Source organism: Akebia trifoliata, chromosome 4 (assembly GCF_017979445.1).
Source record: "Akebia trifoliata isolate Shusen 1 chromosome 4, ASM1797944v1, whole genome shotgun sequence".
Classification (NCBI taxonomy): Eukaryota; Viridiplantae; Streptophyta; class Magnoliopsida; order Ranunculales; family Lardizabalaceae; genus Akebia; species Akebia trifoliata.
The window spans coordinates 29737547-29809635 of record NC_141378.1 but is presented as its reverse complement, the minus strand read 5'-3'; the positions used below and the strand labels follow the sequence as shown (position 1 = coordinate 29809635).

The 72089-nt window shown below is 37.3% G+C and overlaps 3 protein-coding genes across 3 annotated transcripts; 2 read left to right on the top strand and 1 right to left on the bottom strand.

The window, feature by feature from the left end:
* Positions 1-28489: 28489 nt before the first annotated feature.
* Positions 28490-33492, bottom strand: LOC147404692 (uncharacterized). The gene is made up of 2 exons (XM_086440748.1): positions 33007-33492; positions 28490-30290 (listed from the first exon to the last, which is right to left on the bottom strand). Exon 2 carries the CDS (start codon positions 30287-30289, stop codon positions 29117-29119), a length of 1173 nt encoding a protein of 390 aa, XP_086296874.1. The 5' UTR covers position 30290; positions 33007-33492; the 3' UTR covers positions 28490-29116.
* Positions 33493-39883: 6391 nt separating this feature from the next.
* LOC147404691 (uncharacterized) lies at positions 39884-60238 on the top strand. The gene is made up of 2 exons (XM_086440747.1): positions 39884-40214; positions 59371-60238. The coding sequence occupies exons 1-2, from the start codon at positions 40105-40107 to the stop codon at positions 59573-59575; spliced, it is 315 nt and encodes a 104-aa protein (XP_086296873.1). The 5' UTR covers positions 39884-40104; the 3' UTR covers positions 59576-60238.
* A 4328-nt stretch (positions 60239-64566) lies between these two features.
* On the top strand, positions 64567-65199 carry LOC147404690 (uncharacterized). Its single transcript, XM_086437885.1, has one exon. It carries the CDS (start codon positions 64567-64569, stop codon positions 65197-65199), a length of 633 nt encoding a protein of 210 aa, XP_086294011.1.
* The last annotated feature ends 6890 nt before the right edge of the window (positions 65200-72089 follow it).

Here is a 72089-nt window from a genome sequence, read left to right as displayed (position 1 = left end):
TGCCTCGGAGATCCGAAATCAAATCCGGAGACAGAACGAAGCAAGGGAACACGGTACAAGGAGCTATTTTTGTCAGATCTGAGGGAGCAAAATCCTTGCTATCGGAAAGGTATTTAACTTTTTATTTTTATTTTTATCTAGATTTTTAGCAATGTGATATATTTGGGAAGTTAGTAGAGACCGGCTTTGGCCGGGCGGGGTTGGTGCCTAACACCTTCCAACCCCGTAACGTGATCCTCGGACTCTTTTTCTCTTTCGTAGATTAGTTTGTCTTTTTTAGAGTCAGTTTGGTTCCTAGACCTTAATAACTAGGTGGCGACTCCCAAACCTCAAGGGTCAAAAGCGGATCCGCGCACCCCGCGGATCGAGGGCGCTTTCAGTGGCGACTCCACTGGGGACTATTGAGGATCAAACTTGAAAAACCCCAAGTATGGGAGCATTGCCAAGATGACATAGATTTTTTTTATTATTTAGTTGGATTTATTTTATTTATTTTTTCTGTTTATTTACTTTTTGTCTTGATTGTAGATGATTTTGGGTATTGCATTTTTTTTTCCAATTAAGGATCACTTTTTGATGACCCCTAAATAATGAAATATTCAAATTGACCTATGAAAATGATGGAATGATGAAGGTTGGACAGAAATATTAAAACGTTTTTAGAGAATATTCTAATGAGAATTAAGTCTGGGAGCCTCTTAATAAAACATAAATCTCGTCGAGTAGATTAATTGAGAATCTGAGTTCACTCAATTTCGTTATCGGAAGCCTTAGATATCATTGATGCAAGTTCAATCTGTAAATCTGGAATTATTTCTGAATGAAAGTTGGGACAGAAACGTTAAAACGTTTTTACAAAACATTTTGGTGAGAACTAAGTCTGGACACCTATTAATAAAATGTAGATCTCATCGAGTAGATTAATTTAGAACTTGAGTTCACTCAATTTCGTTATCGAGAACCTTAGATATCATCGATGCAAGTTCAGATTATATTTTCCTAATTCACAAAAAATCTGAATTTATCTAATGTTGGCACAATTAATGTTCTTGAGAGTGAGCTCATCTCAACCATTGTCATTCTATCATCAATGTAACACCTATTGGAATCTCGATTTATTTTGGATCACCCGAAAGTGATCATTGATTGGACCTTAAAAATTCTAAAAATTATGCCTATTGCAATGTTTGTTTGATCATTATCATATGCCATATTTATTGATTAATTTACCATGATCTTGCTTGAAATACATGATTGATGTTGATCGTAATGTTAATGTGCTTATGTGATGGGAATAATGTGATCTTAATTGAATATTCATATGATTTGAATGATTTTGATTTTGATTAAATGTATGATTGGTTTGATTGGATCCATGGGCCCATTTGTTTGAAAAAGGTCCCGGGCACACCCCACCCTGTTTTGCACACACCACATGCACGTTTACTGTTTTACTCACTTACACGTCCCATTTAGCCAACGTGGCACTAGTACGTGGCCCGGTTTCTTCGGAGATGCGACGTCATTCATGAAACCCACAACTCCAGTCATGTACCTTAGGGTATATCAAACTGGGGGCATCAATACCATCTGATCAGGTGATTCTGAGAAGTATGTTGATGCACCCAGGCTGGAGCGACCTGAGCCTTTGACCTATTGTAAGCCACACAGTCACATGTCCCGATTGCTAACGTAGTACTAGTACGTGGTCGGTCCCCTCGTGGGATGCCAAACCATTTATGAAAGCTACAACTCTTGACTTGTACCCGTAGGTATAAAAGATAGTCTAAGTATATCAATTGCACTTCTTGGTCAAAACTGGTGCCTAAGCAAGATCTTGCCCCGCTGTACCCTACTGTACGAGGGGGATAGACTACGTCTATTCTAGACGAGAGGTATTTAAGTGGGCCCTTGCTCAGCATTGTGCGCCACCTCTCAACTGGAGATCAAACTGGCTGTTTTTTGCTGCAGAGAAGTGAATTGAGGTTTTAGATTATCACCTATACGGTATATCAAACCAAGTCACCACGTATCGAAAGGTATATAGGTGTGCTTGGGCAAGGGTGGCCAGATAAAAATGCATTGCACGTAGTAAGCTTAGAGTCTAGAAACCTTCCCTGTAGGTCACGACTCGAACTTATCGTGGGTGTTCCCGGGTTGTTTATTGAATGGAACATTTTGATTGATGAATGTAGGTGAATGATGTGAATGATGAGATCAGAATGCATGTGAATGATGAGATCAGAGTGTATGATTGTCCTCAAGGATCAAATGTTGTTTTTGAAAATTAAAATGGGTGCACCGACCCAATAAAGAATCCATTTTTTTACAATAATGACCCAGTCCATCTCGATCCAACGATCATTATGGGCCGAGCCATTTGAATCAAAATAAAATTCAAACTTCTTCCTGATTCGGATTTTAAACCTATTTTAAAAGAAGAAAAATGTTTTCCAAAAGAAAAATATTTTTCAGAAGAGAAATGTTTTTCAAAAGTGAAATATTTTCCGGAAGAATAAGATTTTCCAAAAGGAAATGCTTTCCCAAAAATTTTTCTAAAAGAAAATGTTTTCTAAAAAAAAGAAAAGGGAAAAAAAATATTTTTCAGAAAAAAATGATTTACAAAAAATCTATTTTTGCATGAAAAATTATTGAAATATGTTTGTGGAAGTTGTTATTCAATGAAAACATTATTTGTCAATATTTTTCAAGAGTGCAATAAAATTAATTTTCTGAATAATCATTACATTAATGAATTGTTTAATGGATTGGTACACAAAATTCAATAAAATCTCAGGGTTCATTTAAAATGTTATCAAGGGGGAGACACTGAAATTGGTTAAATTCACCTTCAAAGTGGTTTAAGGGTTATCATTGTGTCTAAGCTCAATCGTCCATTGTCTAGCTAGGGTTGTAAATTCGGTCAGTTAAAGTAAACGTCAATATCAAATCAATAGTCAGAAATGACCTCAAAATTTCTCAACATCGTCCAGTTGTTCTTTGAAGATCATAGTGCTTCAATCCCACCGGTTATAAGCAATATCTCAGTCCCCAGTCTTAATCAAACTCGTGTGGGTACTTGTCTTGAGTTTTCATGAGTCATTTGGGTTAGCTCGAGTCCTTTTTTTCCAGCAAGGTCATGTCTTCCTTAGATTGAGTCTACTCTTTCCTATTGAGTCAAGTTAGTTCATCGAGTCTATAGAGGTGTCTGTTGCCCCATCTTAAATTAATCGGATAAAGGAAATTTTTGAATACCTCGAGCGCATTAACGAATTAACTAATAATTTGATAGATTTCGTTTCTGAACAAAAAGATAAGATTCGGGCTCAACCTTTAATCGAGAAAGGAAAGGTTTTTGACCTTGAAACAAAAAATAATTCCTAAAGAGATTCAAATAGAAACCATCTTATCCCTAAAGGAACACGAGGAGATAATGAATTTACTCAGAAATTTCAAAAGACTTGTTCGTGTGATCATATGAGGGTATGTTAGGTACAAGCTTGGGTGTTGTTCAACACGGAATAGATACTCGTCTATATCGATGGAATTAAAGAAGATGTTATAAAATGTATCAGCACTATCCTTACTACATCTTGAGTTTCAAATCACATATTATCAATCGATATGGAGGTACCTTTTGAACTGATCTCTGATAATGGGTCGTACTTCAAAGCATAATCATTACTCTATGTTTAAAGTTGAAGATCCGGAAGCACAAATCATCCCCCTACCATCCTCAGATCAATGGAACGGTTGAAGCAGTAAAAATCTCAAGACAATCATCGTGAAAATGTGTCAATCACATATCACACCGGGATTGGCCAGAAAAGTTACCATTCGCATTATGGACATATTACACTTCAATACAGTCTTCTACTAGAGTCACTCTAGTATGATATGGAAGCAATCTTACCGGTTAAAAGGTAAAATCCTGTATCTCAAGGTCTTGATAGAAGTTAATTGTTAGAAACAGATTGGGTCTGTCAATGGAGAAGAGTCACTTGCATGTTTGACAAGAAAGTCAAAGTTCATCACTTATAAGTCAAAGATCTAAGCATCAAACTACCCAAATTTTTTTTTGAGTATTCTTCTCGATCATAGAAAGTTTGAACTCAATTGGAGAGATTCAATCATCAAGGAAATATTATCTGGAAAAGCTGTTAGACTTCAAGATCATGATGGAATCGAATTACCAGAATCAACCAACCTTGACCAAATCAAACGGTACTACATTTAAGGAGGCCATCTTTGGCCGAATCAATTCTCTTATTACCCAGTTCAATATATCATTTCTCAACCCTTTCGCAGCCTTTTCAAAAAGAAAAAAATTATGCCTTCTTCTTTCTTAGCCCGATCACCTAACCTAAGGGAGGGAAAAATATTCGAACTACGTTTTGGTCTGATCCCAAAATTCTGGGGTACGTAGGCAACCTGAGAAGTTACTTCAGGCCCGACCACATTAATAAAAAATATATATATTTCCCACACAATAAAAAAAAATCGAGAAAAAATTCAAAAGAAAAGAAATATCATTCAAAGTGGGAAAGAAAATTTAAAGAAAAAGAAATAATTTAAAAGAAAATGCCACACAAGGGGCATTTGGGTTTTTGAGCCTCAAAATCCCTTTCTTTTTATACCCAGTCCTAAGCCTACCTATAAAAGTCCTCCTAAGTACCGTGCGAAAAGTCAATGGAGATAGCAAAGCATGATCAAACAGCAACTCCAGAAGTTCAAAAAAAAAAATAAAAAGATAAAAAATGATGAAGCCTGCTAAGTTGAAAATCCGAAAAGAGCGACTTAGGCAAAAATTAAGGCAAGCTCGCAAGGTTGAAAATCTGAAAGGACAACTTTGGCAACAATCAGAGTCAAGAAGAAAAAAAAGCTCGCTAGATCGAAAACCTGAAAAGGTGATCTAGGCAAAAGGTAGAGCAAGCTCGCTAGATTGAAAACCTGAAAAGACGATCTAGGTAAAAGTTAGAGCAACAAAGAAAAATAGAAAAAGATCCCAAGCTGAGAGCGGTCCGAGCTGAAACATTAGAAGTCCGAATAACCAAGTTCAATACTTAGCTTAAATCAGGCATAGACTCAGAAGCCACAAGTATCTTGTCTACGATCGATCTGAAAATGTTTACTTCCCCAAGTGAACCAAGGGGGATAAGGGTGAATTCTATGATGAAACTCGAAAGAAAATAATTTTGTACTCTTGAGCCTGACTCAAAACCTTCAATAAAATTAATCAAAATTAAAAGTTGAGTCTTTATTGCGCTTGTGGTAATCAATTATTTCAAACCTTCATACAAGGGGCATTTTCTTTCTTTTTTAATGTAACTTTCCCCCCTTATACTAGGGGCATTTTTTTATGTGTTCAATTATTTTCAAGGCCATGGTCATTGTCAAACTAGAGGCATTTTGCTTTTGAGCAGTGAGATAATGAGAACCCCAAATTTAAGGTAACCCTCTTGATAACAGTTTTCCAAAAAACTCTTGAGGTTCGAAAGAAATAAAAATTCAGGTTTTAAATCTTTTTGATAAATCCTTGAGGTTCAAACAAAAGCATTTCGGATCTCACATAGGAGATATAACATTCTTTCAGTCTCCAGATTCTTTTCCAGATTCAATCATTCTTGGAATCAATCATTTCTCTTCCATATTCATTATCTTCCAGATTTATTCGTTCTCCGATTTGTTTTAATCAGTTTTCTCCAAAATTCATTCATTCCTCTACCAGTTTTGCTCAGTTGCCGCCAAGGGTTATCTTGGATTTTGCTCAGTTGCCGTCAAGGGTTATCTTGGATTTTGCTCAGATTCCGCCAAGGGTTATCTTGGATTTTGCTCAGTTGCCGCCAAGGGTTATCTTGGATTTTGCTCAGTCTCCGCCAAGGGTTATCTTGGATTTTACTCAGTTGCCGCCAAGGGTTATCTTGGATTTTGCTCAGTTTCCGCCAAGGGTTATCTTGGATTTTGCTCAGTTGCCGCCAAGGGTTATCTTGGATTTTGCTCAGTTGCCGCCAAGGGTTATCTTGGATTTTGCTCAGTTTCCGCCAAGGGTTATCTTGGATTTTGCTCAGTTGCCGCCAAGGGTTATCTTGGATTTTGCTCAGTTGCCGCCAAGGGTTATCTTGGATTTTGCTCAGTCTCCGCCAAGGGTTATCTTGGATTTTGCTCAGTTGCCGCCAAGGGTTGTCTTGGATTTTGCTCAGTTTCCGCCAAGGGTTATCTTGGATTTTGCTCAGTTTCCGCCAAGGGTTAACTTGGATTTTGCTCAGTTGCCGTCAAGGGTTATCTTGGATTTTGTTCAGTTGCCGCCAAGGGTTATCTTGGATTTTGCTCAGTCTCCGCCAAGGGTTATCTTGGATTTTGCTCAGTCTCCGCCAAGGGTTATCTTGGATTTTGCTCAGTTCCGCCAGGGGTTATCTTGGATTTTGCTCAGTTGCCGCCAAGGGTTATCTTGGATTTTGCTCAGTTGCCGCCAAAGGTTATCTTGGATTATGCTCAGTTACCGCCGAGGGTTTTCTTGGAACTATGCTCAGATGCCACCGAGGGTTTTCTCGGAACTATGCTCAGATACCGCCGAGGGTTTTCTCGGAACTATGCTCAGTTACCGCCGAGGATTTTCTCGGAACTATGCTCAGATACCGTCGAGGGTTTTCTCGGAACTATGCTCAGTTCCCGCCGAGGGTTTTTTCGGAACTATGCTCAGATGCCGCCGAGGGTTTTCTCGGAACTATGCTCAGTTACTACCAAGGGTTTTCTTGGAATTATGCTCAGATGCCGCCGAGGGTTTTCTCGGAATTATGTTCAGTTTATGCTCATATTATATTCAAATTATGCTCAGTTTATATTCAAATTATGCTCAGTTTATACCCAAATTATGTTCAAATTATGCTCAGATTTTAAGCCACACACTTGCACAGTTGCTACATCAGTCAAGGAGAATTTTCTAAAATTCAAGGATCTGACACCGTCAGTGAGAGTTTGCGCTCAAGGACCTGACAACCTTTTAATTCGGGGAGAGCTTTACCCTCAAGGATCCGAACACCTTGACGAATTGCTAAATCAGGCTGCAAAATGAAATGTCACTAGCTTTGGCATTCAGATATCGCACTATCTACCAAAATAGATTTGCTATCTAGTTTGCTTCAACCCTCTGCCAAAGAGGGGCATCTGTAGACACCCCATTTTTGCATCCGCCTGATTAATCAACTTGTCAACCCGATTGCAATGATTCCCAATGATGGATGTGTATTCCAATGCTTTATTTTGTTACCAGATATGTTTCAGAAATCCGGATGAGGTATCTCGAACTGACAAAACCTTAGAAACTACGCTACGCTAGGAAAATACGACCCCAGAAACATAGAAATCATCATCTTGCAGATCAGAAAGAAACTTCACGATAAAAATCACTAAAAATTATCAAATTACCAAAATATCCCTAACCTCAAAACAACCCTAGAGCCTACGTTACGCTTAGGAAAACTCTCTCGAACACATAAAATAACAAATCGGAACCAAATAAATCATTTCACCAATTTTAACAGAATTTGACAAAATTACGAAAATGCCCCTCGTAAAGTTCACAACCATTTCACACAAAAAACTTCATAAATAACAAAAATTAATATTTCCATTGAATTCCTTACGAAAAATCGATTCTAAAACATCCTGGAACATTAAAAACCGACTTGAAACGTGAAAAGTCCTCTCCGGGGGCAAAACGGTAATTTCACAATTTTCATAATTAAAAATTTCGAAATTAATAAATAAAATATTAAATAATTAAAGTGAAACATTAATGAAATTAATTTAAAATTTTGAACCTAAAAAATCGATCAATCGAGCTCTCAGGCAAAATTATTGAGGGTTCGTGAGATATTTCTTTAAGAACCCCTCAATTTGGGGGTCCAAAGAATTAAAGAAATAATGAAAGGGGCCTTCTCCAAAAATTAAAAGTAAATCAAGCAAGACTAAAGTCAAGGTATTAAAGTCAATCAAGTGAGACTGAAGTCAAAATTAAAGTCAATTAAGCAAGACTGAAGTCAAGATATTAAAAGTCAATCAATTAAGACTGAAGTCAAAACATTAAAAGTCAATCAAATAAGACTAAAAGTCATAATAGAGATCTAATTAAATAATAACTCTATCTAATAGAGTTCTAACTTAAAAATAATTCTACCTAAAACAATTTGAATTAAAACACAATTCTACCTAAAACAATTCTAATTAAAACACAATTCTACCTAAAACAAGTCAAACTAAAACACAACTCTAATTAAAAGATTTCTAATTAAACACTAACTCTATCCAAATCAACCCCTAAAAACATCTATAAATAGAGGTGCTCACACCCTATTTTCGTAAAAAATCAAAAACCCTAAGAGAAGTAGGTCTAGAAGCCCCCATAGCCTCCCATAAACCCTAGTTTTGGAGTCCCAACTCCTTACCTAACATCCCCCCTTCGATTTTAGCATAAGAAACGCCTAAAAGCCTTCCAAAAACATCCTAAAATCCACAACAAACTTGAAGAGTTCAGATCCAAAAATAAGGAGATACCTTGCCTCGGAGATCCGAAATCAAATCCGGAGATAGAACGAAGCAAGGGAACACGGTAGAAGGAGCTATTTTTGTCAGATCTGAGGGAGCAAAATCCTTGCTATCGGAAATGTATTTAACTTTTTATTTTTATTTTTATCTAGATTTTTAGCAATGTGATATATTTGGGAAGTTAGTAGAGACCGGCTTTGGCCGGGCGGGGTTGGTGCCTAACACCTTCCAACCCCATAACGTGATCCCCGGACTCTTTTTCTCTTTCGTAGATTAGTTTGTCTTTTTTAGAGTCAGTTTGGTTCCTAGACCTTAATAACTAGGTGGCGACTCCCAAACCTCAAGGGTCAAAAGCGGATCTGCGCACCCCGCGGATCGAGGGCGCTTTCACAAGGTAAAATAATACTATCAAGTCTGATACAATCATTCATGCCTACTAACAAACATAAACTCCAAGCTGGAGGAAGTAGTAAAAACTAAGCTATGCAAGAAAGGAATCAAAAGAAACATCAGCTGTGAATAAAAAACAATGGAACAGATCTTAGTAAAATCCCTCATAGTCTCTGATTTTTAATCCAAACTAATTCCTGGTTTATAGGTTTCCCTTCCATCTAGGATAAGCATTCTTCTCTCTGTTGTTTCTGAAAGCACAACATCCAATGGAGTAGACTATGATTAGGAACACCAGAAAGATGACGTTAATCACTGCAACCTTCTTCCAGTCTCGTTTGAGGTTGTTGAGTAGTCCAGCTTTGCAAGATTGGCAGTTGAAGTAGAGATCATCATTGGTCCAAGTTGCACAATCTGGGTTTTGGCTTGTAGTGGCTATCTTGGTCTAGTTGGTTGGGCTCACATATGTGAATCCGCATTCTATTGGTGGCTTGCAGCAACCCGACTACAATGATAAATTATATATATTAGCATTTGGATATGACAAAGTGAATTTCTAAATACCCTTAAAAATACATACATTCCCACTCCACTCCACTTTTCTTCTTTACACCTAGATTTCATGTACAATCCATAGCCTTCTCTCTAACCACTCCACTCTCTTTTTTCCCCCTTTCTTATTTATCTTTATTGCTTCTCCAAAGAAAAATACTAAGATAATATTTAATATGTGTTAATCCATATTTGGTGTTTTATAAATATAATTCCATCAACTAAGGTGTATCAGACAAAAGGTTAACGTTGCAACAAAAATTTCTCTAATTAAATTAAAAGCTGTGATTTTACCACACCATTTTATGTTATCAATCTACAAACAAAGCCGATATTAGTCAACAAACCAGGAAAGGGATTTTTAGCATGGTTTTGAGCCTTGTGTATCCTTACATTAGCTTCTGAGGGAAGTATCTTTTGAATTCGAGTCATGGAGTCTGGTGAGCTGAACGAATCAAGAGAAATATTATGTCTATGTTGGTCTTGTCCCACCTTGGATAACACCCTTGTAGCTTGTACAGCTTCACTTTTATAGCCTCTATTCTCCATAGATAGATCCTTTACTGCAGTCTGCTTGACATTTATATCCTCAAGCCCCTCTCGGTATTGACTGCAAACACGTGAAACTTGAAACCATCAATCCATTAAAGGAAGAGGGCTTAAACCCATAGCTTAGTTGATTTGAAACATTGTGCAAAACAACTTTGAGGTTGTGGATTCAAGTCCAGCTTACCCATAAAAAAAAAGAGTAGAAATGTGCATTACAAAAGGTAATGAATATTATTGGAAGAGAAGCAAAATGAGAAAATTTCCCCTCTAAACTAGAAAATATCTTAGTAAGTATAAGTAAATTGGTCCTGTGGTGCTTCTAACAATGATTTGGAATTGCCGTTGTGGAAAACCAATAGCCTGTCCATCCATATAGATAGTCATTTAATCAGATATCATCCAAATAGTTTCCACGAAGCTACACCTTCATCCATCCCTCTTACCGGATCAGGGTCTAGGACCTCAAGAGAACTTGCCGTAGGAGCTTTTATTGCAATAAGTGTCTTATTCTGTCACCGAATTAAAAAAAAAAATGAAAAATGAAAATATAAATACAAGGGAGCATCACATCACAAAATATGATATAAGGAAGCATTTTAGAAAGAACAAGTTCACACAAATTATGGAGTCCCAGAGCAAACTTAAACCTAAAAACATGGAAGGCTTGTGATATCTTCTTCAGTCAAGAGGAGAAACCTGAACAGTCCATACACAATTTGTCAAGTATAATGCAAAAAATGTAACTTGGGAGTACAAAAAAATGCAAAAAATGTAACTTGGGAGTACAAAAAAACATCAAGAGTGAACTATATTACTTACGATTCTTTTCATCGTCATCCAGGACACACAACATTTCTTACTTTTCTCTGAACAAAGAAAATGATGTTAACCAAACTCCCTCAAAGATGAACTACAAAGGTAAAAAAGACACATTTTTCCAAACAATCAAACATTATTTCATCATCAAGCCGGCATTCTTCTTGGTTTAGTCTTCCAGCTTCAGTATGTCAACAAAGTATTAGATTCAATGGACTTTCTTGAAAATATTTTATTGGAATATTAAACTAAATCTCATTATGGTGTTAAGTTTCTTCCAACAGAGTGAGAAGAGTTGCAATCTGACCACATGTAAATTGCAAATTACAACTGGATGTAATCTAACCAATGCCAGCATTAGACTTTTTAAGTTTCTGATTAATTACAAGTCAAATTATTTCAAATAGTTCTTACTAAAATAGAATCAAAACCACTTATACAAACTCAAAAAAAATCACTCAATAGGTTGAACTAAAATATAATCAAAACCATTTTAAGTTCTTAATTTGAATCAATAATATAAGAAACACATTAGCATTCAAGAAAGTATTGAAAATTCAGAGAGTAGGTAGTCTTCGTCGAGAAGGAGTTGCAGCACAGGTGAGCGAGAGTTGTAGCGAAAGAAGTGAAGAGTTTTGCAGCAAAAGCCGTTCATGCGAGGGCGAGGTAGTTGCAGCGAGGAATATGGCGAGAAAGAATGTGAGAGAGAGAGGTAGTTACAGCTAGAGAGCGAGAGAGAGGATTCGACAGAACTCTCTGTCCGTTATGTCAATCGGGTTTAAGCGAGAGAGACAGCGAGAGTGAGTGAGAGAGTGAGAGAGAGACCGAGAGAGAATGAGACAGTAAGAGCGAGAGCGAGTGAGAAAAGAGAGAGCGAGAGAGAGATCGAGAAAAGGGATAGAGAGTTCGAACATAACTCTCTATTCTGTTCTGTGTGGTTTAAAGAGAAGAGGGAGTTCAAATTAATATGAATATATTTTGAGGGATGGCGCTGTAATATATATACAAGTTTGTCGTTTAAGTTAAATTCCATTGAGATTAAATCGCGTCCGTCAGATCACATTATATCGAACGGTCCAGCAAAGTTTGGTAAAGCGTAGGGTAAAGCGTGAGGCATCCTTAAACAAAATGATATTTAGTGCTTCCTTCCTACCCAAAACAACATAACAGAGACGTGTTTCCTTCACCTTCGAACAAAATCGACCCTCGACACTCTTTATCGTCTCCTTCTCTCATTCTTTCTCGCTCATCTGCAACTACCTCCCCCTCGACCCTCTCTCTTTCTCTCATCTCATTTTCTCATTTTCTCACTCTCTCATTCTCTCTCACTCTCATTGTATAGAGAGTTCTCTCTTCTCCTTCACCTTTTCTCTACTCGAATGCACGACTCCCTATCCATCACTCGCTCTCACTGCAACTTTCGCTGTAAATCCCTCTCGACGAAGACAGGTACTATCTCTCTCTCTCTCTCATCCCATCACTATCTTTATATTAATTTTGGGATACACGATTTGATTATTTAGGGTTTTTTAATATTTCGATTTGGTTTCCATTTTACTATTAATGAAACAATCCAAAACCCCTCTGGCCTCCATTACATTTCCTGAACTCTGTTTGAGGGTTGTTTATGCTCTCTATCGGCAGCACTTAAGAGGTTTCTTCGAAATCATTCCTAGTTCAGGGTATTTAGTTAAGAAGTTTCTTCAAAATGAATGATTTGTTGATAATAACTTACATTTTTGTTTATAACCAGTGTTATAGTATCCTTACTTGAAAGTTTATTAGAAGTTTACATGAAGGCATCTTTCATCAACAATTTTGTAAATTTTCATTTACTATTACATTTCATTGGTAGCACATTATATATTATTTTGGAACTATGCATTAGTATGAACCCTGCAAAACTACAACTTGCATACCAAACAATATCTTAATCTGATCTTGTATTGTTTTCTAGTCATTACTTGGAGGTAGATTCTTATGAAATGAAAGGTCTTCCGAGAATAAGAGACCACCTTCCATGGCGGCAAGCGAATTGGGTCAGCTAAGACAGAGACATACAGTATCTAGTCTAAGGTATGTGTTCTTTTATGCCAGTCTATAAGCTTTTCCTTTTAATTGTTTGTTGTATAATATTGTTGGTGATTGCTTTCAATATATTTTTGGGTCGAAGTTGTAATCATGGATACCAAATAGCGTAAGGATCATTTTCTGCAACCAGGGAGGAATTCCATTCAAGATTGGGAAATATTGTTCATGGGCAAGAAACCAGCATTTCTGATTCCTCATCTAACAATAACATCAATAGTTCTAGAAATAGACAAGCCCAAACAAAATCAACTTTGTGGTCATTGAGAATCCATGACAGCATTCAATTCTCCTAAGTAGGGACTAGTTTGTTTTTATGCTTGGACCAACTATAATTCACCCTCAAGTTTTGAAATTTTTAGTGTTTCTCATTGCTCTTATTGTATGTTCAAGGAGAAATTTTAGGATTTTACCTATTGTTCTACCATCTCTATAGAAGAAGATTTGTTCTTCTTTATTTTGTGTCTACATAGAGTTCAACATAATTAATATCCTTTTTGTGGTTTGATGCTCCAAATCAATTACAATCTCTTACTCGCTCTTTTAGTTGTTTATAAAAAAAATGATAGATCATGATAGAAAGATGGAGATTTGTGTTTTAAAAGTTTTGGAAATTAATACTTTGAGGAAACCTTGAACGTTGTTTGATTTCGTTGTTTTTTTAAAACTTTAATGTGTAAGGAGTTCCAATGTGTATGAGGCATAAGGATTAATTTTTTTGTTATTTTTAGGAAATCAACACTTTTGGGAATCCAAGAGATCTTGGGAGATCTTATCTTTTTTTTTTTTTTTGTTATTTTTTTGGAAACCCCCAATTTCAACTTGTAAGGGTTTAATAAAAAAAATTGGAAGAAATTTTCATAATTGAAAGTTTCAATGGTCAATTAAAAAAACTTATGAAAAAATCTCCCCTATTTACAATGTATAGGATTTATTAATTTCTTTTAATCAACATGATACATTTACAAAGTTTTATGGGCCTTCTCTCATCTTGGGGCCTTAGGTAATTGCTTAAGTCGCCTTATGCTTGAATCAGCCCTTTGTATGGTTCAATTGACTATAAGAACTTCGTTTGAAATTTTGCAAGGGCTTGGATGATGATTGAGTGTTATGGGATATCCTTTGGTGTGTGTGGGAAGATTTCAACATGATTAGATATTTTAATGTGAAGAATAACAAATGCAATGTCAATAGAAATACAAGATATTTTAGGGAGTGTGTTTATAGGAACTTTCAATGGTTCTTCCTCTTGCGTGGCGTGCAATGCTTTCACCTAATCAAAAGAACCAAATCTTTTGCAAATGAGACTTTTATGGTTTCTAGTAGTTAGGACGTTCAAAATTTGGTACAACCTCATAATTTTTTAGACTTGATAGGGACAAAAAATTGAATGTGTTGGTAATATCCTACATTGTCTTGGAATGTCTTGGTCGAGGCATTATCAAATTTTTTTCATATTGAAATATTACCACAAAACAATATCTTTTACCTTGTGGAATGGCTTATTCGTCAATTGTCTCATGGGGTTATTCCCAAACCCGTTTCTTGGTTGTTGTGTGGGAACTTTTGATTTTTGAATTCCATTTAGGTTCAAAACCTTGTTGTTGGAGGTCCTGTTTTTTATTGAAAAAGGTGACACGTTGGAGGTCCTGTTTCTCATTGCTCTTATTGTATGTTCAAGGAGAAATTTTAGGATTTTGCCTACAAATTTACAAATATGGGATTTTGCCTGTTGTTTTACCATCCCTGTAGAAGAAGAATTGTTCTTCTTTCTTTTGTGTCTACATAAAGTTTAGCATTTGACGTGTTTATGTTTGTGTTAATAATATATAAATTTATCCAATAGAAATTTGTCTGTTGGTAGTGATATTTAAAAGACTACATGTGGTTACTCTTTTGTCATCCTTAATACAAATTGGACTATGGTTGAATTGATGATCTCCTCATACTTACAAAATGAAAATATTCAGTTTTGTTATTTTTCTACTTATTTCAAGTGATATTTTGAAGATTGAAGAGCGTGTAATCTATGTTTTTGGTTGCAGTATGAAGGCCCACTAAGAGATGACCCAAATGTCCATGGTGTCACTCAGCCAAAAAAGTGTGCTACAAGGCATTTGAAGTGTTGTGGCATAAAGTTTTTCATGTCATAGTGGGTCATCAAATTCACCTTTTTCTAGGTGAGCAGTTGCTAAGCTTTTACCTTGTTTTTGCTTAGGAGCTAAGGCCGGAATGAGGGTGGTTTCTCCATGTTTCCCTGAAGATTCATTTTTATTTTGTGCCTAGTTGAGTTTATATTTATGAAATGTAATTTATCTCAATTGTTGGAAACAACATTGGCAATGCTAATCAAAGCTCGTTCAGCAAGCGATGTAATATATTGATGAGACACCTGATACTGAAACTCGTGTAGAGCTAATCAAAACACTCAATAGTGTATCTGCTGGAAAGATGAGAGATATTGATGGGTCCAACGGTGTCCTGTTAGCTTATCCTTTTATATAACTTATTGGTTTCTTTTTCTTTTGGGAATTTTAATCGAATTATTTGTGACTTTTAGATATATGTTGAAATAGAGAGGGCACGGCTAGTCAAGAAACTTGTAAAGATTAAGGATGAATAGGGTCATATTGCTGAAGCTACTGATTTGATGCAAGAAATTGCTGTAAGTATCACCAGAAACTATAAAGCATTATAAAACTTCTTTTTGATAGGAGCTTTATTTAGTGGCCTATGCTGGTTTGGTTATTTTCTTTTGATATAGATAAAAAATTCATGCACCCCCTATAGTAATGCCTTCTATTGACTATACTATGTTACATGTGGAAACATTTGGAGCAATGGCGAAGACAGAAAAGATAGCATTCTTCCTTGACCAAGCATTGGCTTCATTTTCTCTGTTATTATGGAAGTACTCAATTAATAAACGAATATTTTCTTTATTTGTATAAGAGGGGGGGGGTACCTTCAATAAAAGGATATTTTCTTTGGATATAAGTGCTGATGATAATTTATATGCCTATTGACTTGTTGAAATGCAAAAAATTCCAAGTTCGTTTGTGTTTAGACTGTCAAGATTATGTGCGCACAAATCCTCTCAAGGAACATTTCAAATCCCATGAAGACCAAAGAGCAATGAATCTCTTTTTACTAATAAAACTCTTTTAAGACATTATCAAGTCTTGAGTGACAACCTAGGCTACCTTAAAAATTAAAATGTTCAGCATTGATCCAGATCCAACCCAACAAGATATCGGATTGAAATCTTATCAGACTCCAAAACATCGAAGTTACTGAATCAGAATGGATCAAAGTTTAAACTCTTAACCGCTAAAGATAGATATGCCCAACCCAAACTCTGGTTGTTCCTGGTATAAATGATCTTTGCCCAACAAATACAACATTGGCTCAAGATTACATGTAGGGTCTCTACTTTCTTTGCATTAAGAAACACCGACCAAACAGAACACATTGGAATAGAAAATGGATGAACCAAGCATCATTTCACAAAGGGAAATTAAAAATTCAGATAAGGGACTTAACCAAAATTGTGTTTATTTTTGTCACATATCCTTGGATTAGATTTTCTTTTTCATGTTTTTGGAAGCTCTAACAACTCTTCAATGGAACTAAAAGATCTAAGAACTATAAACGCATATCCCATACTACAAAAGCCAAACAACCCTTTTTGATATAATGCTACCTCAACTTTGGGGCTCTTATAAAAGAGCCAAATGCCTATAACGGGAGTTACATGAGATCACACTCAATCCCTTTTAACAATTTAAAAGCATATAAATAACAGATAAAAAAACTGATTCTTCTTCGACTTGTTGGACAGCGACTGAGCATATGCAATTTCCTGATCAAGTAAAAAACAAATAGACAGTATTAGAGATGACTTGATTTCCTTTACTGCATCCAAGATGAGATTCTAACTGAACCCAGTGGGTTCTTGGGGATGTCAAGAAATGCCCACCAAAGACATTAATGAAGTTGTGCCCAATATGAAGCATAACTACTTACTTGCAACCATTCATCCATCAAGGCATCTGTAGTTCCAGTGCCCACTTCTACCTTTGAAGCCCCCCTCTTAGTTTTCTACAAAAAGATAAAATAAATATGCATATACATTTCAGATCAAGAAATCTAAATAAATAAATTCACCTTTTTATAGAAATAATCTAAAAACTCTAGAATACGGGAAAGAAAGGAGAAACTCCCCAGGTTCAAGAAAAAACTTATTCCCCACATCCAAAGATTTTATAACAAGAAATTAATTAACAAAATATATTATAAAATAATTTGCTTACCTTGGAAAGGTTCTGTATTTGACCTTGTATCCACAACCCAAAAAGGGTAAGAAGAGCTAACCCAAAGGTAACTAGTAAAACAGACTCCATGCTGAGAAAACCACTAGCCTCCACAACTTCAATGGTACCGTTGTAGAAGGTGCTCTGGTATGGATGCTGGTCTATCTCATAAACAATAGTTCCCACAAACACGCCACCTTTTTCACTCATAGTAGTAATAGTTCCACCAACGCGCCACCTTTTTCAATAAAAAACATGACCTCCAACAACAAGGTTTTGAACCTGAATGGAATTCAAAAATCAAAAGTTCCCACACAACAACCAAGAAACGGGTTTGGGAATAACCCCATGAGACAATTGAGGAATAAGCCATTCCACAAAGTATAAGATCTTGTTTTATGGCAATATTTCAATATGAAAAAATTTTGATAATGCCTCGACCAAGACATTCCAAGACAATATGGGATATTACCTACACATTCAATTTTTCGTCCCTATCAAGACCAAAAAATTACGAGGCTATACCAAATTTCAAACGTCCTAGCTACTAGAAACCATAAAAGTCCCATTTGCAAAAGATTTGGTTCTTTTGATTAGGTGAAAGCATTGCACGCCACACAAGAGGAAGAACCATTGAAAGTTCTTATAAACACACTCCCCAAAATACCTTGTATTTCTATTGACATTGCACTTGTTATTCTTCTCATTAAAATATCTAATCATGTTGAAATCTTCCCACACACACCAAAGGATATCCCATAACACTCAATCATCATCCAAGCCCTTGCAAAATTTCAAACGAAGTTCTTATAGTCAATTGAACCATACACAGGGCTGACTCAAGCATAAGGCGACTTAAGCGATTACTTAAGGCCCCAAGATGAGAGAAGGCCCATAAAACTTTGTAAAGGTATCATGTTGATTAAAAAAAAAATTAATAAATCCTATACATTGTAAATAGTGGAGATTCTTCCACAAGTTTTTTTAATTGACCATTGAAACTTTCAATTATGAAAATTTCTTTCAAATTTTTTTATTAAACCCTTAAAGTTAAAATTAGGGGTTTCCAAAAAAAATAACAAAAAAAAAAAAAAGATAAGATCTCTTGGATTCCAAAAAGTGTTGATTTCCCAAAAATAACAAAAAATTTAATCCTTATGCCTCATACACATTGAAACTCCTTACACATTACAGTTTAAAAAACAACAACGAAATCAAACCACATTGAAGGTTTCCTCAAAGTATTAATTTCTAAAACTTTTAAAACACAATTCTCCATCTTTCTATCATGATCTATCATTTTTTATAAACAACTAAAAGAGCTAGTAAGGGATTGTAATTGATTTGGAGCATTAAACCACAAAAAGGATATTAATTATGCTGAACTCTATGTAGACACAAAAGAAAGAAGAACAATTCTTCTTCTACAGGGATGGTAAAACAATAGGCAAAATCCTAAAATTTCTCCTTGAACATGCAATAAGAGCAATGAGAAACACCAAAAATTTCAAAACTTGAGGGTGAATTATAGTTGGTCCAAGCATAAAACAAAGTAGTCCCTGCTTAGGAGAATTGAATGCTCTCATGAATTCTCAATGACCACAAAGTTGATTTTGTTTGGGCTTGTCTATTTCTAGAACTATTGATGTTATTGTTAGATGAGGAATCAGAAATGTTGGTTTCTTGCCCATGAACAATATTTCCCAATCTTGAGTGGAATCCCTCCCTGGTTGCAGAAAATGATCCTTACGCTATTTAGTATTCATGATTAAAACTTCAACTCAAAAATATATTGAAAGCAATCACCTACAATATTATACAACAAACAATTAAAAGAAAAAACTTACAAACTGGCATGAAAGAACACATACCTTAGACAAGATACTGTAAGTCTCTGTCTTAGCTGACCCAATTCGCTTGCCGCTATTGAAAGTGGTCTCTCATTCTCGGTAGACCTTTCATTTCGTAAGAATCTACCTCTGTGTAATGACTAGAAAATAGTACCAGATCAGATTAAGACATAGTCAGGTATGCAAGTTGTAGTTTTGCAGGGTTCATACTAATGCATAGTTCCAAAATAATATATAATATGCTACCAATGAAATGTAATAGTAAATGAAAATTTACAAAATTGTTGATGAAAGATGCCTTCATGTAGACTTCTAATAAACTTTCAAGTAAGGATACTATAACACTGGTTATAAACAAAAATGTAAGGTATTATCAACAAATTATTCATTTCGAAGAAACTTCTTAACTGAATACCCTGAATCAGGAATGATTTCGAAGAAACCTCTTAAGTGTTGCCAATAGAGAGCACAAACAACCCTCAAACAGAGTTCAGGAAATGTAATGAAGGCCAGAGGGGTTTTGGATTGTTTCATTAATAGTAAAATGGAAATCAAATCGAAATATAAAAAAACCCTAAATAATCAAATTGTGTATCCCAAAATTAATGATAGTGATGGGAGGAGAGAGAGTACATGTCTTCGTCGAGAGGGATTTGCAGCGTGAGATGGATAGGGAGTCATGCGTACGAGCAGGGAGAAGGTGAAGGAGAAGAGAAAACTCTCTATGCAGCGAGAGCGAGAGAGAATGAAAGAAGGAGACGATAAAGAAGGTCGAGGGTCGATTTTGTTCGAAGGTGAAGGAAACACGTCTCTGTTATGTTGTTTTGGGTAGGGAGGAAGCACTAAATATAATTTTGTTTAAGGATGGAGCTGTAACATTTGAATTACTTTCTAACTTAAACGAATTCTGGCTTTTATTCAATCTACTCCGTCCATCCGACCTTTATCCAACGGTTTGAAGATGTTTGGTAAAACGTCTGGTGAATGGTATATATATAGATGAGAAGAAATGCAGATTAGAAGAAACTTAAAAAAATGTCAAAACCCCTCTAGCCTTCTTCTTGTAGTTCAAGACTTCTAAAACCTGTTTTCTAGATCATCTTGCTAATATATCCCCATTCCAGTGATTTTAATTAACACAATTAATTTTTGTTAAATATGAGGTTAAATTGAAAGTGCCTAAACCACATCCATGGATTTTAGAACCTGCAACATGATTAGTTGGAGCCATCTAGTCTTTTAAGAACCTAACCTAATTAAATTTCAATGCGAATAGACGAAAACCCAATTTGAATTCTCAATCAACTGAAGTGCCATTGAAGAGATAGCAAACGAGAAATATAATTTTGCAATTATCCAAATACACCAATTAAGATAAAGAGGATGTGCTACAATGAGAAGGATTTGTTTTTTCTTGAATCCAACTCATGTTCGCTATTTTAATTCATAACCCCATTCCAATTCCAACAGAAGAGTACATCATCAATCAAAAGGTTGATAAGCTAAATTAGCCCACCTAATGAAAAAAAAAATTGTTAGTTTTTTGTTCTGTGATCAAGGCCTAGAAAGTCGTTTCTAAAGCCTTAATTACAAAGACTTTAAGGATAAAACACATGTTAAATCCCCTAATTAGATATAATGTATTTATAGTCTATGATTTTGTTAATTTTGATTTCGGGCTTAAATTTGATTGTTTGATGGTGATAGGTATAATGAACGAGAACTAAAGGAATGAATTAGGAAAATTGCAAGAGCTTACTACAATTGGGGAGTCGAAATAAAAAACTAGACCCAAATTCAAGTTCATGGGACATAGTGAATGGGTATGACGGCCTGGTGAAGTCGATATAGTTTCCTCAAGATTCGTGCTATGCATTGACAACATAATTACACACAAAATGAAATAGGGTTGGACTCCTTTTGATTCACACGAAATTTTCAACTTAAGCAATCCTAATCTAGCTCTATAAATAGAGACCAAACCAGAGCCAGAAAACATTTTCTATTATTCTTTTTCTATCTCCCTCTTTTTTATATTTTTTTATTTTTAGGTTTTTCATTTTTTACTTTCTGTTCAAACATTGTAATTAGAGGAGGAACAATTTTTTCAGTTCAAAATCAATAAAGTAGAAAACTTCTTCTCACTCTCAATTCCTTTTCTATTTTATTTGTTTTTGCGATGATTTGTGGTAAGACCTCCATTTGAGAGGTCGATGAAGCCAAAACAAGGTTCTTATTCGATTAATCTGTGTTTGTGGTTTACGCTTTAATATCTCCATATGATAATATTTAGTATTTGATCAAAAGATCCATCTTAAAATATTATGATTTTGATGATCTAGACTTAGATTAGTTTAAGAAGGATCATGCTCTGTCAGGATACTTTAAGTAGTCTAATGATATTGTTTATGTAATGTTTATTATATTTTCTTGGTCTAGTTTACGTGCTTAATAAAGATTCATACTTCGATCCAACAACATTAGATTTGTTGGTTGGATTAATGTGAGATTTATCTTAATGTTTGAATGGAAGTGGAAGAAAAGTAAAAGTTAAAATAAGAGTTGAGTAGTTTATTTTTCAAAGTTGTGGTGTAAAATGTTAGTCCCACATCAAATAGAAACAGCTAAAGAGTACAACTCTTATATAGAAGCTCTTACATAGACTGTTGGCACATCACATGGGCAAAATCTATCTTAAGGCTATTGTGTCCAATGCAAGCCTCGCTCATTTCAACACTAATATAGTATATTTTATGGTATTTAAAATATATTTTATTATTTTATTTCACATCATTTTTCTGTTTATTGTTTGTAATCTAACATCAAAGGTTTTAATATGATTGAGATAAAATCAAACACAAGCAATCGAATGAGATCAAATTGTTCTTGGTGGATTCGAATAATCTAAATTTTATTACATTGTGGTCTCATCTTTTCATATTTCTTTAATTGTTTTCCTGCTAGTTTAATATTCGATAAATCAATTTGAGTTACTTTCAAACCTAATTGAGTTAAATTAGAAGTTTTTCGAATCAACGTTGTCTCTGTGGATTGACTCTTGTTTGCTAAGGTTTTATTATTTGTTTTGTGTTTATTTTACATGATGATCTACGACGAACATTCTGTTTGTTGTATTTCTGATACAGGACAATGAATGTTACCCTAGGATGATAAATTTGATATCAAACTGAATTAACATAAGCAATCTAAATACAAATCATTAACTCATACATTTATAGATGTGCAAGAGAATTCAAGCGATAATCAAAATAGCCTAAGGTTCGTCACAATCCCATAAAAAGCTTTGCTTTATGCAAATTACGTTCTTAACAAGATACTCCATAAGAAAACTAATAAGACGTTTTATGAATTATGAAAAGGCAAAATACCTTCATATAAGTTCTTGAAAGCGTGAGGGTGCCTAGCTAAAGTAGCGGTTTCAATTTTTAAAAGAACCAAGTTAGGACCTAAAACTATTGATTGCGTATTTATTGGCTACTCTATTTATCCACAATGAATTTAAATATATTTTTCTCCATTGGAACACTCTAAAGGGTACGCCTATGATGTCCTCATCAATTTCATTCATATTAAAACATTCTTTAATCACTGTTTTAGAGCTTGGGATGCAAGCTCACAAGCTCAGACTCTTCCCTAAAAGAAAATCCTATTTTATTTTTAGATGAAGAGAGAGGGAATGGAATCTACCTAACTCTATTTGATCTTCACACGGCTGATCTTCTTCTCGACCTTTATGGAGTATTAGATCTTCTTTTAAGCTCTTCTCTCACTGATGAACAAATAGGTTTTTTTTTTAATTATGTGGGTCGAAATGTAATCAATGACTGAGAAAGAAATCATGGACATGTTTGTTAATATTAACAGTTTTAGAAGGACATACTTATACACGGTGATAATTTAACGTCCTTCTTTGACACATGCTCCTATCATATAATCGTAGATTATTTGCATCGGGATGTTCAAGAAAAGATGTGTATCCCAAGGGAGATGATCTACAGTTCTATGACGGGGGGGTTCGAAAATAATTACAGCATCAATTTATAACATAAGCCCAAACTTAACTCGAAGTAAAATCCACGAAAAGAAGGAAAACAAGGAATGTTAGAAGATTCAAACATAACTATCTTTCTTTCTTCCTCCAAATCTCCGTCTTAATTCCCTCCTTTTAACTTTCGGCTCTGCTATGGTAGTGCCTATTTATTATGAAAGAGGTCCCAATTCATTATCTTGGGATTGGATACTATTTTTCTTTTAATTGGAATGAATATTCTTTCATTGGATTGAATTTTATGTGACAAACTCCATACAATGCCCCTGAGAAGGGGTTCCAACCTAACCTTATCAAGACTCAATTAAGTTTGGTTAGTTGAATCCTACGTATAATATTGTTAGGATTCTCTAGTTTCTTTGAATCCGACACACCCACCCATTGCACCATGCCCCTTTTACTACTCAATTTATGATCCATTGATTTGGAATTTGAATTCAAGTAACAATAAAAAATCAACAACAGGACTTGTGGTAGTTTTACCGTTGAACTGGATGGAATTGCATAACAACCAAATTCACAAAGATTTCCCATGTTACTAAGTCACATAATAACCATGTTAAATCCCAAGATTGGTGTGACGTTAATAAGGCTCCGATCTTGACAATTCGTGGGTCCTCTTCGGTACCAAGATTGATTGAATCTGTATCCTCAATGTTTGGCTGAACACCTTTCTTATGGCGTTCTACCAAGTCTTTGATTTCTTTAGGCGGGTACTCCATTTCGTCCTCAGACTCTTCTTCGATCCCCATGAGGTCAAAGTCGAGTTCAAGATCGAAATCATACTCGTCCCTTTCAAATTCTGTTTTATCTAGGTGTTCATTTGATTGAGACATATCCCTTGAAAACTTTGTTTTTTGGAAAATATCTATTTTTTTACAATTTTGAAAGCTTTTTGATTTTTTTGACTTTTGATAAATTTTTGATTTTTTTGCTTTTTGAGGAATATTTGTTTTTTTGTTGCTTTTCGAATACCTGAAATAAGAAGAACAATCATGCGAATTCGTTAATAAAGATAGGGAGCCCTCAAAACAGTCTTTACCCAAGGACGAGGGCTCGTTATGATCCTCGGGCAAACTAGATTCGTTTAACGGAGTTTTTTTTTGGAGGCCTCAACAGCCTCAAGGGTCAATGGGAATTCCTCCCAATTGTTCAGAACTTCACCTTCTCTGAGGGGACGGATGAGATGTGAAAGTGATGTGTTGGGTGATTTGGTCGGTGGTTCGGAGATAACCATGATCTCCGATTGATTTTTGTCAGATTGGGGCATGGTCCCTCCCAAGCTTGGTGGGATGACGACTGATGCCCAGTCAATGCCCGTTGAAAAGGGTGAGTCTTCCTTTTGGTCGGTAGTGATTTCCACGTTGGTGGATTTTAAAACGGTCTCGGATAGACTTTCGTTGGAATCCCCATTGAATAGAACATCAATGCCTTCTACGAAGGATGGTTGGGACTCAACAACTGAGTCTTCTTGAAAGTGCAGTGGTGCGATTTTTACCGTTTTTGCCCTTTTTGCCAATGGTGGTCCCGATAGGTTGTCGGGTCTGATATGAGACTTTGAGAAGCTAACGCTAATGTGAGGGACTCGGCCGAGGTTCCAGACATTCGATTCTCGATTTTGCTTTCTTGCTAGTCGAAGTTCTTTCTTCTTTTCTTTCATTTCTGCTATATCCTTCTTTGTGGGCCTAAACCCCAGACCAAAATAATGAGTATCCTTTCTTGCTTCGACCGGTGTAGCTCTTCCTCTTCCTCCTGGTCCCAACCCATGCTTGGGTCGATAACCTGCCCTCTTCATGATCCGACCAATCATAAGGTTTGCTCGTGATAGCTTTGCTCTTACCTTCTCCTTCCCCTTTTCGATGTGATTGACAGCCGCGAATTGGTACGAATGGTAGAGTGCCTTGTCCTTCGTCATTTCTATGTCAATAAATGGCACGTCCGGAGCTCTGCCGGGCGGGATCAAGTTTTCTGCCAAAACGGATATCATTCTCTGTCCCATGATGAATTTGACTCTCTGGTGTAGAGAAGAAGGTACTGCCCCTGCTATGTGGATCCATGGCCTGCCCAGTAATAAATTGAAGGTTGTCGGTATTTCCATGACTTCAAATGTTACTTCGAAGGTGCACGGGCCTATTGTGATGGGTAAATCTACCTCTCCCAAGGAGTCTCTTCTTGAGCTGTCAAAGCCTCGGACGACCTTGTTGTTGGGCTTCACATGAGACCAATCAGCGTTGAGCTTCCGGAAGGTTTCAAGTGGACAAACATTAAGCGCTGAGCCATTATCAATCAGCACCCCGGCAACCATCATGCCCTTGCATATGACCATGATGTTTAGTGGCTCGACGTGCCCCGTTCCTCCAGGCACAAATTCATCTTCAGTGAAAATAATGGGATTGGGGGCCATTATCTGGCCAATCGTTTGTTCTAGTTGCGTAAGTGAGGTGGTTGCAGGTACATGTGATTTTTCTAAAACTCTCAGTAATGCTTCTTGGTATTCTTCTGACTTTTGTATTAGACCTAGGATACTGATTTGAGCTGGCTGTTTGTTCAATCTGTCCACTATATTATGCTCTCTCTTGAGGATGAGCTTAATAAAGTCTGTGGATTCTTCGTCTGTCACTTTCACTTTTTCTTCCGTCTTCTCCTCCTTATACAGCTTACCCTTTCCCTTTGCTTCTCTTTTCTCTTCGTCAGTCACCCCTTTGCCTTCTTCCTTGATTTTCACCCCATTTTTCGATATTTTTTTGTACCGCCCTGCCCTTGTCATATGTTCAATGTCGGCCACCATTGCTTTCTTCATGGCTTCAACCCCGGAGGTTGTGGTGATGGTTGTCTCGTAACTCCAGGGAACTGCCTGGATAGAGTTATAAAGGAATGGTTTGGGTGAGTGTATGGTCATGGGAGGTGGATCGGGTTTTACATTAAGGATGAGAGGTGGTGGCGATGGTTTTGATGGAGTGTATGGGATGATGAGCGGTGGTCGTGAAGATGAGGTGTATGGTATATGGAGAGGGGATCGAGTTGATCCTTGGGAATATGGTGGTGTGTAGGGTATAACCAGGGGAGGTCGGGTTGAATTTTGATGATGGGGTGATCCGTAAGGTATAACTAAAGGTGGTCGGGTAGCGGTATTTTGATGAGGGGGATGGATGGTGAGGTTGGCCATTCTGAGAGGTAGCTGTGAATTCTGCGATGAATCTGTATAACGGTTGACTGTGTTAACCGTTGACGTCCTTGATTCCTTCGTGAAGCGTACCCTGACTTTTGCACCGATAGGCGCTATCAAATCCAAGGGATTGAAGTCGAGTTCTCCGCAGATGACATTTACCCTATGCCCACTCCCCTCTCCATTGTGAGTAGGTAGGGGGTTTTGATTGATATTCTGTTGTTGGGGTGGGTTGGCAGGTCCATCCAGTATGAGTGCTTTTTTATCTATCAAATTTTGCACCTGGTGCTTGAGTTGCCAGCACTGATCTGTGGAGTGTCCTGGTGCACCCATGTGGAATTCACAGAGCAGGTTAGGGTTGTACCCTGGCCCTTTCACAGCCTCAGGATTTGGTGGACGTTTTACCAGATATTCTCCTCTAAGTAAGAGTGGCAGTAATTCTGATAGTGTCATGGGTAATCTGGTAAATACTCTGTTTACCCTGTTAGGTCGTGCCTGTTGGTTTTGCCCATACTGTAGTGCTGGTTGTGCTTGCAGAGGAACTGTCTGAAAGGGGTTCTGCGGTGCTAGAGCCCAAGCAGCTCGAGGTACTGGCGCCCAAGGGACTTGTGGTGCCTGCGGCCTCTGAACTGGTGCCTGAATGAAAAGAGGTTGGCTGGGTTGTATATTGTTGACTTGAGCTTCCTCTTTCTTTTTGACAAAAGGCACGAACTTCTTTTGTGCCGATGTCCCTGCCGCTGCGCTTAAGGCTGTGAAGTCAAATATTAAACCAGTCCGGATCCCGTCCTCGACCCGGTCTGCCACTTGAACTAAATTTGAGAAGGTGCCTGTGGTGTGTCCAACTAGATGAGTATAAAAGGCATGCCCTAGTGTTGAGATGAACGTGGTGTTCATCTCTTGTTCAGTCATTGCGGGCCTCACTTGTGAAGCAAACTCCCGCCATCTCTGGGCGTACTCTTTTACTATTTCCCTTTGCTTTCTAGTCATCTTGGCCATATCATTTCGATCCAAACCTACATCTGTGTTGAACCGATAATTATGCCAGAACATTTCAGCCAAGTCTTGCCAACTTTTGATAAGCGTATGGTCCAATCCGGAAAACCATTTGAGTGCAGGCCCTGTCAAGCTTCTTTGAAACAACTGCACCAGTAGCCTGTCATCTTCGCCGTATTGGCACATGGATCCGCAGTATAGTTTTAGATGTGACAGAGGACACCCCACCCCATTGTACTTCTCAAATTCCGGACATTTGAATTTGGCCGGCAGCTGTGCATTAGGATAAAAGCAAAGGTCCCTGAATCTTGTCCCTCCTAGAGTATTTGCACCTTTCATTCGTCTCATCTCTTCTTGGAGAGACTCTATCTGCTGGGCCATTTTGTTATCAGTGACATTTTTGGCCTCAGGCACCCTGAAGTCACACTCATCATCTGGGATTACCACCGGGGGTGGTTGATTCTGTGGGATGTAAAGTGGAGGGCCCTGATACATTGGCACCGTAGGAGGTGGGGTGGTCTGTTGATCTGGTCGTGTCTGTTCAAGGGGTTCCGGGTTTGATCCAGATGCTTGGTGCTGAGCGGCTTGCGCTTGTAAGAAGTTAGTATTACTAAAAACAGCCATCAACATTTGTTCTTGTCTTTTCGTTGTTTCTATGAGCTTCGCTATCATTGCATTAGCTTCGGCAAGTTCACTTGTCGCAGGTTGTGGATCCTCTGAGTTGCTCATAGTTGATGTAGATCGAAGGAAATACGGAGGCTTCTCAGGGTGTTTGTACTTCTTTCGTTTGGCCACCTTGGGTACAGAAGACCAAGCATTACTATCTTATAAAAAAAAAATGCTTGACATTTCATTAGGTCGGGTAAAGTAATTTATTTTAAAGCAAACGAGTTTTAAAGAAAGAGTTCTTTGGCTTGGAGCCGACCTTAACGTGATGTTGGCATCAACACGGGACTGGTAAAATATTTTGAAAAAGAATTACATCAGCACGGAGCTGGCATCGACACGGAGTTGGTAAAATTAAAAACGATTTCATCAGCACGGAGCTGGCATCGACACGGAGTCGGTAAAGATTTTTTTTTTTTTTAAATGATTACATCAGCATGGAGCTGGCATCGACACGGAATCGGTAAAATTTTAAAAATGATTACATCAGCACGGGGCTGGCATCGACACGGAGTCGGTACAAATTTTAAAAACGATTTCATCAACACGGAGTTGGCATCGACACGGAGTCGGTACAAATTTTAAAAACGATTTCATCAACACGGAGTTGGCATCGACACGGAGTCGGTAAAATTTAAAAACGATTACATCAGCACGGAGCTGGCATCGACACGGAGTCGGTACAAATTTTAAAAACGATTTCATCAACACGGAGTTGGCATCGACACGGAGTCGGTAAAATTTAAAAACTATTACATCAGCACGGAGCTGGCATCGACACGGAGTCGGTACAAATTTTAAAAACGATTTCATCAACACGGAGTTGGCATCGACACGAAGTCGGTACAAATTTTAAAAACGATTTCATCAACACGGAGTTGGCATCGACACGGAGTCGGTAAAATTTAAAAATGATTTCATCAGCACGGGGCTGGCATCGACACGGAGTCGGTAAAACATTGTGAAAGAGAAGATTACATTTTGAATTTTGTACACCAACCCATTAAACAATTTATGCCATGATTATCCACAAATAAACTGAAAGAAATTTCATTGAACTATTGAAAATTGTTTGACAAATAGGATTTTCATTGAATTACAACTTTCAAATAACCCTGTTTTACATTCTTTTACATGGATGCTTGGATTTGTTTTGATCGTCATCAGGATTGCTGGGACAATTAGGCTTGCTTCTTTTGGTTCTAACGACTGACTCTTTGAACTCTGCTGGTCCATCTGGATACCCTAAGGTGCGCTTGTTCCACGCCTTCTCAATGAGATGCACTAACTTTTCAGTCAATGGTTCGGGAGAAAAGAATTGTTTGTGTTGAGGTAGCGAAAACTCTATAGGTACTCCGTACTGTTCTGGGATCAAAGCAGGTTGGTAAAAAGATGTCTCCTCTAGTCCGATCAAACGGACATAATAGGATCCTTTGGTACCTAAAACAGGGTAGTCCGTCATCCACCAAGGGCATCTCAAACCAATATGACGTGCAAGACGAGAATCCAACCATTTGCCCCAAGCCTTGACTGAGTTGTGACGCACTAACATGTTTCTCTTGGAAAAGTGCTCGGGCCTATACTCGAGGGTTGAAGGAATGTCCACAATTTTGAGACGGTCGCAGAGCCACATATAAAGTAGGTGAGGGCTTCCTTTGAAATCCCTTCCCTCACCCTTTTTAATGGCATCCAAACCTGAGAAGGTTTCAGCTAGAATCAAAGGTACGGGATTGGCTTTTCTAGAGAGCTGGGAAGCTATGTCTATGAAAGACTCAGGAACGGTTTGACCCTCGCTTTTGGAGGTCAGTATGTATTGGGCTAGGATTCCTAAACACAATCGATAGTCTCTAGTGGCTCTCCAAGCATCTGGCTTTACATGGATGGGATGACTGCGGGAGTGGTATGGACTCAATAAGGGTATTAAATCCAATCTCCCGTTACGGACTAAGGCCTTGGCTTCTTCCTTTGAAATGTTTAGGCCTGTGGCGAGTTCACCCGAATATCCTGTCTTCAATGAAGGCCTGACTAGAGGACCTGAAGTAGATATCCCCATGATGCCACAATAGTCTTCATGAGTAGGGCACAAGTGCATATGCCCAATGTGGAAGATGTGAAGATATGGGTTCCAACGCTTGGCCATAGCGCGCAAAAGGTTCCAATCTATCTCAAACTCGTGAAAGTACAGGGCGCATCTCAACATGAATTTTGCAAAGTTGAATTTCTCTACGGTGTGCATCCCAGTGATAGTTGTTTTGACCAATTGGTCGATTGGGTTATTGCCTGCAGCCAGCATCCTGAGTTGACACAAGAGAATAGTTCAGTACATTTCCAAGGTCTATGTAAAAATTACTTTTCTTTTGAAAATCTTTGTTCTTATGGAAAACACTTTCTTGAAAACACTTTTTTGAAAATTTGATTTTCATTTTGATTTAAATGGCCCGGCCTATCATGATCATTGGATCGAGATGGACTGGGTCATTATTGAATTTTTGCAAGAACTGGATTCTTTATTGGGTCGGTGTACCCCTTTTAATTTCTGAAAACAAAATTTTGACCCTTGAGGACAATCATACACTTTGATCTCTTTATTCACATCATTCACATACACCAATCATCGAGTTTCTTTCAACAACCCGGGAACACCCGCGATAAGTTCGAGTCGTGACTTACAAGGAAGGCTTCTAGACTTTAAGCTTACTACTGCAATGCATTTTTATCTGGCCACTCTTGCCCAAGCACACCTATATATCTCTCAAGCGTACTCAATCAGACGGTACGTGGTGACTTGGTTTGATATACCGTATAGGTGACAATCTAAAACTTCAATTCACTTCTCTGAAGCCAAAAACAGCCAGTTTGATCCCCAGTTGAGAGGTGGCGCACGATGCTGAGCAAAGGCCCGCTTAAGTACCTCTCGTCTAGAATAGACGTAATCTATCCCCCTCGTACAGTAGGGTACAGCGGGGCAGGATCTTGCTTAGGCACTGGTTTTGACCAAGAAGTGCAATTGATGTACTTAGATTATCTTTTATATACCTATGGGTACGAGTCAAGAGTTGTAGCTTTCATAAATGGTTTTCGCATCCCGCGAGGGGACCGACCACGTACTAGTACTACGTTGGCAATCGGGACATGTGACCGTGCGGCTTACAATAGGACAAAGGCTCAGGTCGCTCCAACATGGGTGTATCAATATACCTTTCAGAATCACCTGATCAAACGGTATTGATTCCCCAGTTTTATATACCTTACGGTACGTGATTGGAGTTGTGGTTTTCATGAATGACGTCGCATCTCCGAGGAGACCGGGCCACGCACTAGTGCCACGTTGGCTATTAGGGACATGCAAGCGTGCAATACAGTAAAGTAAACGTGCTAGTGGTGTGTGCAAATAGGATAGGGTGCGCCCGGGGCATTTTGCAAATGAGTAGGCCCGTTGGCCAGATCATAACCTTTAAGATAATTTGTCCGTAAGAGTCACGCATTCATCATCAACCAATCAATTTTTTTTTCATCATTTTTTTTTTTAATTTTACGAATGAACTAATCATAAAAGGACTTCTCATTTTTTTATTTTTATTTTTTTATAGTCCAACCAATGATCACTTTGAATTTTCATTTTGATCAATCAAAAAGTGGCGAGCGGTACACCCTGAGTTTGGAAAAGATGATCCGTTTTGATCTTTTGAAGCTTTAAAACTTAAAATAAAAATAAATTCCAAGAGGAAAGTTTCCAAGACTGATATAATGAACAAGTTGAGCACAAAAAAAAAAAAAATTTATTTAATTAATTTTTTTATTTAATTAAATTTTTTTTTTTTAATTTTTTTTTTTTGTGCTCATTTTGAGGCACATTGCCTCTGGTTTTTGGCTTGGGCCAAATTTTTTCTTTTTTTTTATGCTCTTTTTCCCTACTCATTTTGTATCGCGACGAGACGTCAAACGAAAATGATAGCGTAAACGATAGTAAATGAGCTCAAAAACTGATTCTGACTTGTCAAAATGTTTCTGACTTTGTCACATTTAGTAGAAAATTTTGTTCTACCCCAAATCGATATGCACTAATAGCTAATCGGAGATCGGACGAGAAAGTTATGATCATTTTAAGTTCGACTGTCCATTCGGCCAAAAAAGAAGAAAAACGACTTTTTTTTTATTTTTTTTTATTTTTTTATTTTTTTATTTTTTTATACACATTTTGAGGCACATTGCCTCTGGTTTTTGGCTTGGGCCAAAAAAGAAAATTTTTTTTTTCATTTGTTTGATGATACGCATGCTTAAAATGACATAATCGGAGAAATAAAGTGAAAATCGGATTTTTTGTTTTTTTTTTTTTTCAAGCGAGTAAATAAATAAAGGAAACCTACCTAAAAAATAAATACAACAAACACAACAAGTATTGTTAGCTTACAAAAATAACAAATAAAAAATAAAAATTGAAACCTTTCATTTTTTACCAAAATAACCGAGTTGACACGAGGGTGGAGCCTTTACTCCCCAGTGGAGTCGCCAAGCTGTAGACGCGTGATTTCGTCATTATGATGACTACATCTACAATGATTTGGAGTCGCCACCATTCAAGTTGGAAGTGGGTGTGAATGGTCACCCGAGGTACATTTTCCAAAAGATGAGATTTTTGACATTTTAGTGACTCACGATGGATAAAGGGGTAGTCAAACCTCGAGATTTGGGTAAGCGGCTCGGTTGAAGAAAAGGGAAGGTGTTAGGCACCCTTTCCTCCCCGCCACGTGGCGGTAACCTCAAATAATTCGATCATTTTGATTTTTAAAAGAAGGTGAAAAATGTGCCACGTGGGTGCATTTGTTCCCTAAGTAGGGATTCATTTTCGGCTTGATCATAGGGTCATTTCATTAATGGAAATGACCCATATGAACCTTAGCCTTGGGGCCCAATCATAAAAAGGGGTAAAATAAAATAGAAGAAGGGGGTGTTAGAAGAGGGAAAGAGTAGAAGGTTAGAGAAAGAGAGGGGGGTGTGCTTCAAACCCACCTTGTATCTTGTTTCTTCTTTTCTTCTTATTGCTTGAGTCTTCTTGAGTCCTTAGTATAATATAGGAGTATGAGAAGGGGAAGAGATGATTAGAGAGAGTAGGGATTTCTTTTGTTTTAGTGAGACTTGTAGAGGATTTGTGAGAGAGAGCTGGTAAACTTGGTGAGAATTGGTGATGGTTGTTAGTAGAAAGAGTGTTGGGGAGAAGTTTTGTAATGAGAAGTTGGGGGCCATTTTTGGGAAGAGGAGGAGGGTATTTATAGATGTTTAGGAGTTATTTTAGGGATATAATGGGGTGAAGTGAAGAAAATGGGTAGAATGGTTATGAGTTTGAGAGAGAAGTGGGTGTAATTTAGAGGAGATTGGAGGGTATTTAGGTAAGGGGGGTTAAATGGGTGAGTTTTGACCCAAATGGTTTGGATCCTACCCAACCCATTTGGGTGGAGTGTTTGGTGAGGTAAGTTTAAGATGGTGGTTGAGATTAAATGGTGTTTGGTTTAAGAGAATGAGGATTTAAAGAGGTGGTTGATGATATTTTGGGAGGATGAAGGAGATGATGCCATGTGTTAAAGTGGGTGGAAATGAAGGGTTGGGATAGGTTGATGGGAGAGGTTGAGTGTTTGACTTGAGAGGATGGTGTAGGTTTAGGTTGTAGATGTAGGTTTTGTAGGGAATGATGAGGGTAGATTAGGGGAGGTATAGGTTAGGGGTGTGGGTAGATGTGTTTGATTTGAGAGAAAAGGTGATGGGTTGATGTGTGGGTAGATGGGATTTAAAGCAAATTAATGGGGTAGGTAGTTGGGTGAGGGAGGTGAGATGGGGTGATGACATGTGTCATCTTTTGATGATAAAAGAGTGATTGGTTGATGTGGGTTGTGGTTTATGGGTTAGGGTTGTGGGTTGGATAATGAATTGGATATGGTTAATGATTTGTGGGCTTTGTAGTGTTGGGCTTGGGTTTTAGAAATGATTTTTACGAATACGGAGGCGGAGCGGTGATAGTAGAGGAGGGGTAGGCATCTCAAGTCTCACCTTTTTAATTTTTAATTTTTTTAGATTTTTGCAATCATTAATTTGATCAAAAATGCCACGTGTTGGCGAATCGGGCTTTTTAGGCCCGTTAGTGAAATTTATCGAAAATTTGACGTTTTTTATTTTGGAAGCGGAGCGGTGAATGTTGGGAAGTCGTAAGGTAGGCCGAGTCCTTTTGGTGGCCTCCTAAACCATTGAGAGGTCTTAGGGGCCTCGGTTTGGTAAAAATGTCCATTTTCAATGAGTTGGGCCCTTAAGGCCCGTTGGCCCATTTATTTGGAAAATCGATATTTTTGGGCCCTTTCGAGAAGTGGCCCGTTCAAATTGAGGTGTCTACAGATTCAATACAAATAAAAAAATTCACTTATAGTTGATTCAGGACAACAATAAACTTTTTTCCTTTTATTGCCATTTTTGTTTGATGTGGTAGTTATTAATTTGCAAGGTCCACATCCACATTTACACCATTTTAGTTTATCCATTCAAATCCAATATTCACAACCATTATCATTTCCAACTTAAAAGAGACAAACAAAAAAATTCATAAAATTTTCAATAATTTATTGTCAAAGCGTATGTTAAATAATTAAAGCTTACCGCTTTTGGACATTTAAGATAATGACGATTAGGATTTCTTGAAGTTCCAAAAATGAATACTTGACAAATTCCTTTTGTCACAAGCACATGAAATTTTTATTTCCATCGATATCCCAAACAGTTGAGAAGATAATATGAAAAGAAAGAAAAGAGATAGAGAGTTGGGTAAGCAACATAAAACACTAACCAACATGCAAAATTTAAATTAAATATTACAACAATTGAAGCAAGGGTATAGCCACCCCACAGAAAAAATATAAATCTAGTAAAAAAAAAATTAATAAGTAAAAGTTGGGGTGCCAATAACAGGTGGTTGAACTCCCAGCACATATACCATGGGTACCAAATGTCATATGTAACATCATCAATAGAAATCCCTAAAAAAAAAAAAAAATTCAAAACAGTTTAATATATTACTACTAAAGACAGCATGGGAGTTCAACCACCTTTTGATGTGTCCAACATAGGAGATTACTTGAGACAAAAAAAAAAAAAAAACTAGAGTTTGAGTAGAATTTAACCTTTTCATGCAATGCTTATAATGACACTAACATGTTTCCACTATTCAATTTTGTATAAAATCATGCCTTCTTTAAATTTTATCTTTTCTGATTTCGGTAAGAAACCCAAAAACATCATTTGTATATTTTTCAAATTTTACCAAATTTATAACAAAAAATTACTAAATTAAAGCCCTATCAAACAATTATAGAATCTGAACTTTGTAACTATGGGTATATATAAATAGAAACCTATTTCCAAATACCCAACAAATTGCAAACCAAATAATTCCTAGAACATCAAACAAAAATCTTGTTAAAATCACATAAATGAAGATTATTATTGATTTGAAAAATTGAATAACAAATAAAATTGAAACTAATTGTAAAATTATTTACTTACAATGTCACAATTTTGTTGACCAAATTTGGGTAAGTGTCGTCTATTAGCTCCTCCAACTGAATAAATTGCTCATCGAGGTAACCCTGCAACAAATTCGATAGGTTTAAATAAATAAATACATAAAACTTAGAACCTGAAATAAATAAATAAATTACTTTCAGGGCGTGATTTCTTCTTACCTTTGAGAGAGATCAAATTTAGTAGACGATCGAGAGAGAGAGAGTAGACCAAGAACCGTCGTCACTTGAGAGAGGAAGGCGAGTCACCTTTTGAATGCGAGATAGGTCATCGAGAGAGAGGGAATGCGAGATAGTTTAGAATTTTTTTGCATAGAGATGAAAAGGAGGGAGCTGATTTAATTACCGTCGATTAAATAGAGAGGGAGGGGGTTCGTCGCCACCTTCGAAGAAGACGAAGTTTTGTCGAGATGTAGTTGCCCAAATCAAGTTGTAGAGAAACGAAGAAAATGATTGGAGATAAGGGGAGTCACCGTCTGTTGTCGCTAAAGAGAGAGGGAGAATGTGAGTTAGAGAGAGAGATGAGGAAAAAGTAATGACCTTCATTTCCAGTAGAGATAAGAAGAAGAGGAAGAGAATGAAGTTTTGTCGAGCTGTAGTCGCCCAAAACTGTAGAGAAATGAATCGCCCAAATCTGTAGAGAAATGAAAAACGAAGAAGATGAAGTTGAGAGAGGAGCTAGTTAGAGATACGAGGAGGCAAACTAATTTTTAAAATTTTATTTCTTAAGTAACGATTGTAAGTTTACAACAGATCTCGACCGCAAATCTACATTTAATCAACAACACAAATGATTTGTAGAGATGTGAGTTGATTTGTTTGTACACGGAACATGACCCATATATACAGGGATGGATCATGGGACATACATAAAAACATATGTAAAAACAATGTAATAATAATAAATTTTCAAAATATGGGTTAGAGGCTTTGGATTGAGCTGATTTTTTGTGAGGATGATCTCTATGATGCGAAGATCATCCTAAAAAAATGAGTCCAATATAAAAATTTTAACCCCATAAAAAATGATTTAGAATGTGGACCGTCGATTTTTTACCAATAATTTGTAAACTACTTTTGATGGACTTACAAATTTTAGATTGAGCTGATTTTTTGTGAGGATGATCTTCTCATCATAGATACCATCCTCACAATAAAAATCAGCTCAATCCAAAACCTCTAACCCATATTTTGAAAAGCCATTGTTTTTACATATGGATTAGAAGAAATGCAGATTAGAAGAAACTCAAAAAAATGTCAAAACCCCTTTGGTATTCTTCTTGTAGTTCAGGACTTCTAAAACCTATTTTCCGGATCGTCTTGGTAATCTATCCCCATTCCAATGATTTTAATTAACACAATTAATTTTTGTTAATTATGAGGTTAAATTGAAAGCACCTAAACCACATCCATGGATTTTAGAACTTGCAACATGATTAGTTAGAGCCATCTAGTCTTTTAAGAACCTTACCTAATCAAATTTCAATGAGAATAGAAGAAAACCAAGTTTGAATTTTCAATCAATTGAAGTGCTATTGAAGAGAAATATAGTTTTGCAATGATCCAAATACACCAATTAAGAAAAAGAGGATGTGCTACAATGAGAAGAATTTGTTTTTTCTTGAATCCAACTCATGTTGGCTATTTTAATTCATAACCCCATTCCAATTCCAACAAAAGAGTACATTATCAATCAAAGGTTGATAGGCTAAATTAGCCCACCTAATGAAAAAAAATATTTTGTTGGTTTTTTGTTCTGTGATCAGGGCCTAGAAAGTCATTTCTAAAGCCCTAATTACAAAGATTTTAAGGATAAAACACATGTTAAATCCCCTAATTAGATATAATGCATTTACAGTCTATGATTTTGTTAATTTTGATTTCTAGCTTAAATTTGATTGTTTGATGGTGATAGGTAAAATGAACGAGAACTAAAGGAATGATTAGGAAAATCGCAAGAGCTTACTGCAATTGGGGAGTCGAAACAAAAAAGCTAGACCCAAATCCAAGTTCATAGGCTCCACCATAACCGCGACATGGTGAATGGGTAGGGCGGCCTGGTGAAGTCGATATAGTTTCCTCAAGATTCGTGCTATGCATTGACAACATAATTACACACAAAGTGAAATAGGGTTGGACTCCTATTGATTCACACGAAATTTCCAACTTAAGAAACCATAATCTATCTCTATATATAGAGACCAAACCAGAGCTAGAAAACATCTTATATTTTTCTTTTTCTATTTCCCTTTTTTTTTTATATATATATTTTTTTTAGGTTTTTGATATTTTACTTTTTGATCAAACATTGTAATTAGAGGAGGAACACATTTTTCAGTTCAAGATCAATAAAGTAAAAAACTTCTTTTCACTCTCAATCTCCTTTTCTATTTTATTTTATGATTTTATTTGTTCTTGCAATGATTTGTGGCTAGACCTCCATTACAGAGGTCGATGAAACCAAAACAAGGTTCTTATTCGATTAATCTGTATTTGTGGTTTACGCTTTAATATCTCCATATGATAATATTTAGTGTTTCATCAAAAGATCCATCTTAAAATATTATTATTTTGATGATCTAGACTTAGATTAGTTTAAGATGGATTATCTTCTGTCAGGATGCTTTAAGTAGTCTAGTGATATTGTTTATGTAATGTTTATTATATTTTCTTGGTCTAGTTTACGTGCTTAATAAGGATTCATCCTTCGATCCAATAACATTAGATTTGTTGGTTGGATTAATGTGGGACTTATCTTAATGTTTGAATGGAAGTGAAAGAAAAGTAAAAGTTAAAATAAGAGTAAAGTAGTTTGTTTTTCAAAGTTGTGGTGTAAAATGTTAGTCCCACATCAAATAGAAACAATTAAAAAGTATAACTTTTATATATAAGCTCTCATATAGACTGTAGGCACTCACATGGGCAAAATCTGTTTTAAGGCTATTATGTCCAATACAAGCCTCACTCATTTCTACACTAATATAGTTAAAATATATTTTTATGGTATTTATAGTATATTTTATTATTTTATTTTACATCATTTTTCTGTTTATTGTTTGTAATCTAACATCACAGGTTTTAATATGATTGAGATAAAATCAAACACAAACAACGAATAAGATCAATTGTTCTCGGTGGATTCGAATATTCTAAATTTTATTACATTGTGATATCATCTTTTTATATTTCTTTAATTGTTTTCCTGCTAGTTTAATATTCAATAAATCAATTGGAGTTACTTTCAAACCTAATCGAGTTAAGTTAGAAGTTTTTCGAATCAACGTTGTCTCTGTGGATTGACTCTTGTTTGCTAAGGTTTTATTATTTGTTTTGTGTTTATTTTGCATGATGATCTATGACAAACATTCTGTTTGTTGTATTTCTGATACAGAACAATGAATGTTACCCTAGGATGATAAATTTGAGATCATATTGAATTAACATAAGCATGTAAATACAAATCATTAACTCATACATTTATGGATGTGCCAGCGAATTCAAGTAATAATCAAAATAGCCTAAGGTTCGTTACAATCCCACAAAAAGCTTTGTTTTATGCAAATTACGTTATTAACGAGACACTCCATAAGAAAATTAATTAGACGTTTTATGAATTATGAAAAAGCAAAATACCTTCATATAAATTCTTGAAAGCGTGAGGGTGCCTAGTTAAAGTAATGGTTCAAATTCTTAAAAGAACCAAGTTAGGACTTAAAACTATTGATTGTGTATTTATTGGCTACTCTATTTATCCACAATGAATTTAAATGTCTTTTTCTCTTTTAGAACACTTTGAAGGGTACGCTTATGATGTCCTCATCAATTTCATTCATATTAAAACATTCTTTAATCACTGTTTTAGAGCTTGAGATGCAAGCTCACAAGCTCAGATTCTTCCCTAAAAGAAAATCCTATTTTATCTTTTAGATGAAGAGAGAGGGAATGGAATCTACCTAACTCTATTTGATCTTCACACGGCTGATCTTCTTCTCAACCTTCATGGAGTATTAGGTCTTCTCCAAAGCTCTTCTTTCACAGATGAACAAAACCCTAGGTTTTTTTTTTTAAATTTTGTGGGTCAAAATGTAATCAATGACCGAGATAAAAATCATGGACATGTTTGGTTATATTAACAGTTTTAGAAGGACATACTTATACACGATGATGATATAACATTCTCCTTTGACACACGCTCCTATCACAGAATCGTAGATTATTTGCATCGGGATATTCAAGAAAAATGCGTATCCCAAAGGGAAATGATCAACAGTTCTGTGATGGGGGGCGGTCGAAAATAATTACGCATCAATTTATAACATGAGTCCAAACTTATCTCGAAGTAAAATCCACGCAAAGAAGGAGAACAACGAATGTTAGAAGATTCAAACCTAACCATCTTTTTCTCTTCCTCCAAATCTCCGGCTTAATTCCCTCCTTTTGACTTTCTGCTCTGCAAGTCCTAAGTTGGATAACTAGAGGCCTTTAATGGACTAAAATCTCTCTTCGATTTCAATCAAGAGAAACATATATAGAGGGAGAGACAAAAGCCATGATCACGCGTTCGAATCTGGCCGAACAGCTCAGAGAGTATCAGATTCGATCCAAGTACGAATGGGCTTCTTTTTCTTTCTTCACCTCCACTGCAAATCTCAATTCAAGGTACAAAGTTTTACAAAAAAATTATTTTTTATTTCTGTCTCAGCCCATTTATATCTTTCTGTTTACAATCTTCGAAACCCTAGATATCGAATTTATCTACTATTTAATTGTCGGTAAATCGGTATTTTTTTTTCGGGTTGAAGATTACGGATTCAACCGATCAACAGCAGGGTTTCTCTTATGTCCTTTTTTGTTTGAATTTCAAATTTTGATCTCCGAGACGAGTTTGTTTTCGAATTGGGAGAATTTTCAATTTGAGAGATAAAGAGAGAGTTATCGATTTTTAAATGATAGATAGATTCGGAATTAGAGGATCAAGCAGGAATAGGTGGCATGTGATACTGTGTTTTTCAAGAAATATTTGTGTAGCATATCATGATTTGGAGAAGTAGATGGTCTGCTTGTTCTTGAAAGTCAATGGTGGAGCTTCTGGGTTGGCCTACCTCTTTCCCATTTCCTTGAAATCTCTTACTTTTAAGAGATGTTCATTTATGGAGGTTGGTTAAGAAAATCAGTTTTTTTCTTTTCTTTTCTTGGGTGTGTATTTTTGATTGAGAAAACATTATTTTGATTGATCATTAGCTGAGAAAACGATTTAGAATGGAACGTCCATGTTTGTTTTCTCTTGGGAAAAATGAGGGAATTCACTGATTCCACTATTTGATTTCCCAAGGAAAGAAATGTACGAAGATATATAATTCTACAGCATATATCAAACCTTCATCAATCATTCAGAGCGTTGGATGCCCTAACCAAACCTTAAGCGTTCGATTTGGACCGTACGGATGCATACGCCCTAAGGTGAATTGTTTGAATAGCTCCATGAAAACCTAATGAATTTGGTATTAGAATGATTGATTCCTCAAAGTGGTTTTAGAGGTCTTGATCCCCTCTCACACTTTTTTCCTCTTTCCCCTCTTCTATTTTGTTTATTTGATAAACCCATCCCTTTGTATTTAGTCTTTACTAACGTAGCAGAAGCTTGTGAATATTGATTCGAAAGGAATTAAGAGATTGTGTTCAATGGAACACACAAGATCAATTTGAATTAGTAAATTCTATTGATAAACAAGCAATAGCTTGAAAAGAATAAAGCATCAAGTCAACAACCAAGGGTTCTGATGCAAAATTTGTGATTATTTAGATTTTCACTTAATTGGATGTAGATTTATCATTTTAGTATTCAAGATTATTTTAAATTAGTTATTTTTTAGTTTTGAGTTGTTTTAGGACTTTATTATTATGTTTTTAGGGCTTATTTTCATGTCTTATTGGCCCATGGTCTTAATATAATATTTAAGGGCAATTTAGTAACTTTAGTTTGTCTTTTATTTAAATTTATTAAGGTTGAAAAATTAGGAGAAATAAAGTTACGAAAATTAGGTTATTTTATTTGGTATTTTAGTTTTACTAGGACTATTGGTTGATTTTCCTTTTTTATAGATTGTATTAGAATTTATTGACGGAGAATGAATGGAATAAACAAGAAGTTTCTGTTTTTTTTTTAATGTTAGTGCATTCAACATGGTTGATGCCATGAAAATCATTGGGGGTGATTCCAAGGTAAATATCATTTTTTTTTGTGATCTTTTTATCCTCTATCTTCTTTTATTTATTCGTGAGAGATTAAGAAACCATCAAGAATCCTCTAAATCCTTTCAAAGACCCAACCTATAAACTTTGTTTTATTGATTTTTCAAGAAATCTTGAATTTTTGATTTCTTGAAATCTTGGATTCTTGAATCTTGATTTTTGAAATCCTTTTCTTGATTCTTGATTCTTGAAACCTCCTTGATTTTTGAAACCTACAAATCCCATTTTATTTTACCCTTAATCCTTCTCCACTTTCTTTAACCCTTATTTCATTAATTTCTTTTCCAAATCTTTAACCCTTAATTCTTTCCTTACCCTACAAACCTTTAACCATTTTCATTAGGGTTGTGGTCATACCTATTATCATTGTTTTCATTTTACCTTATGGGGATGTGGATATGCATTGTTTAAAATCTTATTAAGATTTGCTTTGATTAAAAATTTAGAGATTTTCCAATTTGATTTAGAAAAAGGAAAAAAAAATGTGTTAAAGAAAGGTGTGGGGTCGGATTTTTTAAGAGAAGAAATGATGTGGTTCAAGATTTTTAGTGGACTTTTTCTTATTTGGGTCCAATTTTTGCCTTTGTGCTTTAATTGATCTTGATTTTATTTATTTATTGCTGCTTATCATTTAAAAGTTGATTAGGTTTAAAACAAGGTTTAAGATAAAGTTACAAAATGGTATTACAGGCAAGAGGTGTCCATTACAATGGGAAATGGAAAATATTACATAATGGAGGCCCCCACCATAGATAATATTAAAAATGTTATGAGGAAACATATTTAAAAATGAAATTTGAAGTTGTAGAACAAAAGTAGCAGATATTATCCTCAAAATAGTGGTAAACTACCATTGTTGTTTAAAACCATGTTATTCAAAAAACTAAAATGACTACTAATGCCATTACATAATTTCCTAGTTGCCATTATTTTCAAACCATTGATATGAATAATAAGAACCCCCTCCCCCCCTCTACACACACACACACCCCACAAAAAAAAACTTGACCTTATTTTCCAAAACGGAACATGTCATGAGTGTTCTCGTTATAACGACCTTTCTTTTTTTGTTTCCATGACATGATTTTGAAACATAGTTTAGGATTGCCTTTTGACCTTTTTTTTAAGAGTTTTTTTTGTGGTAATAAGAAGTTTTTAAATTTTTTTATTAGTAGTTTAATATGTTGATTGTTTATGTTATCCGCTTCCGCTCCCGAGTGTCACATGCTCACGTATCGTGCTCCGGTTTGATTTGTGACTCTTTTATATGCATAGTTACGCCTTCCCCATCATATTGGTCTTTTGGAGTAAATGGTTGTCAACATGGTATTAGAGCGCTAAGTTCGTATTGGTCACGAGTTCGAATCTCGAGGGAATTTTTCACCCTTATGGGTGAGGGGAGTGTTGAGTGTTGTGTTATCCGCCTTCGCTCCCATGTGTCATGTACTCACGTATCGTGTCCTAGTTCAACTTATGACTCTTATATTCATAGTTTCGCCTTTCCCATCAGATCGGTCTTTTGAGGTAAATGGTTGTCAACATAATATGTTGATTTTATTTCACTATTAAAACAATGCTACGAAGAATTTGGCTTTGGCTAAGGAGTTTAATTGCCCTTGAAGTAGTCTTGGAGGTGTCAATCCCCTCAAGGAGTTCAATTTATTAAGTTTTTTCTCTTTCTATTTTGTTTTCTTTGATTAAACCACGTGGTATGATTTGGTTGTATCTAAATTGGTTGCAATTAAGATAACATTATAAATGACGACACCAAAAGAAAACAAGGACGATAGAAGATGGGAGGGAAGAAGATGAAATACAGGGTTTAGAAATTGATTTGGGATACAATAAGATTATTGTAAAAATTTAGGGTTGGAGGGATTTAATTAAGACGTTTGCAATTATGGTTAGGGATTTAAGTTTATAATGTAAGAGAAAAAGTTAAGCATTGAGGTTTGTACTTTAAGGATTATGTTAAGAATTCCAGAAATCAAGAATAAAAAATCAAGAACTCAAGATTTCTTGAAAATCAAGAAAAGAAAGTTTTATGGGCTGGTTTCAAGACTGAAACAAAATAACTTTGTGTGTAGGTGGTTAAACAAAGAGAATGAGAAGGAGATTAAAATAGAAAAGTGAAATTGCGGACTTTGTACCGTGTTAAATCATATAGGGGGTGCATAGGATAATTTAAAATTTTGTTTTTAATCCTTTGTTCTCTAGGTGGGTCAAGTTCTATGTTCTACTCACCTAGAGCAATTCACTAAGGTGCTGTTTGTTAAACTGAAAAAAATAAGTGCTGAATAGCATTAAGCGCTGAATTTAAGTGTTGAAAAATTTGTTTGTTTAGATGCTGAATCATATTTGTTACACATTGATGAAGCTGGTAAATTGTCTTTGTTACCCAATCATATTATACATTGTTTGCATGTTTCAAATGCCTATTTCTTATTAAACACAATAAAATATATTATTTCTTATAAAATTAAAATACAATTCATTTTTAAATAATAAATAATATTCAAATATTCAATTTATAAATAATAATTTCTATTTATAAAAGCCCACAAATTTCAAATTAAAAATAATAATGTCATACAAGTCACCAAAACTTGAAATCAATATTAATTTTGGATGAATAATTTTCGATGGAAATGAAGGATGTGTAATTATAAAATCACCATATGAATTAATAAGGGCAACCCACACCATAGCCAATTTTTTTTCGTTTTATATGGGTTAAAGTTTTTGGAATGAGCAAATTTTTAGTGAGGATGGTCTATATGGTCTAGAGATCATCCTCACCAAAAATCAGTCCATTTTGAAACTTCTAACTCGTCAAAAATAGTTTTTTTTTTAAAAAGGGATGATTTACGGTTCTTGAACTTGTTTTGATAGGGTTATAAGTTTCAAGATGTGTTGATTTTTGGTGAGGATGATCTCCTCATTGTAGAGATCATCTACATAAAAAATCAACTTATTTCAAAACTTTTAACTCATATAAGACAAAATAATTTAGCCATGGTGTGGGCTTATTAATTTGTGGGGGGCTTATATATATTAATGAGGAGATCATCCTCACCAAAAATCAACTCATTCCAAAACTTTTAACCCATATAAGACAATAATTTAGCCATGGTGTGCGTTTATTAATTTGTGGGGTGCTTATATACTTATCCATGAGATATAAGAGGTAATATCCTTTTAAGAATAAGGGCATACTTGTCCATGCTCAAAAAAACGAAGGGCATACTTGTCCGTGTCGAAAAAAGCGAAGTGCTTACTGCTTCAACACTTTTATTCAGCATCAAAATAGTGTTGAATTTTTTTCACTTAATTTCAGCAATAAGCGCTGAAAATATAGAGTAAACAAACGTGCTATTTAGACAAAAAGTGTTGAATTTAATTTTTTCAGCAATAAGCGCTGAAAAATAGCGCAAACAAAAACTGTCTAAGTCCCAAAGTAATCAAGGTCTCAATTTTATGCAAGAGAAGGGAATGCACTATAAATTATAGATATTCAAGGCATTCAACATTATTCTAGAGCATTCATTTGCAAAGTAAATCATAGGCATAAAATGGAAAGAGAGACATGAATTATAGTAGTTCGGCAACTTGCCTCATCCACTCCCAAGATAACCTTTTCTAGGTTCTTGGTGTTCACTATCCAAAAGAGGTTTTAGGTTCACCTCAAACCTTACATTGAAATTTTCCCTAGGCTAAATTCCAAAACCTTCTTGACTTGAGAGAGGCAACACCTCATTCAATGGGTTCAGTTTTGTGCTTAGAAAACTCACAACCTTGACACTCGGCAAGAGTCCTAGACACAAACAAGTGCTTGGTTTTTGTCAAGGTCAAACCTAGAAAATACCATAGAAGGTTTTGCAAAATAAAAACAAAATTTACAAGGACACACTCAACATGTAGATCTTCCAATCTCGAGTCTTGAGCTTCTTGATGTCCTTTCGCTTCACTCTTTTCTTCGACTTTCCCTCCTTGCTCCAAATGTTGTACCAATGTGTGTGCTACGCGAAGGTGAAGGTGAAGGAAGTGAAGATGGATCAAATGAGAGGCATAAAGGGGTTGAAGGTGGGTTCAACAAGATCTAGGTTCTCATAGAGGTTGAGGATGGTCCAAGGTGCGTGGGAGGCTTGGGAGCTCAATTCCTCAAGTGTTGATTCCCAAGTGAAGCCAATGCTTCAAAATATATAGAAATTACGTGGGTAACGACTACTCGTCGGTGGCAGGGGGTGGCACCGATGGTGCTGTCAAAAGCACTCTTAGTCAGCCAATTTGGCTGATTTTAGGTGTTGTTTTGGGACATTCAAAGCCAGAGAGATTTGGCCAAAATAAGTGGGGAGTTTGGGTATCCAAAACTACGTGAGGGTTGGTCTAGGTGGTCCAATTACCTGGTTGTGCTATGCACAAACATGTTTTGTCGTTGTGTCTGAACTTGCATGTTGATGCCAAAGTCTTCAATGTCTTCCAATAACAATTCATTCTGATGCACAACTGAGGCTTGGGATTAACAAAAAGATGGAACTTACAATCTTCCCCTTTGTTAATGACTTGCTTTGCTCTCCCTTAGTGTATACATGTAAAGAATATTTTTAAAATACAATAGATGCACACTGGGTGGAAAATATTCTTCCCCTTTTTGTTAGAAACTTACAATGTGCGTTGTACCCAATGTCTAGACATTAAATATACATACACAACTCAAGAGAGAGTAAGATGCTTTGAAGGAAGCACATATTTGCAAATGAGTGCACAATCAATAAAGCATCTAAACGTGAGATAAAATAATGGATGCCTATGTAATCAATCACAAGAGACAATTAACCAAAGATAGATATTGCATTAATACTAATTGTCAGAGTTACAAAATGAGAGTCAGATACAAAAAATGGTACTAATAAGTGGTTCTAGAGTAACTTTAGAAATCTTACAAATGACTCGACCTAAATTAATTCTTAATCAAAAGAGATAGACATAAAAACAGCCTTACTTAGAAAACAATAAATCCTAAACCCTGTAGATAGGACTATGACTCTAGGTAGCTCTACTGCCACTCTAAGAGGCAGGTTTGTCATTTGATAGGGGAGGCTGTGGCCCTGGATCATAGGCTTGTACAAGAGTACTTAGGTACTTGTGAAGCTGCTTCATCTGAGATTCAGTCTTCTTTTGAGATTGAAGGATGTCCTGTTGCTGTCACATGTATAATTGTGTCTCCTCGATGGACAACAAGCGAGATTCAAAATCAATTGGGGCCTCAGGAGGATGAGTAAGAAGCCTTCGATCATCTATCTACCTGGAGAAGATCAGAGTCTGAAAAATCCCAAGGGTTCTCGGGCTCATGCTCAGGTTGTGGAGCTTCTGCTCTGGCTACAACTTCCTTGAAACCCATTCGATTAAGGTTGACTGCGGTAAAACGTTTACCAGGGATCACATGACCAGCAAGTTCGGAAGGGAGGCCACACTCGAGTACGAGGCTACAACTTCCTTGAAATCTATCCGATTGAGGTTGACCATGGTGAAACGTTCACCAGGGATCACACGACCAGCAAGTCTGGAAGGGAGGCCACACTTGAGTGCGAGTCGAGATACTAAATGGCCGAATGGAAGCACACTTGATGAACTCCCTAAGTTGATGATTGAGACAATGTGCTGTAGAACAAGCGTAAGCAAGTACACTCGTTGGCCTAATGCCACTCGGTTCATCACTTCCATTATGAGAAATGCATGTTCGGTATAGTTGTCGGCTCAGGGGTATAGATTCTTCGTGAAAATGTTGTGGAGAATCGGATACATGGGCAACATTGAAGTGGTGCAGAGAGCATTGCCTTTAACCCAATGAACGTCCGGTCGACCATAAATTATAGTTGATGGCGATTCGATGAAAGCCAATGTGTAAAGCTGTTTCAGCTGTTGCTCGTGGGTGCACTCCACATTGAGTAATCGAGCAATCATTGTTAGAGTGATGATGGTGGTGTGATGAGGACTGAGATTAATTGCAAGGACAGTCAATTGGGGAGGATTGTGAATGGCTTTGATCACATTCCCATAGAATGCCCGAACCCTATGTGGGACACATCACTGCCACACGAGAGGATGTTTTCTCAAGCCATTGCTCAGAGTTTGTTGATGACACCGAAAAGGTGAATGGTTGCTTCATCAACCATTGTCTCTACAATGATTAGACGATTTTTGTACCTCTTGATGCGATTAAGATAATATTGCGTCTCATCTTCGAGTGGGGTGCTACTAGAGAACCATTCGAAGATTGAGGGTTTTTCGAGTTCTAGTTACTAGGCAATGGTGGAGTTGGAGGACGTCGTGACGAGGAGGCTCCTCGAGTGCGACGTGGTGGTGGCACTGAAGCATTCGTTTTGCCATCACGTCAACCATGATTGAAAAAGACAGTATGCCAATGAAGATCATCATCATGGAAGAAAGAGGAGCGGAGAACACTTCATTTTGGCAAGAGAGATGTCTTGGAGTGAAGGAAAATGAAGGGGAATCAGAGAAGAAAAGAGAGAAGAGTAGAAATGAAGGAAAATGGAGCCAAACGAGGGTTTTAAAACCTAAAGCTCATGTTCTGTCGGTGCCATAGACAAAACACTAGAAATTGCTTTTTCGAGTACTTTTTCGTGTGACCGAACGAAGTGATGGATTCCAAATCTTCTCCACTGGTCATTTAGATCATGATAAGAATCCTAGAACTCTAATCTACCAATTTGAATGATTCTTGAAAATCTTGACTTTTTGGGTGCATAAGCCAAAATGGCCCAAATGACGTGACAATTTCCATATGGAAAATTTCACCAAAATGAGGCTATAACCTCAAATTTGATTATAACGGATCATAAATGGAGTCACATGACTCGAATTTGCCCACTTTGGGCATTTATCGAAATTATGAATTCCCGGGAGTGCTCACGAGCACTTTGCCAAAACTCTCGAATGGGGGCTCACAGGGAACACACCCCAATGGATTTACGAAGATGTGCAAGTCACAATGAATCCAATGGTTTAGTGAGAATATTGGCAAGTTGACTCTCGGTCGGAACATACATCAAGGAAATGATGTGATCTTCAATAAGTTCACTGATGGAATGATACCTAATATCAATATGTTTGGTCTGAGAGTGTTGGAAATGGTTATTTGAGATATTGATGGCGTTGGTGTTGTCGCAGAATAAGCCCATCATATCTTAGGATAACCCGTAGTCCAGAAGCATTTGCTTCATCCACAAAAATTGCGCAAAACAACTTTTGGATGTAATATACTTGGCTTCAGTGGTGGATAATGAAATGGAGTTCCATTTCTTGTTAGGCCAAGCAACGAGACAGTTCCTGATGTAGAAACAACCGCCACTGGTGGTTTTTCTATCATCTATGTTTTTGGCCCAATCGGTGTCAGAATGCCCAGCAATATTGGAAGAGGAATCAAAGGGGTACTAGGGCCATGCTTGGAGGTGCCGTTTAATAGCCATCAAATGCGATTCCTTGGGATTGGCTTGAAAGCGGGCACAAGCTCCTACACTATAGGAAATATCTGGTCGACAGACTGTCAGGTAAAGAAGGCTACCTATCATACTCCTATAGAGATACTGATTCATACTTTTACTAGATGTATCTTAAAAAGTTTGAGTGTTGTGATCATGGGGGTATTATGAGATGTTGATTCATACTTTTACCAGATGTATCTTTAAAAAGTTTGAGTATTGTGCTCATGGGGGTATTCTGAGTTCTACCGGACTGAAGATCAAAACGATTTACCAATTTGTGTGAATACTTCGTTTGGGAGACAAACATACCATCTCTGAGCTGTTTGATTTGCAACCCTAGAAAGAAGTTTAGGGTCAATGAAACCCTTAAGTTGTTTAACATACACCTACTCATTAAGGGTCCCGTTTTGAAATGCACTCTTGACGTCCATTTGAAAGATTTTAAAATTGAAGGAACAAGTGATGGACATCAAAATTCGAAGGGACTCAAGTCTAGCTACAGGAGCAAATGTCTCATCAAAATCTATACCCTCAATCTGAGAGTATCCCTGAGCTCCTAGACGAACCTTGTTTCGGACCACATTGCCAAGTTTGTTGGACTTGTTTTTAAATATCCATTTAGTTCCGATGACATTATTATCAGATGGCCGGGGTACCAAGTACCATACTTGGTTCCGAGTGAATTGAAGAAGTTCCTCTTGCATGGCTTGCAACCTATATTCATTAGTGAGGGCTTCATCAATTTTCTTGAGCTCTAACTTCGATGTGAAGCATATATGATTATTCAACATCTCCAGTTGTCGTTTGGTTTTTACACCTGCTTTAGGATCTCTAATGATTTGACCTGGGGGATGATCTTTTATGATGGGTAAACCTTTTGGCACGGGAGATGATGACATCAAATGAGGAAAAGATTTAAGAAAGACATCTTCATCCTCAATTGCCGGATTAGAGTAAGCAATGTCCTTGGTGGGTTGATCATCAATCACCACATTTATGGACTCTTGAATGGAGCTAATTCTCCGATTAAAGACTCAATAGGCTCAATTATTCATGGAATATTGCCTCATTGCTTTTCGAGTTAACCTTTCCCAGGTTTCACGGTCTCTTAAGATGTAGCATTTACTTCCAAAGACCCTAAAATGCTTAACATTGGGAGTTTTACTGTTCTAGAGTTCATAAGCTGTTTTGTCCAAACCTGCTCGGAGATATACTCGAGTAATAATATAGCAAATAGTATTGACAGCCTCGGCCCACAAACTTTTTGGAAGTTTTTTACTATGAAGTATGACTGTAACCATCTTTTAGAGAACACGGTTCTTCCTCTCAGCAACTCCATTTTGTTGAGGGGTCTTGGGAGCTTAGAATTCATGTTGGATTCCATATTTATCATAGAATTGCGTGTACCGACCATCGTCAAACTCATTGCTGTGATCACTCCTAATTCTACCTACGAAAGTGTTTTGTTCTGTCTGAAGTCGCTTTATAAGTTTCTTGAATTCTTCGTATGTATCAGATTTTTCTTTCAAGAAGGCAACATAGGTGAACTTGGAGTAATCATCGACTACCACCAAGAAATGTCTCTTACCTCTTAGATTTTGGACTCTAGTGGGACCCATTAAATCCATGTGCAATAAGGTTAGAGGTTTTGAGGTAGCGAGTGTAACTTCTTTTTGTGGGCACTTCTAGTTTGTTTACCAATTTGATACTCCTTATAGACATCTTTCACTTTCTTACCCAATTTGGGTGGCCCTCGGATTAAAAGCTTTAGAAGCTAGTTGAAACAAATTTTTGTAATGAACATGGCCAAGACGTTGATGCCATAGTTGGATTCGTCCACTTGAGCCACATTACTAACACAGGAAGTGGTGGAATTCCCTGAATTTTGGATGACATAACAGTTATCGGAAGTGCGAACAAGTCTCATGATAACACTAACATTAGTGTTGGACATTTCGTAGACTTCAAGGTTGAAACTCACCAGATGGTCTTTGTCGCATATTTGAGATATACTGAGGAGGTTATGTTTCAAACAATCCACACAAAACACATTTTTAACCTTGGGCAATCCCGATCCACTAATTGTGCCTTGCCCAACCATCCTAGCGGTGCTTCCATCGCCAAAGGTGACGGAACCTCCATTGAACTCTACCAAGTGACTAAACTGACTTTAGTCATCGGTCATGTGTCGGGACCAACCGTTATCAAGATACCATCGTATAAAGTTTCCATCTTTGAGAATTGTGTGAATCACGAGGCACTTGTTGACCCCATATTTAGCTTTTCATTGCAAGGTTTTCTTAGGGGGTTGAGGATTGTGTTTAGGAGAAAGGATTTTCCTATTTGTCTTTGCTCACTTCTTCACAGGTGAGTTTCTTTTAGGGGACATACTCTTCTTAGGTGATCTTGAAGGAGATTTATTCTTCGTGTTCCTTCTTGCACCTTGATTGCCTCCACTTGACTCAATAAGCTTTCAAGTTTTTAGGTTCAAGAAAGCAACCTATTTGTAGAGTTCCCTAACATGGTTGTCCATTTTAGGAGGAGAGAGATTCTTCACTCCCTTGGACTTGGGAGACTTCTCTTTCTTTGTATTTGTTTCAGTTTGTTGTAAAGGACCCTTCGCATTTTCATATTTCCTCTTTTCAACCACTACAGGTTTACTAATAGGAGCTTGTGTGGTTGTGGAGTAAACGGTCTTTTATTCGATGCATTCAAATTTCATGTGACTAATGCCACCACAAAAGTTGCATGTGATGACTTTCTTGGAGTCTGATGAGTCTCCATGAACAATTCTAGCTTTTTGGTTCTGAAGCTCACTGACGTCAAACTTAAGAATCCTATTTTCTTCTCTAAGATTTGCAAGTTTTAAGTTTTGATGAGCTATTGTGGAGTTTGCTATATTGAGAGAGTTCTTAATTGTTGTAAATTGTTGAGCAATTTATCCTTCTCGTCAGTGGCCTTCTCAGATATTGCGAGCAAGCTAGACTTCTTTCAAGGGCTGTTTCGAGTTGAATTTTGATGTCTTCTAATTGAAGTCCTAAATAACGTTTTTCTTGACAAGCCTTTTGATATTCAACTCTCAACTGTTGTTTTACTTGACTATGTTTCTTGGTCAATTTCACGTCACAACAAATGAACAAAAGTTGATTGAACCTCCAAGTCTTTGTCATCGCCATCCTCGTTCTTTTCATCCGAGGATGAGGCATCTTGAGGAGAATTTTGATTTGCAGATTCTTGTTCTTCATCAACTTCATCAACATCAGGGATGGAGACTGTATTGGATGCCATAAGGATCCGAAGGGTGTTGTATTCTTCAGATTTTGAAGATCCTCACCTTCTGACTTGTTTGAGTAATCATCCCACGTGGCTTTTACAGCCATGGTAGGTTGTGATGCAAGACGGTGAATGTTACTTTAGGATGATAAATCTGGGATTATAAATCTGGGATTAGACTGAATTAACATAAGCAATGCAAATATAAATCCTTAGCTCATACATTCATGGATATGCATGAGAATCCAAGCGATAATCAAAATAGTCCTTCCACAGTAATAGTTATTCAAGTACTAACGATAGGTGCCAATGGAAGACAAGTCTTCCTCTAGCTTAAGGTTTTAGTTAGATGTTCAAAACATATTTCTAGGCTCAATTTTAATGCAAAAATAGCCAAATAAGTGGTGCTGATTTATGGGGGCAACAAGTTAACAACGTTTGGAGAAATTGTAAGTTAAAAAAACGGAAGGTGATTAGGGTTTTGGGTGGTAAGGAATGATGTGGTTTGTGAAAGAAAGGGTTAGGTCGGGTTTTTATAGGTATTAGGGTTAGGTTTCAACGAAGAAGAGAATGTTGATGGGATTTTGGTTTATAGAGTGAATTGGGTAGGGTTTATGGATGTTTTAGAGGTTCAAAATAGAAATTTAATAGAGAAAGTGAGAAGATGTTAAGAAAAAAATAAACACCCACCTCGATTGAGAAATCGATAGAGAAAACAAATGTTACCTTGGACTCACACCATACCATTAATGGGAGTATCAAAGCTTCAATCTCAATTTCATCATAATTGAAGAAAATTACAGTAAGAAGTAAGTATTTATAATGTTCTTTAAACCCTAAATCTAATCTCAACCATCCAACTAAAATAAGGAGATCCAATGATTGTAAATAAACTTAAAATAACTTAAATAAAACAAAAACAAAAATATCATATATGTCCCAATCTTGTACTTTTATTTCCTTTAAATTTTTAACCTATGAAAACTCATTAAAAAATCAATATAAAGTTACCAAATTGCCCCTAAACACTTATGCTAACACTATAGGCTAATAAAACATGAAAATAACCTCAAATGCTCATCTTAAACACTAAAATAGACTCATAAACATAAACTAAATAAAAACATGAAATATGATGACCCAATAAGATTCCAACAGTGCTCATCCATACTTCGTCCATCCGTAATGAATCTAAGTATCTTTTTCTCTTTAGGAACACTTTGAAGGGAATGCCTATGATGTCCTCATCAAGTTCCCTTAGACTTAGGCTTTGGTGGGCCTATAGACTTAGGTTTAAGAGGGACACACAATGGAACAATGGCATTTGCCAACACAGTTGTAGCATACGATATTATCCTTAGACCTAGACGAAGATTTACCTAAGGATGGTTGTCTGTGAATAGGATTGTTTCGTTTACCTATGCTATTCGATCCTTTCTTCTTAAAGAATCTATGGAACTTAGAAGCTAATAAGGCCATGTCCTCTTCTTCGAGGTTACTGTTGTTATTTTCCTTAGTAGTAGTTTTACTATGATCTTGGGAGGAGGATTGAGAAGTAGTACGGGGTGACCGTTTAGAGGATGGCTAAGAGGATGAGGTCTTAAGGATCGATGTCTTTCCTTTTGAAGGAGGGTCTTTGAGATGGAGTTAAAAGGTTGTGAGAAAACTGATGAGTTCCTCAACCATCATTGTTTCGACATCTTGGTATTCTTCGATTGAGGTGACCTTAAAGGCAAACCTCTTGGGTAGGGATCTAAGAATTTTTGCACAAATTCTACCCTATGGAACAAGCTCTCTTAGATAAAACATGGAATAACATATGTCACTCAGTCTCGCATAGAATTCCTTGACAGTTTCTCTTTCCTCCATCCTAATGTTTTCAAATTGTGTCTTACGGAGTTGGAGTTTTGATTATTTGACTATGTTAGTGCCCTCATGTGCCGCGTCTAGAATTTTCCAAGCTTGCTTATCGGACATACACGTGTATATTCTTTGATACTCATCATCTGAGATGGTACTAGTTATAGTATTAAGTGCTTTAAAATTATTGCGACTGTTAGTTTTATCTTGGTTGGTCCACCTCCTTGATGGTCTTGAGACCAAAGTAGTGACAACGTCAACCTCAATGATGTCGACAGGAGGTTTCCATCCTTCCTCGATTAAGGTCCAAACATCCCAGCTTAAGGAATTGATGTATATCATCATCTTGTTCTTCCAAAAGGTTTATTTGATGCCATCAAACATTGGAGGACGAGCTGAGGCTCACTTGTTGGGGTTAGACATGATTCAAACCCTCTCGGATCAACTCAAGGTTGTTAGACCTTTCTAGAGTAACCCGTTCTAATACAATTGAAATTGCGGGCTTTTTATCATGTCTAATCTTAAAAGGGGGTGAATAAGATAATTTAAAATTTTCTTTTTAATCCTTCGTTCTCTAGGTGGGTAGAGTGTTATGTTCTACTCACCTAGAGCTAGTCACTAAGTCCCAACGTAATCAAGGTCTCAACTTGTGCAAGAGAAGGGAGTGCACTGGAAATTATAGATATTTAAGGCAATTCATTAATGGCATTCAACATTATTAAAGAGCATTCATTTGCAAATTAAAGCATAGGCATAAAATGGAAAGAGAGACACGATTTATAGTGGTTCGGCAACTTGCCTACATCCACTCCCAAGATGACCTTTTCTAAGTTCTTGGTGTTCACTATCCAAAAGAGGTTTTAGGTTCACCTCAAACTTTACATGGAATTTTTCCCTAGGCTAAATTCCAAAACTTTCTTGACTTGAGAGAGGCAACACCTCATTCAATGAGCTGACTTTTGTGCTTATGAAACTCACAACCTTGACACTTGACAAGAGTCCTAGACTCAAGCAAGTGCTTCGTTTTTGACAAGGTCAAACCAAAAAAATACCTTAGAAGGTTTTGCAAAATAAAAACAAAATTTACAAGGACACGCTCTACATGTAGACCTTCCAATCTTGAGTTTTGAGCTTCTTGATGTCCTTGAGCTTCACTCCTTCCTTCTACTTTCGCTCCTTGCTCCAAATGTTGTACCAATGTGTGTGTAAGGTGAAGGTGAGGGAAGTGAAGATGTGGATCAAATGAGAAGCATAGAGGGTTGAAGGTGGGCGCTCAACTAGATCTAGGCTCTCATAGAGGTTGAGGATGCTTCGAGGTGTGGGAGGCTTAGGAGCTTAATTCCTCAAGTGTTGATCACACTCAAGTAAGGCCAATGCTTCAAAATATGTATAAATTACTTGGGTAATGACTACTTGTAGGTGGCACCAAAATAGAGCAAATAAGGCACAAATATGGCTGGTGCACACTGTCGGTGGCATCAACAGAAACTATGAAAACTGCGTAGAAAGGCAGAATTCTGTCGGTGGCAGGGGTGGCACCGATGGTGCTGCCGACAACACTCTTAGTCATCCAATTTGGTTGATTTTAGGTGTTGTTTTGGGACACTCAAAGCTAGAGAGATTTGGCCTAAATAAGTGGGGAATTTGGGTATCCAAAACTACGTGAGGGTTGGTCCGGGTAGTCCAATTACCTGGTTGGGTTACGTACAGAAATGGTTGTTTTGTCGTGTCTGAACTTGCATGTCGATGCTGAAGTCTTCTATGTCTTACAATTCATTCCAACACACAATTGAGTCTCGGGATTGACAAAAAGATGGAACTTACAAAACGATGATAGATTTACCTGTAATCACGCCCAATGATTTCCACGGCATCATTAAGTTGAATGCTCCAGCATTCAAGCAAAGAAAAAGAAATTTCTATAAATTTTATTCAAGCCAAATCTTTTGTAGAATAACATAAGGATGCCTTTAAATACTAAAACAAAACCCTAAAGAGCAAAATATCTAAACTACGATTAAAATTACAAAAATACCCTAGTTTTCGTAGCTTTACCTCTCTTATAATTTTCAACCCATATAAACTTAATAAATAAATATAATAAACTTACAAAACTACCCCTAGACACCTATACTGTGAACTAATAAAATATAAAAAAATAAGCCTAAAATTTATCTCTAATCACTAAGATAGACCCTCCTAAACACTAAAACAAAACAAAACACTAAAACTAAATTATGACCCAAATACGATAGCCCATGAACTCATATGTCCCCACCGGAGGGGTTTCAACATTAGGGAAAAACTGAAAAATGGAGGACTTCTAGAATTGATTCCATTTACATTAGTAAATTTGAAAGCCAGCAAAGGATGGAGATTATTTTCCATTAATTTTGGATCACCGTGAATCGAGCATGGACTTTTTTATGTTTTATTTTTAACTTCAGTTCTATTTAATAAATTTTTTTGCTTGTAGTGGGTGGATAAGATGGCCAAGACCACACCTCATGAAGGGGAGGTCTTGAGCTCAAATCCCCCCTTAGAGACCACCCTCAGGGATTTATCCTATAAATTACTTGGTAGGTGGGCGGGGGAGGGGGTTGGGGTGCGCATGCATTGAGGATTGGTCAAGTGATCTAAGAGGCCCAGATACCTTGGTTCCCAAAATAAAAGTTTGCTTGCAGAACTAACATAGATTTTCAACAGCTTGTGCACGTTTCATGGGTAAACATCCATTTGTAATTTACTATATATTCATTCCCCTATTTTAATTCTTCATTCCTCTGCAACCAAGAATGTCTCAAAATCCAACTTTATTAGTGTTACCACCGATTTGGAAGCTCTTGGATATGGACTGTGGCGGAGCAATAGAGTATTTTTAAAATGAGTAACAGGTGGAGTAAATCTATAATCTTAGAACTACATGCATAATGGTTTACACGAGTTTCTAATATATTTGATGGGGACATCATAGATCACGGGCCTATCCTATTTGGGTCATATTTTAACTTAAGTGTTTTATTTTATTTTAGTTAACTCATCACCTTTGTAACCCTTATTTATTCTCATTCACCCAATTGGCCTTTCCACCTCCTTCCTATAATTGACCAGACCTAGAATCACATCAATATTTTTCACTTCTCATGATGCTGAGGCAAATGATGTTTCCTCCATCAAGGAACAAAACCTTGGTATTGTTGGAGATCCAAAGTTAGTGAGATGCCATGCCTAGGACTTTTGTGGATTTGTGAAATCAATCTATCTGGATGGTGGTTTCTTGGTAACTTTAGGCTGTTGGTGGTGAAATGCTGCATTATTCAGTTAAGAAGAAATTTCGGCAATCATGTGGATCATTTTTTTTTACACTGGGCAGCATACTAGAAGGGCTGGGTTTCTTTCTAGGCAGGTCCTTGGTGTCAGCAAATGTGTAGGTTGTATTAATCAGTCAACGACATTATTGGTTTGCACTGTGCATTAATTGATATGGATCGGTGGATATCTTTATACTTATTTATTGTATATAATATGTAGGCTCTCAAGATTTGGAATATACTTACCTTTTTTTAACATTTGATTTTGCTTATTTGACAAACAAAGGGAAGGTGTTCGCCCTTAGGAACCCCCAAAACCCCAGTGATATAAGTTATATTACAACGAATGGTTCATTTTATTTATTTATTCTGTTGATTGGTAAATGGGTGGAGGCAGTTTTTTTTATCCCAGGTCTGTGTATTGCCATTCAGACTCTACCAACCTACCAAGTTGTCTCTTTCATCAAGGGTTCAAATTTTAATTATTTTGTACACTCTCTTAAAATTGGTCGAAGTATAAATTGATGTACAAGGACCCTAAGGTGGTCTACTTGTACGATTCATGTGTAGTCTACCCATCCAGTTCTTTCTGGCCAGCTCAGCCATAAGCTTCACTTCTTCCTCCAGTGCATATTCTTCCTTGCCTTGTAGAGGATTGCCTTGGAAAGCCTGATATTTTGCTCATGGCAGTGTCTGAACCTTCTACAATTTGTTTTCCAGAATGAAAAACTTTATTGGCTCGAACCTAAGGTTTTCATGGAAATGGTGCCTGCTTGGAATGCCTTTATGATTTGCATATTCCGAATTGAAGCCAAATTTTAGCAATAATGACTGCCGTAGATAATCAACCCTAATAGATGTGTTCCATATTGGAAATTTGGATAAATGATATGTGGACATGATGGAACAATTGGGGAACTTTCCATTATCTAGGAGATGTATAATTTTATTGTTTTGGTCAATAGAACTCAGCAACCTAGGATTCTTCTTTTGGATGATTTTTTTAACCATGTTCGTAGCATTTTCAATTCTTCGTCCCAGGTGGTGGTTCTCTTCTATATGAATGTTATTGAGAAAAATTGAAGCTAGTTAGCATTCTATACTAATGTATAACTCCTCATGTTATTTAATATTTTATATCAAAAGTCATATATCCCATGTCAGCATTCACTGAAATTTCCATTTGTGGGATTATACGATAAATGATCCTAAGTGATTGTTTTTGTCCAAGATTACCATGCATTGTAGTTCAAGAGTTCTGTCTTTCAAGATCTTAAAGTATCCTTGATGCCGACCCCAGAGGATCAAGATCGTGTTATAATCATCTCTAGCTTGACCACCATAACTGAATTTTTGAATGCCCAGCTTGAACTTATTAACTATTGATCTGAAATTGTTTTGGTATTGGCATAAATCCATTTGGTTTAACAGTAACTGAAATGCTATGTGAGAAGTTGGTAGCTCATTTAGCATTTTTTGTTGTTGTTGAGAATTTGTAACGCAGGAGTCCTCTTATAAATGTATGATGTATGATATACATGTTTAGTTACCAATATCCATTGCAGTACAACACTGGGATAATAATTGTGACAGTATTTGCTTTAATGAATGCAGGGTGGATGTGATATCTGTAATATGGGAGCTCGTAATTCTCGCTTTTCTAGTTTTCTCAGCAGTTTCTTTATATTTCAGGTACATGAGACTTGCATTTATCTTAATATGCCTCACAATGCTGTTGCTTGTATGCATGAAAGTTACAAAACAAGTAAGACTAGCCAGGAAAAAGAAGAGAAGAATGCTTCTACCCTTATCCATGTAGAACTTTAGGCACGTTAAGCCTTCTTAAAGTATTCCAACTTTGTTCTGAAGTAAAATGTGAGAGTTCTTGAGCAATGCTTTTGGCCCATATTTTTCGTGGCATGTTTATTTACCCAAGCTTTAATAAATATAATTGATGTAAAATACAAACTGGGAACAAAGTGCATCCTAGATGGTCACACTGCAGAGATAGACTGCTTATTCTAAAAAAAAAGCACTTTACGTGACTAATATAGACCATATAGTAAGCTTGGAGATTGCAAGTGAGTGATCGTGCTGGCAAGTGTGCTAGTGTTTCTGCTGGGCATGCAAACTCACAGGTCTCAGGTGACACATCAGAAGCCTTTCTTTCTTTTATTCTTGTGCGTGAGATCTCTCCAGCTATGTATTTCAGTGTGCAACTATAGTGTTTTGACTTCATGATTTGAATTTAATCTCTTGATGTGTTTGGCTAAGCCATGGGTACAAGTTTCGTAGATGCAGTTTCAACGTGGCGAGTAGGTGTTTTGTGGAGGATTAGGAGCAGGCACATAGTCTCTTTAGGGTTCAAAGTACCTGGAATGCAAATATATAATGAAAGTTCATTGTGTACTAATCTTTGTAATACTGATTTTTTTTTTTTGGCAATTAGATAATATATATATTTTAAAATTTTAAATATTCATTCTGTGGATTTGTTGAAACCCATCATTTGGAGTTGTAAAATCCATTCAAGGTGGCTCTTTACTTGTTCGGCCTTTTTTATTTCACGTCATGTGGCATTACTGTCCTTTGTTTGCAAAGCTATTGGTAAATCCATTGCCCACATTCTTACTCATTGTAGCTTTGCCTGTCTTGTCTGTCTGTATGGTGTCATTTCTTCAACCTCCTTAAATGATATTTATAGATCCTTTCCCTGTTCATAAGTTGACATTCCATGGCTTTTGAGATTTTTTGGGGTTTGTTAGGGACAATAACAAGATAGGTTTTGACCTAAAGAAGCAACTAATTGATTATATATATATATATATATAAAGAAGCAACTAATTGATTCATGATGTGATCATAATCTATATATATATATATATATATTTCCTGGTGTAAGATTTTTAAAGAATTTCAGGGATTTTTATTTGATTTGAAGATTTCATTTATAAGTGGTCGACACTGTTCAACACTGTGCTTGACGTGGTGGTGTGCTCAGAACCATAGATGCTTTCCCTTGAGATATGAGTGAAAAGAATCTATGGTTTTGAGCACACCACATCAGTACCGTGTCCAATGCAGTCACTCTAGTATTGTTATAAAATAGAAGAGGATATACAAGAAATTTCAAACGACCCAGGACAGGACAGGAGCATTCCGACTCACTGTTTACACAATCTGGGCTTACAGTTAAAGTTTTTTTTTTCATAACCTTCTATCAAAACTGCTAATTGCAGTAGACCCATAGGGTTGTCATTTGATTTGGTGTTTTTTATAGGCACCTCCTTGACCTCGATTTTCTCATATTGACTAATGAAAATAGCTAAAGTGCCCTCTTTAATCTCTAGCCAAAAAAATCCTTTATTTTTCTGTCCAAAATCATGATAAATTATATTCAATATATTCAGCCTCATTTGCGATTCACCATTTTAAACCTCGACTTATCCATGATTTTATTTCTCCTAAAATCCTATCTTATTCTTGAGGTATTTCTTCAACCTTGTCTTCAATTTCTTTCTTATCCTTTATTTTGAAAAGGCTCAATTTTATCCATTAAAAGAAATATGATTTAAAACCTTTAGAGGGCATTCCATGTCCATAGAATTTGTGGGAGGATGTTAATGTGCACATGACCTCTGCGATGTTGGCATTCCTTTCACGCACACATAAAAATATATGCTAGATATCATCTGTGCCTATTGCATGGGCATCCCCTCTTGGGTTAAGGGGGTAAAAGCGAAAAATTTATTTAGGAGATATTATAAAAAATCAGAGATTAAAAGGGTAAAAATGAAAATATAGTAAAGTTAGGGGAGGTAGAGGATAAATGAAATAACGTGGGCCCTAGATGGAAGGGGTATTATTAAAAAATAGAAGAGATTAAACAGGTAAGAGATGTAAAACAATAAAGTGAATTAAATGGGTAAAAAAGAAAATATAGTAAACTTAGAGGAGGGGCATCCTCTTTTGAGTTAAGGGATAAAAGTGAAAAAAAAAAAAAATAGAGTTGGAGGGTATTATTAAAAAAAATTAAGATTAAAGAGGTAAAAGATAAAAAATAATAAAGTGGATTAAATGGTAAAGAGAAAATATAGTAAAATTTTAAGAGGTGAAAATAAAAAAAATAAAGTAGTTCCCATGAAATTATAGCTTGATGGGAGGTTTAACCTACAAAACTGTAGATAATTGGACATTTACGTCATACAATTATTCTAACTTAGTTGTGTTTTATAATATATACTAGGGAAAGCTCGTACCTCATAAAAAATCATTCTTTGTCGAAACTTCTAACCCCATTAAAAGTGGTTTACAAAAATCGGATGGTCCACGATACTTCAACTTGTAAACTAAGATTAGAAGTTTCAGAATGAACTAATTTGTGGTGAGGATGATCTCTTCACCATAAAGATCATCCTCACAAAAAATAAGACCATTTCGAAACCTCTGATCCTTGCATTGAAAAAATGTTTGGCTATCTTTAGGGCTCCGAACGCATGTAGGGTGGCGTTAGGAGGCCCTAAAGAGAGCTAAACATTTTTTTTTTGAATGTATCATAGAGATCATCCTCAACAAAAATCAGCCCATTCGAAACTTCTAACTAGGGGTGTCAATGGGTACTCATTTATTCGGAATCGAAATCAAAAACCCTAGTTCCGGTTCCCTTTTTATAAGAACCGATTAGAGTCAGGTCTAATATGGAATTGAATCGATAGGAAGCAGAATGGTTCTATCCGATGGGTACCTATGGGTTCCTGGAACCGATTTATTTTGTTATTTATTTTTACATTATATATGATTCAAGGTAATCCTATATTTTAAAATTAATATTTATGATATAAAGTTTTTCAAATTTCATATTGTAAAGGGAAATAAGTGCACATTAATCATAGTCGTACATGTGTCCATGTCGGCTAGGAGGTACCTAGCATAAATCAGTTGATGAGACACTGTCCAGCAGGTAGGGTAGGTCAAAGCAGAGACCTCCCTAGTCTGACCAGTAAGGCAGCACAACACTAAGCGAGGCCAGCCTAGCCAAATAGGGCAGGCCAAGCCTCAAGAAAATCGCAATACTGTTGTGTACACGTCAATCCCGGAAATCCTAGAAGGGATCTTTGCAGATAGGTTCGATCAATCTAGAATATCCCGATTAGGTAAACAACCGCACCGAACCAGTAAAAATCCCATGATTGCAGCCTATAGAGGGGGAAATCTTAGGGTGAGGTATGAAGGGTTAAATAGCGCATAGTAAGCACTATTGAAGGGGGGTTGGAAAGATCGAGAGCTAACCAGTACTGATTACTGTCCCTCTATCGATTTGACTTGAGCGTCGGAGTGGCTGTGGTAGGTACTAGGCTGCCGCGAGGAGCGACTTCGGAACGGTGTGGGTTGGGGCTCTCAGAGTCATCCATCGGATTTTGACCCGCACAAATTGGCGCCGTTTGTGGGAAACTAGTAGCAAATCGATTTCAATTAAAACGATGGTGAGATCCACAAGAATGAATGAAGTCAATGTGCCCCCACCGGTGGTTCCGGCCGCAGACACACAACTCCTGACGATGCTGGAGGCTATGAGAAAACAACAAGAGGAGATGCAAAAGAGGATGGATGATTTGATAGAGCAAAACCGGAACTTGAGTCAGCATCTCGATGATCGCCAGCAGGCGGAATGAGACAATATGCCGAAGGACACTCAGGGAACAAATAAGGATAGCCATACCTCTAGTACAGAAGGAAGCACATCGTTAGTGATCCCCACGAGGGAAGACGGAACTGAGGTTGCCACAACAACCACTCAAGTCGAACTCGTAGTAGGGTTGACTCAAAAAGAGGTTAGAAAGATGACTAAAAAGGGTAAAGAGTGTCGACGTGGGCATAGTAGCAGCACAAGCCGTTCGGAGAATCTAGAAGTCCTCCTTTTCAGTAGAAATTTTAGTCGAATAAATTCCTAAGAAGTTCGTGCCGTCACGGTTTACCCCTTATTCCGGGATGAAGGACCCGGTGGAGCATTTGTTACACTTCCGGCAGATGCTTGCGTTGTGGGAAGAGAAATAATGGCTAATGTATAGATTGTTCCTTTCGAATTTGTAGGGGAACGTTTTGACTTGGTTCCACAAATTGCCATGTGGATTCGTTAGTTCGTTTGAAGAGTTTTATACTGTCTTCGTCGCGAGGTACATTGGCAACCGAAAGAGTGGAGGAGATATTGACGCACTGCTTAACATGAGGCAAGGATTGGGAGAGAGCCTCAAGGAATTCACCAGGAAGTTTAGAGAGGAAGCAACGCCATTAGAGAGTTGTGATGAACGAACGACGGTAGTGGCGTTCAGAAATTCCTTATCCTCTAATATAGGGTTGTATAGATCCCTTGTGAATAAGAGGTCGGAGACTTTGAGCGAGTTGTTCGAGAGAACAGAGAAGTATATCCGCTTAGAAGATGATCCCCGGAGCTCAGTGGGAAAGAATAAGGTCATATATACCGTGAAAAAACCTAGCAAGCAGCCCTAGTTACAGTAGCAGGACAGAAAGCGGCCGCGTGAGCAAGATGGAGAGAGGAGAAGGTATGGGACATATTTCGCTATGCACTCTAGCGAGATATTGCCCCTTATTGCTCATGAACCATTTTTTGAGTGGCTCGTGCCGCTTCCTCGAGATCAGATTAATCAGGGCGAGAGATACTGTGGGTATCACATGGTGCGAGCTCACACCACTGATAGATGCCAGACTATGAGGAGATTCCTACGAAAGCTAGTAGAACAGGGCAGACTAAGAGACTTGCCCAGAAGACAGATGGAGGACCTGTCTTAAGAAATGAATCTCAGGGCAGGACAACCACTAGTAGGAGGACATGATGGAAGGGCAGCCGTGATACACGTTGTCTTTAGGGAAGAGAATGGCAGGTCCGGGCAAACCAGAAATACTGAGAGGTTAAAGAGAAGGAGAGTTGAGCACCTGGCTCACATTTTTACGACAAAGAGTGGACCTACCGAACTGGAACCCTTTGGGGAACAGACGGTAGCGTTTACTGAGAAAGCTTTGGAAAGGATGGTCAGACCCCATTATGATGCACTAGTAATTACCTTGCAGGTGTGCACCTTTGTGCTTAAGAGAGTGTTGGTAGATAGCGACAACTCGGTGGACATCCTATACGCATTGGCCTTTTTGAAGATGGGCCTCAGTAGGGATGTGCTTGCTCTAGTAGGAGCACTGTTGGTTGGTTTCGATGGAACATCTAGTCAGCCCGGGTGGGAGATAGTGTTACCAGTCAAAGCAGGGCCAGTGACCTTGATGACCCGGTTCGTGGTCGTTGAGGCAAGCTCTTCGTACAATGTCCTTTTGGGGAGGTGGTGGACGCATGAGATGAGAGCCGTCTCATTTACTTACTATCAAATTCTTCGATTCCCCACTCGCAAGGAATGTGGAGTGTCTGGGGTGACCAAGTAACGGCGCAAATGTGCGTATTGAGCAGAGAGGAATCAGCCGAAGACAAAGTTCAGCGTTAACAATTATAGTGGGGGAGACCAAACTTGATGGACCCCCATGTTTGGAAGGCCTACAAATGGTGGATGTAGGAGAGGGAAAGTAGATAAGATTAGGGGTCGAACTGGGACCAAGGGAGTTGAAGGATATAGCAAAGTGCTTAAGAAGGAATCGAGACATTTTTGCCTGGTCTATCGAAGAGATGCCAGGAATCAGTCCAGAGGCGAGCTGCCACCATCAGAACGTCAAACCAGACTTTAGTCCGGTCAAGCAGAAGCCAATGAGATTAACACCGCGGTTCAAAGAAGCGGTAAATGAGGAGGTGAACAGGTTGATCAGGACTAGGTTTATAAGGGAGGTGCAATTTCTGGAGTGGATAACAAATATTGTGGTGGTGCCTAAGAAGAATGGGAAGGTCAGAGTTTGCATAGACTTTACAAACTTGAACAAAGCCTGTCCTAAGGATAGTTTCCCGATGTCGATGATAGACCAACTTGTAGACGCAACTTCTGACCACGAGAGATTGTCCTTTATGGATGGTTACTCAGGTTATAACCAGATACAGCTTAGCCCAGAAGATTAGGAGAAGACAACATTTATCACGGAGCAAGGACTCTACTGCTATAAGGTGATGTTCTTCGGGTTGAAGAACGCAGGGGCCACTTATCAGAGGTTAGTAATAGAGCTGTTCAGAAATTTGTTGGGCCAAACAACAGAAGTATACATAGACGACTTACTAGTTAAAAGTAGGAAAAAGGAAGTCCATGTTAGAAATTTAGAAGAAGTCTTTTCCAGGATAAGGAAGGTGAGAATGAAGCTCAACCCAGAGAAGTGTACCTTCGCGTTAACATCAGGAAAGTTCTTGGGTTATTTAGTCACAAAGAGAGGAATTGAGGTCAACCCAGATCAGATCAGAGCTCTGTTAGAGATGCCCTCCCCAAAAACCTAGAAGCAAGTCTAGAAGCTCGTAAGAAGAGTTCCTGCCTTGAATCGCTTCATAGCCAGGTCTTCAGATAAGTGTAGGCCCTTGTATTAGCTACTGCGGAAGAATTCCAAGCTCGAGTGGACGGAAGAATGTGAGCGAGCGTTCTTGGAGCTGAAAGGATATCTTGGTAAGCCGCCCATACTCTCCAAGCCAGAAGCGGAGGAAGAGTTAGGGGTGTATTTGGTCATTTTCGAGCACGCACTCAATTCAGTCCTGGTCAAAACTGGGGCAGCAGGTGAACAACCCGTTTACTTTCTAAGTAAGACTTTTACAGATTCAGAGATGCGTTATACGAGACTCGAGAAAGCAGGGTTAGCACTGGTTTACACGATAATGCGCTTGCGACCATATTTTCAAGCACATCGGGTGCAAGTCATCACGGAATTTCCCCTGAAGGCTGTGCTTGGGAAAGTAGAAAATACGGGGAGGATGGCCAGGTGGGCAGTACAGTTAACAAAGTTTGGCCTCGAATACAAACCCAGAATTTCGATGAAAGGCCAAACAGTAGCCGACTTCTTAGCAGACTTCCCAGTAGAGAAGGAAACATATTTATTGATAGAATAATTACAGCAAGTGGAGGATGAGCATGAGTTACCAAGCAAATTGGGGTGGAAGGTCTATGTAGATGGATTATCCAATTTTGAGGGGTCAGGAATCGGAGTAATGCTAATCACCTCGGATAGAGAAATGAAAGAGAAGGCAGTGACCCTCGGATTCAAGCCCTCCAATAACGAGGTAGAATATGAGGCAATGCTGCTTGGCCTCGAATCCTTAGCAGGTCTGGGGGTATCAGAGGTTACAATCTACAACGACTCGCAGTTAGTGGTCAACCACATCAGTGGGACCTTTGAGGCTCGAGATCCTTGAATGCAGTTCTATCTTGAGAAAATCAGGGCTGCTATGCATCGGGTGGGAGATGTCAAAGTCGAGCACATATTGCGGATAGACAACAGGCACGTAGACGCTTTAGCCTACATCGCTTCCATGTTGGCCGGGTAGAACAAGAGGGAATTACTTTTGAGCTATCAGGAGCACCCATCAATAGATGAGCTTGGGTTGCCTAGCTTGGTAGCAGTTGAAGGAAGTTAAGGGTGGATAAGTCCGATCCTACCTTACTTATAGCGCGGGGAATTGCCCGACAGCCCGAAATAAGCCAGGCAAGTCAATGTAGAACAGAGAGATACACGGTCATCGATGGCACCCTGTACAAAAAGTCCGTAGGGGGGCCACTCCTACGTTGCCTGGCTCCAGGGGAAGCGAAGGAAATATTAAGAGAGATCCACGAGGACGACTGTGGGAACCATTCAGGAGGGAGAACTTTAACGCATAAGGTACTTTCTTAAGGGTACTTTTGGCCCTACTTATAGAAAGATGCAGCCCTGTACGTCAAGCATTATGATAGTTGCCCAGCGAAGATAATCTGGCAACTAGTAGTGCAGCTTCACTCCCTCATAAGCCCGTGACCCTTTGCCTAGTGGGGGATCAACTTAGTGGGTCCGTTACCTAGAGCTCCAAGCATTCTTACTTTCTTGCTGGTGGCAACAAATCACTTCACTAAGTGGGCAGAAGTACTCCCTTTGGCCAGGATTCGGCAATAAGCTGCTAGAAATTTTGAAGAAGAAGTTAGGGGAAGCCAAAGACAGGTGGATGTTCGTCTTGCATGGAATTTTGTGGGCATACAGGACGACTGTTAGAATGTCCCCATTTGTCATGGTTTACGGGATAAAAGTTGTGATCCCTATGGAGAATAGCTTTCCCACTATGAGGTCCAAGGTAGTGCAGGCTGAAGGAAATAGCTAACAGCTGGTCGTAGAATTGGACCTGTTGGAAAAAAAGTGAGACGTCGCATTAGGCAGACTGGAACACTACCACAAGAAGATGCATAACTACTTCAACAAAAAGGTTCGTTCTTGACAGTTTCAGGAAGGCGATTTAGTGCTGAGGCGAGTGTTCTAGAGCACGAAAGAGCCAAATAGCGGTAAGCTAGGAACAAATTGGGAAGGGCCCTACAAAATGGTCAAAGTGGGCCAGAAGGGAGCATATTACCTACTCACCATGTCTAGTCAAGAATTGCCTAGACCATGGAATGCATGTAATTTAAAAAGATATTATTAGTAAATGTTTTGCTGTGAGTGCTTTTTAGATGTGTTTGCAGGGCTAAGCTGAAGAAGGGGATCCAACAGGGATCCGAGCCTACTTAGGTCTTCTCTACTTTCATTGGTAGAGCAAGATTGCTGGTCAGGACTCAGTTCTGACACGAGTAACAAATAATCGTGTGGATCCAGCCAGGATCTGGACTTACGTGGGTCTTCTCTGCCCTCGTTGGCAGAGCAAGATGGTTGGTCAGGGTCCTACTCTGTCATGAGCTTCAAGAATGTCTCAATGGAATCCAGTCGAGATTTGAGCCTACGTGAGTCTTCTCTGCATTCGTTGGCAGAGCAAGATTGCTGGTCGGGGCTCAACACTAGTATGAGTAACAATAGCCATGTGGATCCAGTCGGGGTCCAGACCTACGTGGGTCTGGTCTGCCCTCGTTGGCAGAGCAGAAGCTGGTCGGGGTTGTAGACACCCTAATTTGCACGAACCCTTTAGGAAAATCCAAAATTTCTCGAATTAATTCCAACTAAGAACTCAAGTCTTTCAACGGGCTCGCATTGCCGCTTGGCATCATCTTCATGCATACATGCATACATACATCATGTCATGTCCAACCTTGTCCCAAATCTACTCGAATTTCTTACTCACTCTCATGAATCAACCCGTTCCATCGCTCATTCACCGCTCCATCACCTATACCATAACCAAGGTCCATTTCCTAATCCAACCTAAGCCCAAGACAAAGTCTACCTTCTAACCCAAATTCAAGTCCATTCTTTTAGCCCACTCTTAAAGTCCATAGTCCATAGCCCAAGTCCATACCTAAGCCCAATACCAAGTTCATTCTAAGCCCATTCTCTCACACCCCCTTAGAAGGTGACACATGTTGATCTCCCATAAACCCTCAATACCCAATACTTAATCTAATTGGAGAGTCAACTCCCCTTTGTGAAAATCCAAGAATACCCTTCCCAAAAAGGGTGGTCAAACCAAAAAGGTTATTTGGTCTTTGGTAATAATTCATAAAGTTGAGAGAACTTTTATTCATACCCTCAAAAGGTGAGAATCTTCAAGTACATATATGGGGCTCTCTCATTAGTCCATTTCAAAAATACACATCCACCCTTGCTTTATGAGTTATTTAAAAATGAACCAAAGTCTACTTTTCACCTATTACTTCACCTTTACACATGTCACTTCCCTACTCACCCTCCCAAAAATATTTTTTTTCTCCCATTGGTTTATTTTAAAAATATACTTCCACTCTTGCTTTATGAGTTATTTACAAATGAATTAAGGTATACTTTTCACCTATCAAGTTACCTTTACACATGTCACTCTCTTATTCACCCTAAAGTACTTTTGTTCTCTCACCACTATTTATCAAAAAACCAAAGATCAAAGAATATTTTTAAGTTTATTCACAAATGTCATATTTACCCTCACACAAATGAAAAATCTAAAAAAAAAAAAACTTAAACCTCATGTCCATTCTCTTTATTTTTAGGGTTGGACCAATTTATCCTCAAAAGTTCTCCAAAAACTCTATAAATACCCTCATTTTGTATGAACAATTCATGCTCTTAAGCCCCCATCTATCAACCTAAAACTCTACCAAAATCCATACTCATTCTCTCATCTTCTAATTTCAACCCACTCAACCTTCAACTATCTCATTCAACTCTCAAGTCTACCTCTTAAGGTTCAAGTTCATCAAGGGACAATGTGGGGTTTAAGATGTATTCTATTTATTTTAAGTTTGCATTATCTTCTTCTAACCTTCTCATTTTCTTTTATTTTTAGAAATCCCTAAGATGTAATGCACACCCTCTCCTATCCCCTGTAGATTAGACTAAAGTTCGATTGAAAGGATGGGAGTTGAAGCCCTCTTTACCTTAAACCCATGCATCATATTGTACACATTGCATACACTCACCTATGCATGGCAATGATGAAGAAATGTGTCACCCTCTTGATGGGGTGAAGCACTAAGTTTTTAGTCATGTATACATGCATCAAGGTTGTGACCTCAAGGGAACTTCATCATGGAGTTTCTCTAAAAGTTCAAACCTACATTCATATTTATAAATTTAATGTGATTACATGGGTCATTCTTTTCCATAGAGTGTCCTTAATGTCACTTTAAAATCAAAACCCTTTGTAAAGGGGACATTTCACCCCAATGCACACACCATTCTTGTCATGCATTCTCATGTATTTTATTATTTATTTTTTTAAGTTTTTACAAAATAAAATGGTCAAGCAAGGTAACCACCTTTGGTGGAGAGGATGGGGTGCATAACACCTTCCCCTATCATTTAACCGGACCTCCTTACCTAGATCTTAGGTAGACATTGCCCTTCCCAACACATGAGAGTCACTACAATGTCATGAAAAAAATGGTTTTCAATAAATCGATTCGGGTGTCCATTCATACTCATTTCCAAAAAAGAATGGTGGTGACTCCAAACAATGTAGCAAGAGGTTCATGACGAACATTTCATGCCTACAACTTGGCGACTCCACTAGGGATACTAGTGGGTCCAAACGAATTTTACTTGGCCATTTTCTTTTCTTTAAAAAATATCCAACTTTCTTTCTTGTTCTTATATTTGTTTCTAACATGTTTATTTATTGATTGACTCCATTGTCTTTAGTGTTTTCCTTTCTTTGTGGGAGTGCATGTAATATTTATTTCTTTACTTGTTTTGATTCAAGGTTGTAAGGGTTGATATACACTTGTAAATGCACTTGTGCATATTCGTTTCATAGCTCATTGCACAAATCACCTTTTCCTATTTTAAAATCTAACCCCGGATGTCGATATTCTCAAGCCCCCTAGATCATTCATTTGAGGAGGCGGGGATGAGAGCATCCACCTCAATCACCAACCTAAAAAGTGTACATTTCAATGTGTATAGAGGTTTGAAGATAGAATAATCTCAAACCACCTATAGTCGCATGCATCAAAATATGATTAGAGTCATAGGACACAAATGTCAAAATGTATCAACCCTTAGGTATCTTGTAATTTTTTTTTTGACCCTTTAAGGCAAAGTTTTAATGTCCAAAGAGGCAAAGTTGTATAGATTTTAGACTTGTTTTTTTTTTCCTTTGTTTCTTTACATGTCCCCTTAGATAAATGAGGAAATATATATATATTTTTTTATGCTTTGCATCATTAATTTTTTTTTTTTTTTTTTTTTTTTTTTTTTTTTTTGTAACTTAAGCCCAAAAAACAGAGGCTATGTACCTCAAAACACCAAAAAAAAAAAAAATTCAGTGAAAATTAAGGTTATGGTCCGTTTTTAAAGAGCGGACTAGTACAAAAACACTTCGGTCCGCTCATTAAAAACGGACCCTAAAATTTTTTTTTTTTTGGTCATTTCGTCCCCTTACATCAGTCCTGACAACTTTTCTCTTGGACTTTATTTTTCTTTTGAGTTTTAAGCTTAAAAATGATTAAATAAACCATTTTTATCGTTAAACTTATGGTCGATCCCTCGCCACTTTGTGTTTGATCTAAACGGAGTTCGCTTACATTTTACCTACTGAAATTGATCCTGACTCAACGTGCCACATTATCAACCTTGCCATCATCCATGATCGAGGATCAACTTAAATCGGGTCCACAACCCGTAACCACTCCGAATGGGGCTCACGACCTATATCCACACCAAAATGGGTCCACGACTCATATCCATTTCAAATGGATCCATGACCCGTATCCACACCAAAATGGGTCCACTACCCATATCCAATTTCAAATGGG

Coding starts and splice junctions, on each gene's coding strand:
- LOC147404690 (XM_086437885.1), top strand. CDS start 64,567: ATGAATCTCAGGGCAGGACAACCACTAGTAGGAGGACATGATGGAAGG.
- LOC147404691 (XM_086440747.1), top strand. CDS start 40,105: ATGATCACGCGTTCGAATCTGGCCGAACAGCTCAGAGAGTATCAGATT. Junction 40,215..59,370: donor ACTGCAAATCTCAATTCAAG/GTACAAAGTTTT, acceptor TAATGAATGCAG/GGTGGATGTGATATCTGTAA.
- LOC147404692 (XM_086440748.1), bottom strand. CDS start 30,289: ATGCTGGCTGCAGGCAATAACCCAATCGACCAATTGGTCAAAACAACT.